Raw genomic sequence first — 72,089 nt, forward strand, 5'->3', positions numbered from 1 at the left:
TAATTTACCTTATAATTTGGATCCCAATAATTACAGTCTGGCTTAACTTAACCGAAGATGCAGAAATTCTAGTGAAATCATTCGCTATCGAAGCGTTTCCAAACCTATGAATTTTCTTCTTTGTTTTCACCAGTAGAACATGTCCTGAAAGTCTGATACGTTCTTCGTGAATCGCTCTATATAAACGATGGCGGACCAGAAAGTAACTTACGTTTGTGCCTGGTGTAGAGATGTGTGGGAATACAGCCGCCATCTTGGCGTCAAAACGTTTCTACACTCAGTATGCCTCAAGCTGTCGTAGCGTGTGGACTGTGATTTTTCTACTTTGTTCGTTGTGAATTACTGAAATGTGCGCTTCAATAGAAAATCCCGCGAGTTGTGAGGTGCGTTCAGCGATTAGATTTTTACGGCAAAAAACCTCAAACCAATTAAAATTCACGGGCAACTTTGTGAGGAGTACGGAGATGGAATAATGAGTGATGGTGAAGCGAGGCAGTGATACATTCAGTTTAAAAATGACCGCACCAGTGTTCATGATGAGGACCGCAGTGGTCGGCCTAGCCTTTTGACTGATGAACTGACGATGAAAATCAACGGTAAAATTCGTCGCATTCCGATTACGGAACTCTCAGTTCATTTCCCCCAAATTGCATGAAGTTTACTGCATGAAATTGTATCGGGGAAGCTTGGTTATCACAAGTTTTGTACCAAAAATCTAAGGCGGCAGATTTCTACAGAGAAGGAATTGAAATGCTTGTATAAGTGTCTAAATTTAAATGGCGACTATGTAGAAAAACAGTTTAAGATTGACCTTTTCAAATGTATGTAATATATATGTATATATACTAAACTTATTAAAAATATTGTACGAACATATACATTTTTAATAAAAGTTTTCGTAATATAAATAAAAAGGTTGCTACCTTTATATTTGTTTTTTTTTTGTCTTCAGTCATTTGACTGGTTTGATGCAGCTCCCCAAGATTCCCTATCTAGTGCTAGTCGTTTCATTTCAGTATACCCTCTACATCCTACATCCCTAACAATTTGTTTTATATATTCCAAACGTGGCCTGCCTACACAATATTTTCCTTCTACCTGTCCTTCCAATATTAAAGCGACTATTCCAGGATGCCTTAGTATGTGGCCTATAAGTCTGTCTCTTCTTTTAACTATATTTTTCCAAATGCTTCTTTCTTCATCTATTTGCCGCAATACCTCTTCATTTGTCACTTTATCCACCCGTCTGATTTTTAACATTCTCCTATAGCACCGCATTTCAAAAGCTTCTAATCATTTCTTCTCAGATACTCCGATCGTCCAAGTTTCACTTCCATATAAAGCGACACTCCAAACATACACTTTCAAAAATCTTTTCCTGACATTTAAATTAATTTTTGATGTAAACAAATTATATTTCTTACTGAAGGCTCGTTTAGCTTGTGCTATTCGGCATTTTATATCGCTCCTGCTTCGTCCATCTTTAGTAATTTTACTTCCCAAATAACAAAATTCTTCTACCTCCATAATCTTTTCTCCTCCTATTTTCACATTCAGCGGTCCATCTTTGTTATTTCTACTACATTTCATTACTTTTGTTTTGTTCTTGTTTATTTTCATGCGATAGTTCTTGCGTAGGACTTCATCTATGCCGTTCATCGTTTCTTCTAAATCCTTTTTACTCTCGGCTAGAATTACTATATCATCAGCAAATCGTAGCATCTTTATCTTTTCACCTTGTACTGTTACTCCGAATCTAAATTGTTCTTTAACATCATTAACTGCTAGTCCATGTAAAGATTAAAAAGTAACGGCGATAGGGAACATCCTTGTCGGACTCCCTTTCTTATTAGGGCTTCTTTCTTATGTTCTTCAATTGTTATTGTTGCTGTTTGGTTCCTGTACATGTAGCAATTGTTCTTCTATCTCTGGGATTTATTTGTTTATTTTGTTTTCTATTTGTTTATTTTGAATAATTATTTCAAATCGACTCTTAAATAAATAAATAACCAAACTACACATAAAATAAAAATGAGAAAATATTATTCATTTACGTATAAATATTTATTTTGCATAACTATTAATAAATAGTAAAACTTTATAATCCCTTAAAGCGATACAAAAGAATAACTGAATACTAGGAAAAATGAATTCTTAATTTTTTAACACAAGTATAAAAAGTTAATAATAAACAAAAACAAATTTCTTCAGATTTTTCTCTTTGAGAATTGCGTACAACCAAAAAAAAAAAACCGTTAAAAAGAATTGTTGCAGTAAGTTTCGTCAGGAAGGCGGATTTCTGGTTTTAATTAACCTTATAAACGAACCCAAACCCATTTTCTGTTTTTTTATTTATTATAACTCATGTTCCTGTGAACCCATTAGCTTGAAAATCAATAGGTCAAATTTCTATTAGTTTACATCATCCTACTAAGAATCATCAAAATCGGTTAAATACTGTATCCAGTACAGCGAAAACAATCTGAAAATATACCCAAAAACGCGATTATATTTTGCTTTAAAAACTGTTCCTGTGAAGTAATTCGCTTGAATTCAATCAATAGGACTCTATTCCCAGTAGGTTTACTCCCAACAGCTTTCGTCAAAAGATAAGATTTGCGATTTTCGCAGACTTTCGTCTGTTAAGATTTGCGTCCGGACAAAAAAATATCAAATTTATTCATATGTACATAAATATGTATATAAACATAGAAAATCGTATTCAGGACAATCCAAAACGTACAGAAACGTTAGTCCCCTTTCCCCCGTAACCCTCTTATAAATTCTAACCAAGTATAGAGTAGTGATTTCTATAAATTCCTTGGATTTCTTGGATTGGAAATACAGTAAAAATAAAACCAAAACTTAAATAAAATAAGATAAATATATTTAGCACTTAGAAAAAAAATTATTCCTTTACTTAATATTGATATTAAACCGATATGAACGTGATAAATTCGATTCAAATTCTAGGAAAATAAACAGAAGGCAAAAATCATTTGAAGTAAATTATTAAGATAAGATGGAAGAAATTATGTAAATATTAGTAAAATAGCAACAAAATAATACAAAGTTAGATGAACAAAATGAGATGATAAAGAGAAATGAAACAAGCACAAAGCATCCCTCTTAGTTTTAACTAATGTAAATTTGATTAATTTCCCTCGGAGAATTTTACACTGCTTTCAATACTGCAAGCTTTTGTTGCAAATGCAATATATAGTTGCCACACTAATGTACATATATATATATATATATATATATATATATATATATATATATACACACGCATATACAAAATGGATGTACGTTTAAATAACTAAACATATTTTGAACACTAATTTCACCACCGGTTATTGGAAGGATAAAGTTATGTTAACGTGCAAACGTTACATTAGAAACTCTTTACATTTAAAATAATTGTGTAATAACACTGACTCTTATGGAGGCATTAATGATTAAGTACGGGTTTGTCAGTGAACTAATACAAACCAAAGTAAGCTAATACGTATATTGCGAAACTTTGATAATCCAGAAATCGATTGTGTTAAGTAAAGGTACAAATTAATAACGAATGTAAATAATTTTATTAAACTTGGATTTTGCATCACAATGATCGTTAAAATGTATTAATTTTTAAAAAAAGAAGGAAATGTTTAACAAAACAAAAAAATATATATTTAAATAAAATTATTTTTCATAACTTTTTTTACAGAAGGTTATGTAATTTAAACGAATGGTGTGCGAAACTTACGAGATTACAGAAAGAACTTTTAAGGGAAGAACTTTTAAGAATATAATAGTAAGGTTAGAGTTGTTACTATACAGAAACATATACTCATCCCATCGGTAAAAAAGCGTGGTTTCCATAGTAACAACTAACTACTTCAGTTACTTATTTCATTTACGGCTTAAATACCCGCCTACACATCATATTATACCTATAAAAATCAAATATATCAGTATAAATAATCCAATGCGTTGTGATTATTCAGAAAATTTGCAATACTAGTAAAATTAATAGCATTCATTTTTTTTAGTGATCTTTTAATAAATTTAATTAATTACTAAACAATTAACTCGACAAAAAATCGATTAAGAATAACGAAATCAAATACGAGTTCTTATAACACAGGTACGAGAAAAATGATCACCAATTAATCAAATAATTAATTTTAAATAATTGAAATAAAATAACATTCAAATAGCGAATACCTTGAGAGAAGTGATAAATTATTTAATTAAAAATAATAGTTAATTAAAAAGAAGAACTATTTATTAAAATAGATGTTAACATTAAATAAAAAATGCTACATAATAACTTATTTTACATAAACTACTAAAAATAATAATAATTCTCAAAATTATCTTATAAAGTGTTGTTAGGTTATAAAGAAATAACTATTTGGTTAAGAGTGGAAAAACATTAACATATATATATAAATTGCATGATCGACAAATAATACGAATTCTATTCCGATAATAAAATCAGAAAAAATCTCCGTGGTGGAGTGGTAGCGTCTCCATATTTCATCTGGAGGTCCCGGATTCGAATATCGGTCAGGCATGGCATTTCTCATACGCTACAAAATTTCCATTTCATATTCCCTTGCGTAGGCTTAGAGCTTATATAGTGAAATAATCAAAAAACAAAGTATATAAATATAAAAGCATTGGCATAAAGACCGAGTCCCGGCTCCCGGAGTGGGGACTTAGAGACGGCATAGCCGGGCCTGGTGGATCCTACTCTGGGGGTTTGAGGCGGGCGCAAAGTGAGATTCGACCGGCGGGCCGAGACGTGGAGGCCCGTTAGAGTAAAGGACACTCCCCTGGGCTGTGTAATGCTTAATTGAGGATCCGGCCTGGGGAGAAGAAAAAAGTATATAAGTATATTTAATTACTTATTTCTTAAAAGGTGTTTTATAAATGATATTACAATAAGAAATAAAACACGAGAAAAAAGGATATTAAAAATTATTTTAAACACGTGTTAAACTGTATGAAAGTTGCAAACATAAAGCTTTACGATGCGATTATTCATTACAGATACTGCAAGAAAAAGAAAATAGATAAACGCATAATTAAAATTAATTACTTTTATGTATTGTTTAATTAACGGGTTTATTTTTAAAATAAAATAAAAACTGTTTTCAGTCTCCATTAACCATTATTTTAAAAAAAATTATTAAATTATAACAGATAAAAATATAATTGAAAAATAATTAATTATAAATCATATCAAATATATATTTCCTTATTAATTAAATTGTATAAAAAAGAAAAACGTATTTCTATGTATATAGTAGAATGAAGTAAAAAAATATTAAATTCTTTAAAAATTAAATATCCCCAATTCGAATGTATCTATTGTGTACATTTAAATATTTTATATTCCATTTAAAATTTTAAATATTTTATTAAACACTAACTGCTTCAAATATTCACTTCATAAATCTTTAAACAATTTAACTGTTTAACCTTACATGTAGAGTACCTAAGTTATATACGTAACATTATTTTAATAATGCATTCTTAAATTTAAAAATGAAATATTTAATTAGAGAATTTCATACGATTGATTAATTGAGAATATGAATGGAGAACTTAAAATTAACAAAAATAAATAAAATATAAATAAGATAGGTTAATTATAAACGGGTACCTTAAACGTGTTAAGTGTTTTTTTTTGACTACTTTAAGTTTTTAAAATTAAGCATTCGGTTGTATATTTAAAGTACATCTAGTTACCTACTGTAATGATATATATTTTAAGTATAACAAAGTTACCTATTGTAATGAGTACCATGATTGGACTTCCGGAAAATTTCAACATATCTTCGCGTTTCACGTTCCCCAGACCCCAAAACCACCGTCAGCTCAAAGGTTTATACATATATATTTCACCTTCTTGTAGACACGATAACTGCCGTAATTTTCCGCCAACCGCTTACAAATTGTTCCTTAAAAATAAGTCGTCCCAAAATCTCGGTCGAGTTCATTAACGGCCAAAATTGGACCATAGAAATGAGGGGGGGGGGCTTTCTCGAAAAAACAAAATATCGCTATAACTTTCTTATTAAGTAAAATATCGAACTCGCTTAAAGACCCCACTATTCTTTGGATAAGGGCCTAAGACTTATCTAAGTAAGTTTTTTTATAACACCAACAATTGACCCAAGGGGTGGAAAAATGGAGTTTCGAAGGCAAAAAATATCATACCTTCCTTAATAAGCACAGTATCGGATCAGGGTAATTGTGAGCCTGAACGTCCTCAACATTAATCTTTTTCAAATTGAACTATGTTGAAAAATATATCATATAATTAATAAAAATACAAGTTTCAAAAGTCGGAGGAGTGAAATTATCTCATTATTCTTCCTCAGAATCTGTAATGGCGATAGCGTTGTTATCAACTCCATAATATAGTCAGCATAAAATGAAGCTATTAACTGGTTACCTAAGTAGGTAAAATATATATATAATTTGCATATTTAACTTTAATTAGACGAACGTAGCGAGCGTAGGTTATGTTTGGTTAAGTTACATTGATATAGTGCGATACAACATAATCTAATCAAACATAATCTACGCTCGCTTCGCTCGCTAACCTCGTCTGATTAACGTTAAAAATAAAAATTATATACAATAATTTGTACGTATAGGTGATTTTATTTTTATATACGCAAACAACTGGATTTCAGTAGGGGTACCGTATAACCGATTTTATTTTTTTGTACACCCTGTAAATCCAAATTACTGCTTCAGATCTTTTTTCCCTAATCAATTTTAACAATTTTTACTTTTAACAATATAATACCTTGTAGAGTTTGCTACACCAGCTATCACACACGCCACTTTATTGCCTATCATACAAAAGTATATTCTTTCCGGTACAATAATTGTTAGCGATTACTGGAAGACATATAATTGTTTGCAACCGGAGGGTTACCAACATTTAGCGATGACCACAAATATAATTTCATACATCCGGACACGGGAGCTCATACACAGACAATCAAGCGTGCGTGGCGAAAAGTGCGTTCAAATGTTCCTCGGTAGGAAATTGTAAGCATCATTTGTACGGGTATCTCGCAGATCTTTTTCAAAAGAAAATGCAGGGACTATAAGACCAAAATACACAATTTATGGTCCCGTCATGCTTCACTGTATTCTCACTATATTATGGAGTTGCCCAAAACAGCTGATAACAACGCTACTGCCATTACAGATTTTGAGGAATAATAATGAGGTAATTTCATTATTCCGACTTTTGGAACTTGTATTTTTATTAATTATATAACATATTTTTCAACATACTTCAATTTGAAAAGATTAAGGTTGAGCACGTTCAGGCTCAAAATTACCCGAATCGATTTAAAGTGGTAGTTAGTCCTCTAAACATTATCTAAAACGTTTGTCTGAAAATTCTTTTATATGATCAACTCTTACAGCAAGGGATGACCAAAATGTTGCTGGAAGTGTAAGAAGATGGGGCTTACGTAAGCTAAACATGTGGAAATTTTTTCACATGCAACCATTGTGGAATTGAGTAAATTTTAAGTTTTTTTAACTTTAAGGTGGAAATCTTTTTTATCCCCTACTTAGCACCAGTGAAATCTACCTCCGCCTTCCAGCGTGCCGAGAGATTTTTTTTTTAATATTGACTAATCTGACAGTATTACCAAATACTCCATAATAACATAGAGAAGGAAACAGATTCTATTTGAAAAAAATTAAATTAAGTAATGCTAGATAGATAAAATTATGGTCTCATATATAATTTTATCATAGTAAAAATTGTTTGTTTTTCCCATTATAGTTCATAGATTCAATTGAATTGAAGAAACCAATAAGAACTGTAGTAAATTAGGAATAAAAATTAGCGCCTAAATCGTTTGTTTTCTAAAAAATGCAATTTCAATATTAACAAATTTTTAAGAGATAATAAATCAAAATTTATGTTTTAAATACATTTAATTACAAAGTTTTATCTGACGTTTAAAGTTTCTTCCCCGTTGATCGATTTCATTTTTTTCTATTTCATACTCCATAAATAAAGCAATTCAATAACTTACCATAAAGCTTTTGTCTTCTTTATTAAAACATACATTTAGTATCAAATATACTAACAGCAAGAGAAAATTACCTGGAAAAAAGAGAAAATTTTTATAATAATAAATTAAAATTATTTATTTATTTATTTTTATTAAGTTAGCACAATACACAGCCAATGAAAGTTACCAAAAATGTTGAAAAATAAACGTTTAACTAAATATACGAAGAATTATAAAATCTAAAAAAAAGTTTAAAATATACTGCTACAAAATTCTTGTATTTGGAAAGAGCTTAAAGTTCAACCCTTTTCCAGAAATCAAATAAAAATTATATTCAACCTAATGACCTTACTTTTTTTATTTACATCACTATTCTATTTACACTTTACATTATTTTCTTATCTATAAAATATTTTAATGATGTTTGTTTACCGAATAAAAGTGAATAAAAATTTTAAGAGTAAAGTAAGGTATCTTTACATAAAGTTTCACATAAACACTGTTACAACAAGAGACAAATATTAAAAATCACGACCGCCAAAAAAACATTACCCTTTAACATAGGATAATTAACGTGCGTGTGGGTGATAATTTTATATATGGTATATTTTTCTCCAAATTTTTAAAATTCATTTAAACGTTTATATATAAACGTTTCTCGCTCTGTCTCTCTCTCTCTCTCTCTCTATATATATATATATATATATATAGAATAGAGTTTCTCTCTCTGTCTCTCTCTCTCTCTCTCTCTCTCTCTCTATATATATATATATATATATATATAGAATAGAGTTTCTCTCTCTGTCTCTCTCTCTCTCTCTCTCTCTCTCTATATATATATATATATATATATATATATATATATATAGAGAGAGAGAGAGAGAGACAGAGAGAGAAACTCTATTTTTTCTGTTTAATCTCCGGAACTAACGTAAGGTATTACTTCAGAGAATGATATGTATGAATGTAAATGAAGTGTAATCTTGTACAGTCTCAATCCACTCTCTAGTATTCAAATCCGTTTTTAAAAAAAAATAACTGCCTTTACTAAGAACTAAACCTTAGAACTCTCCACTTTGAAATCATCTGAACTGCGATGACGAGTTCACCACTAGACTAACCCGGCGGTAACATAAGGATTCCCAACGCGGGGTCATACATCCTAATCAGTTAGCCGTTGAGCTGGTACCGTGAAACAAAAAAACATACATACACATACCAAGATATATTACACTCCTGTTTTGGGCAAACGTTTAAAAAAAAAAACAACTTAAATGACTTAAAACCCATTATTTTAAGTTATTTTTTGAAACCAAAATGTTTATAAAAAAATGTACCTCCGCTTCAAATTACAAAGGTTTTGAACTGGTAAACCCTAAAAGCATATTTAAGAAAAAACCTTTCATTTTTAAGCCAGGGTGTAGAAATAAAAATAAATCTACAAAAATTCAATTTTAATACCATTTATTACGGATTTAAAATTTATTCTTCCCGGAAATGTTCCTATATGTCGATCTACCGATCTACTATTACAAATTTTTATTTTTTAAAATAAAAAATAACAGGATTAATAAATACATAATTATGAAACAATAGATTTTTAAAATAACACAATTTTGCCAATTTATTATTTTTTTTACTTCCTTGTACGTGACATCTGTACGTATGTGTATATGTATGAAGAATGTACGTATTGATCTCGCATATCTCAAAAACGATTTGCCGTAGGATATTGAAATTTTGGATTTAGGACTATTCTAACATCTAGTTGTACACCTCCGCTTTTGATTGCAATCGATTGAACTAAAATTGTTAAAAAAAGCCCAATATCCAAAAAATTGAATATTTAAATTTTTTTTCTTAACTTCAATAATATGCCCTCATTGAGAGATTTTCAACGATATATCGCAACTGGTACTTATTTTCATTGGTTCCAGAGTTATAGCCAAATAAAACTTTAATTAATGAAATATTAGGATCTTAGGGGAAGGCACATCAGTTCGAATCAGACTTCATCTCTTTTTTTTTTAAATTTAAATATATTGATTTATTAATAATTATTAACCTCTCATTGTAAAAATAATTTTACAAAGAATAATAAATCAATAAAAAAAGGAAAAAAAATATTAGAAGTTATAAATGAAATAAAACTTTATGTACTTTTCATTTAATAAAAAAATGTGTTAATGTAATTTAATAATCGTACAAGGAAATCATGTGTTGTCCATATCAGATTTTTTTAAGTAACATAATCTAATTTAAAGTGTATTTTTCAGTTTGTTACCGTTTTACTTTATTGTTTTCACCACAACAAACTAATTTTTGTTGCTATAAAATAAAATAGTAATTTACTTTTTGAAAGGTTACATAAAACTACTATATTTATTTGACCAGCAATCAACAAATTTGACAAATCAATTTGTAGTTTGCACGAGTTACCCGACAAAACTTTTAATTTTTAAAGGTATTTAACTAATTTATGTAAAATGAATACAACTTAATAGACTGTTGTAAGAAGTTTAGATCTTTTCTAACTCAAAAATCATATTTTTATGTCTTTAGATAATATTAAAAAATAAAATTTAATGTTTATTTCTTGGAGAAACTATAGAAATACATAAAAACAAACAAAAACGTTGACTGAAACGACCTTGAAAATATAGCAAGTTCAGAATTAATACTGACATTTTCTTTCCTTTGTTAGGAAAACTTAAAAAAAAAAAATAATACTTCAGATATAAATATATGTATATATATGTAGACAACGTTGATATAAGAAGAACCCGGAAGAAATATATAACAACAAATCTGCACAAATAATCGATACATGCAATAAAATAATAAAACAACATGCAACGTAAAGAGAATATATTTATACCGTACATTATATACATGTGGTCATGTCGTAAACAAAATATGGATAACATAAATATGGAATACATTACAATTTTTCAACATTTTCTATTTTCCAGTTTATGTATCTAATACTATAACTTGCATCCACACATGACAAATACCGTATACAAATATATCGAGTTTGTTATTCAGAAATATATATTATTTATTTTATTTATGTATTAAACCGAACATTAGTCGTCAATGTGAATATACGTCATGCAGAATAAAAATAACAAAAATCTATTAATAAAGTAGTAAACGACAAATTACTAACAGTAACTGCATCATAAAATTAAAACAATGCAAACAACTGGTATTTTAGATAGTAATAAATTGAAATCAGAAACTACAAAAAGAAAAAAAAATCAATAATAAAATGAATTTAATCGCCTTCAAAGTATTAAGAGTATATACACGACTTGCTTGCCTTCAACAGAGATCGATCTGCTTTCTCTAATTCTAGATACACTATATCTTTGCATATGAATTCGAAGTTTAACAAATTGTTTCACGATAAAGTTAAAATAAAAAAAAATAATCCGTATTTATCACAAAATTATTTTTGCGTTAATAACTGTAATTTAGTTACATTATCATAACAATTATTATCCATAAACCAAAATATAAGTCATAAAATTAAATAAGTCCACCCTGAATGGTGAACTTTATTTACTAAAAGCTAAAAAATTAAGAAAATTAAATTCATCGATAAATATGTAGTATTAAATAAGTATTAATAAGATAATTATTTATTATTCAGTGATAAAATGTTCATGCACAATTACTATCTCTACATATATAACATATACAGAGAAGATGTTTTATCAAACAAAAATTTCCAAGTCCAACGGATATTCGAACACAAAACCTAATACATGAGAGGCAGAGGTTGTAATACTTAACCGTGGAGGTTGGTATAATATTATTAATACTGCCTTAGTTATGGTAAATAATCAGTAATAACATATATTACCAAAATAAATGGTTAACCGTACTTCAAATAAAAAATGGAATACTGAGTTTGGCAAGAAAGTAATTTCGGGTTTCACAAATAGATAGCTTTATATTTGTTTTGAAGGACCTCTGTGTATGTTATGATTTTTTTTCTGTTCGCATCAGTTGCCACTTTTAGCATACTTTAGAAGTCAACTGCGCGTAATTTTGTTTGCACTGTTAGTATATGGTCAATTTCACAATGGAGTGCAAAATTTTACTTTTTGATTCCCGTAAAAATAGCTGCTAAGGCTCACAAAGAGATATGGAAAGTTTGTGGCGTTCATTGCTAAACAGTACGCACGTATCATAATTTTTTAAAAAATTCCGTCTTGGGAGTTTTTTCATTCAAAGATTACCAATATTTTGGTCGACCTATTGATGAAGACCACATCAAAGCCATAATTGAATCGGATCGTCATGTGACTGTGCGAGAAACTGCACAGAAGTTAAACGTATCACATAAAACAACTGAAAATCACATGAAATGTCTTGAATTTGTTAAGAAGCTCGATATTTGGGTTTTGCATGAATTAAAAGAGATTGACCTAAAGCAACGAATCAATATTTGCGATATGCATCACAAACTTAATTAAGCCGACCCATTTTTGAAACGAATCATCACTGGTGATGAAAAAAATTGATCATCTAAAATAACATCAATCGTAAACGATCACGATCTAAGCGTGATTAACCGGCACAACTCGCATCGAAGTTGAATTGCATAAAAAAAAATAATGCTGTAATTTGAGGGGATTACAAAGGTGTAATATTTATGAGTTATTTCTAAGAAACCAAACGATCAATTCAGCTGTTTACAGTTAATAATTAATGAAACTGGAAAAAGTATTCAAAGAAAAACGGCCAGAATTTGTTAACTGCAGATGAATCTTGTTCCATCAAGACAATGCAAAGCCTCACACATCTTTGATAACTCGGGGAAAATAATTATTGGAACTAGGTTGGGAAGTGATGTCTACTCCTCAATAGAGCGCTGATCTTGTAACATCAGATTACTATTTTTTCGCAGTTTGCAATACGTTCTGAATGATAAAACTTTTGCATAATGAAACCCTGAAATCGCACGGTTTTTTTTTCTGATAAGTTCTATGAGCGCGGAATCATGAAGTTGTCAGAAAGATGGCGCAAAACGTTATCGGACAAAATGGTAAATATATAGTTGATTTAATTTCATTCTTTATATAAAAAAAATTGAGCTTTATGTTATACTACAAAACCGAAATTATTTTTTTTCCAACCTTGAGCTCGATTTCATTATCTTAAAATTTTCCCAAAAAGAGATGCTATAAAGTAATGTAATGGAATTATAATTTCTTTTATTAATATTTAATTTATAAACTTTTTTTACATAATAACATTAATGATATTTAATATGTAGGTAATAATTGTTTAATTGCAAATGATTCATAACAGCTTCTAATAATTTTCGTAGTGGAGAATCAATTCAAATCTATACTAGTAACATAAAATTATAAAAGGGTAAATAAGCCGATAACATTGTTACCCGTAATAAATAAAATATTATTATAACTTTTATAAACTATTATTTATTTTCTTGCTAGTCTAAGCTAATCTATATTTAATGTTAATAAAAAATAGCGGTAATAAAAAACGAAAATAGAATACAAGTACCATAACCGTAATGGTTTTCGAAATTATCAAGCATAAAAATCATTCCATGCAGGCTAACAAGAAAAGCGAGGAAAAAAGTGGTTTCCCTTTGACTTCATTATTAAGATGAATACACAGTTGCATATCAACTTCCCAAGAACTCACTGAATTGTAAATAATATTAATCTCAACAAATAACACCTTTATTCTGTTCACCGCCTACATAAATCGAATAGTGAACATATTACACGACGATAAAGTTATGTACTGTCTTTTGTACCTCAAATGCTATAAATGGGTCACAACCGTAAGAAAAAGCGGTACTGATAGTGTACAGCAGCGTTTCTAAACCTGCAACCTACCCACCGGGTTGGTTTAATGGTGAACGCGTCTTCGCAAATCATCTGATTTCGAAGTCGAGATTTCCACGGTTCAAATCCTAGTAAAGGCAGTTACTTTTATACGGATTTGAATACTTGATCGTGAATACCGGTGTTCTTTGGTGGTTAGGTTTCAATTAACCACACATCATAGAAATGGTCGGCCTGGAGAGTAAAAAACTTCATTTACACTCATACATATCATCCTCTGAAGTAAAATCCGACTGTGATTCCCGGAAGCTAAACAGAAAAAAAATACCTGCAATCGCGGCTAAATGAAAGGGGAGGTTCATGAAATTAACCTACAACTTTATACGTAAACGATAATGAAATCATTTTATGAGAAAAAATATCATTTATTATAAACATTCTACTTACATTTATTATTTATATGTATACATGTAATCAGACAACGCATTGGTTTTCTATCCAATGAGGTAAAACCGTAATTTAAATAAATATCTTCTTTTTTTTCTTTTTTTTACCTCCAAAACCACCGTTAGGTATTGCTTCAGAAGATGAGATGAATGACAATTTTTGTACCGTGTGAAAATGTCGTGCCTGGCCAGGATTCGAACCCGGGATCTCCGGCTGTAAGGCCAAGACACTACCACTCGCGCCACGGAGGCCAGGAAATAACTGTCATTGAACAACCATATCTTTTTACCAATCGATTCACTACATGTTGGAGGTTCATTTCTTTTTTTCACAAACTTATCCATTTTACATAAGAATTTAATTGAAAAAAGAAACAAAAAAAAACCAGTTACACAGTTTTACCGCACTATAAAAAACCGAAACCTCAATTATTATTATTATTTTTAATGAAACTACGCTTTTAAAGAGTTAAATAAAGGCATCAGACACACGATTCGCAATCGAAACTAAGCTGACGTTCTGCAATCCCTTACGCCGCTTTTATACTACTGAGATTACGACGTGTTCAAACTTATCATGTATGTTCGAACATGACGCTTTCACAACGAATATTATGCAAGTAGATCAAATTATAAGGAGCATGTATACATCAAGTTTGAACCTGTAAATTGCTCATGTTTCTAAATTTCATACACACATGTTCATACTCGTCGCAGGCCACGCAGATAAATAGTTTAAACTAGGTTTGATTGGGTTGGAATTGTGGTTGGGGGGGGGGGGGGTTCGCGAAATATTCATTTTATATATTTTTTTTTACTTTCTGAGGGTGGTGGAACTAAAAAGATTGAGAATTATTGATGTAAAACAATAAATTTATATACCTCTTTCTATTGAAACAATTATCAAATATATAAGCAAATTTTGACGATAAGATAGAAAATTACTTCAAATTTTAATTATTGATAAACCTTTAAAACGACATATTAAGAATAAATATAATAAAAAGTAAGAATAAAAGCATATATAAAACCTTACAGAATTCTTATTTCTAAAAACGAGTGGTAAGTAACATTATAAGTATTTTAAATTGTTCTGAACATGGTAATAAGTAATCTTGATAAAAATTAGTTTATCTATTTAATTCAATCAAGTTAATGAGTTGAAGTAATCAAAATTTTTAACAATAAATAAAAATTAATATTCTGATGGTGGAGGTGAATATTTTGACAGTTTAAAGTATAAAATATGATGGTAATTTATTTTTAATATTTTATGTATAAATTTATTAAATATTCAAACAGCTTTGAGATAAGTTATTATCTATAGTATATTCCAATATCCATCCGACTTATAAATGTATTAAAGCAAATTAATTTTTCTCATAAGCTAAAAATAGGAAAAATTAATACTCATACATACATAAGCATGACGTTTTGTTTTTAATACATTTTTTATGTTATAAGTATGAACTCGAAAAATCTGTTAATGTCATGAAATACGAAAATCCGAACGAGCTTTTATATAATAAAAATTGTAAAAGTAAAGCACGATAGTAAAAATTTAAATTAAATAAACCGATTTTTAATTAAGTTTATTTTTTTGAAGCCTAATAAAATCTGAGTCAATTCCTATTGTTTTGAGGAGATGGCTATTTTTCCAAGTCTTAACTAATTTTGTTTGCTCCTAAAAGCTAAAACAATAAAATGCTTTTAACTACTTTTCAATCTGGTATCTGATTCGTAATTACTAAGAGACTACAAATAGACTGTGCCAAAAGGTCGAGTTAAACCAGGACTTCCGTTTGCTCTATCAGTATTCTTCATAATTTTTGTTTTTAGATAGATTTATTAGTTTAGGTAGATCTATTATTTTTAATTCAGATAGAACGACTATATGACAACAAAGATAAAATAAGTTGATTAAAAAAATATTACATGAAAAGAAAGAACAATTATATAATAGTATGTAAAATGGTAGGGCAGTCATAAATCTGTCAGTTTTACTTGTTTAATTTGTACTGTAGAGGGGTATAGTAATACTAAGCCTTGAATGTAATAAAATAAACAAATTAAAATACAGGAAGGAACTTCCAATGAAAAAGAAATTGAAACAGTCAACGGCGGGTGATATAATAGTAACTAACCCTTCTTAATAATGTAACTCGCTTCTAGAAAAGACAGATGAGGTCGTTCAACGGAAGAAACCTTTCATCAGAGCTAGAGCAAAGTTGTTAACCAGGGACCGACTAAATAACTGCTGAGAATGAGCTTTATATTGTTCATAACCTGCCTAGCTTTAATATCAACACGAGCTTAAATAAAACACCAAACTTTACTCGTTATATTACTCCGACCCCAAAGTAAAACTCTTTACTTACAGTATGAAAAAATCATTAACAGAGATATTCCACAAATGTAGTTGTAAAAATTACAAATACTCTATTCAAGTGAAAAAAAAAAATTAAAGATCCATAAATTTTTATTAAAAGAATTAAATATCCAAGCCTTATAATTTTAAAAGAGAATTAAATTGAAATCACCCTACACATAATCGCCGAAAGACAGGTAAAAAACCTTTTACAAATTCAGGATATATATCTATTACAACTTAACAAACTACGCAAAGGATAAAGTTGTTTTTTTTTTTTGTCTTCAATCATTTGACTGGTTTGATGCAGCTCTCCAAGATTCCCTATCTAGTGCTAGTCGTTTCATTTCAGTATACCCTCTACATCCTACATCCCCAACAATTTGTTTTACATACTCCAAACGTGGCCTGCCTACACAATTTTTCCCTTCTACCTGTCCTTCCAATATTAAAGCGACTATTCCAGGATGCCTTAGTATGTGGCCTATAAGTCTGTCTCTTCTTTTAACTATATTTTTCCAAATGCTACTTTCTTCATCTATTTGCCGCAATACCTCTTTATTTGTCACTTTATCCACCCATCTGATTTTTAACATTCTCCTATAGCACCGCATTTCAAAAGCTTCTAATCTTTTCTTCTCAGATACTCCGATCGTCCAAGTTTCACTTCCATATAAAGCGACACTCCAAACATACACTTTCAAAAATCTTTTCCGACATTTAAATTCATTTTTGATGTAAACAAATTATATTTCTTACTGAAGGCTCGTTTAGCTTGTACTATTCGGCATTTTATATCGCTCCTGCTTCGTCCATCTTTAGTAATTTTACTTCCCAAATAACAAAATTCTTCTACCTCCGTAATCGTTTCTCCTCCTATTTTCACATTCAGTGGTTGGTCTTTTCAGTGGTCCATCTTTGTTATTTCTACTACATTTCATTACTTTTGTTTTGTTCTTGTTTATTTTCATGCGATAGTTTTTGCGTAGGACTTCATCTATGCCGTTCATTGTTTCTTCTAAATCCTTTTTACTCTCGGCTGGAATCACTATATCATCAGCAAATCGTAGCATCTTTATCTTTTCACCTCGTACTGTTACTCCGAATCTAAATTGTTCTTTAACATCATTAACTGCTAGTTCCATGTAAAGATTAAAAAGTAACGGCGATAGGGAACATCCTTGTCGGACTCCCTTTCTTATTAGGGCTTCTTTCTTATGTTCTTCAATTGTTATTGTTGCTATTTGGTTCCTGTACATGTTAGCAATTGTTCTTCTATCTCTGTATTTGAACCCTAATTTTTTTAAAATGCTGAACATTTTATTCCAGTCTACGTTATCGAAAGCCTTTTCTAGGTCTATAAACGCCAAGTATGTTGGTTTGTTTTTCTTTAATCTTCCTTCTACTAAAGTTAAGATAAAGTTGTAAGAAGTCAAAAAATATAAAAAATACATGGTGACTTGTCGTGTTGCTAATAAACTGTCCCGTTTAAGAAAATAAACTGCATTGCCATATAACCTTACAGTTCAACAAAATCAATTGCATCTGGAAAAAAATATGTAAAGTAAGAATAAGAATCCGATGTTAGAATAAACGTGTAATAAATAATTTCCATTTATCACCGAAGTTAAGTAACTAACATTGGTTTTGAGACAATTAGCAGGTCCTTTGCTAATTTCAGTAGTTTTTTTTTTACTTCCTTGTAAGAAGTAAAGAAGTATATGATAGCGAAAAATTTCGGTTTTAAGATATCACCGGAAATAACCATTTTGACCATCTCTGAATCCATTTTGACTAGTTTCGGCATGACGTCTGTATGTATCTGGCATAACTCAAAAAACGATTAGCCGTGGTATGTTGAAATTTTGGATTTAGGAATGTTGTAACATCTAGTTGTACACCACCCCTTTTGATTGCAATCGACTGTACCAAAAGTGCCCAAAAAAAAGCCAAAAAAGTAATAAAAAAAAATTTTTAAAATATAATATTAATGGTGCTGATTTTATAGAAAAAAAAATAAATGGCTGATTTGTTGGTTGGGTTACTATACTATCAGAAATACGTTTAAATTTATCATAGTCTATGAAAAAAAATCTTATTTGTTTACGTCTACTTTCAGTTTAACTGAGCTCGATTGTAACATTATTTTATAGATTCTCTTAATTTGAAAATTTTAATTGTTATTCTAAAATGTAAAGAGAATCCTTTTTATTTTTTAAATCGATTGGTGTTTCCTGATTTCTCCCACCAGGAGAAAAGAGAAACAAATTTTTCCCAAAACGAAAACTTATTTCTACAAATATTTAATTAAATTTACCCCTTCTTTATATTATTAAATAAATAACTATAAAAAAAAATTGTATAAATATTCTCCTCTAAATGATAGTTATATCTATTCTTTATGAATAATTATCAATTAAAACGTTAATATTTATTTAATGTTCTATCAATCACATGTCTGAAAAAAGAAGTAATTAGAATTAATTATGTTTTTGTATCACACTTTGGAAACATAATTGGATAAATTTGTTTTAATGAGTAACTGCTTCTGAAAAATTTAATATATCTTGAAATATAATTAGGGGATTTCTGATATGAAGATGTAGGTATTTTAGCAAGTATTTTTTATTTGTCGATTATATTGTCTTACGACAGGCTACAAGATCAATTATATTTCCTCCTTTGATCTTTACTCTCTCCCACCAATATTTCTTAGAGTGTCCATTAATTTAACCCCAACCATATAAGTTAACCGGAAACAGATGATACTTAAATTTAGTTTATAGTATCTATAGTGTAGAGTTCTGCTGTATAAAAAAAATCTCATGTGAACACCACATGACTTCCTTGTACGCCTATTAAATTACATATACATTTTTTTTTTTTTTAACGGAAAGTACATAAAATTTTATTTCATTTAAAAATTCTCATTTTTTAAAATTTTTTTTTTTTTTTTATTGCTATTGAATTATTATTTATCGTAAAATATTTTTTTACAATCTGAGGATAATAATTATTAAAAAATCAATATATTTAAACTAGAAATAAAAAAAAGTTAAAAAAAAAGAAAAGGAGATAAAGTCTGATTCGAACTGATGTGCCTTCCCCTTCTAAGCTCCAAATATTTCATTAATTAAAATTTTATTTGGCTATAACTCTGGATTCAATGAAAATAAGTACCACTCATATATCGTTGAAAAGCTCTCAATGAGGGCTTATTACTGCAGTTAATAAAATATATATATATATAACACAGTACATATACATATTTTTTTATAGTTATAAATTTATTATAAGTAATAGATAAGTTTAAATATTTGTAAAAATAATTTTTCATTTCGAGAACATTTCTTTCTCTTTTCTCATAGAAGAAATATCAGTAACATTAATTGATTTAAAAAATAAAAAGGACTCTATTTAAATTTTAGAATAACAATTGAAATTTTCATATTAGGAGAATCTATAAAAAAATGTTATCAATCGATCTCAGTTAAACTGAAAGTAGTCGTAAACAAATAAGATTTTCTTTCATCGACTATGATAAATTTAAATGAATATCTGATAGTAAAGTAACCCAACCAACAAATTAGCCACTTCGTTTTTCTATAAAATCAGCATCATTATTATTATTTTTTATTTTTTTATTATTATTAATTTGATATGATTTAACCGGCTATCTAAGCCAGTACAACCACAATTTAATCATTAATAACCACAACAATTGATAGTTTAATAGAAAAAAAATTAGGAAATTCTCGAAATGGATTGAAGAGCACATAAAGCGTCGAAAGTGGCAATGGATTGGTCATAGTATTCGAAAGGATTTAAAGACCATTAGCAAGAATTCTTTAGAATTGAATCCCAGGGCACACGATACGTAGAAAATTACAAAATTTTATACTAAGTAACCTTACATGCAATAAATTAAAATCTATTCTGATGGTTTATTGAAATATATTAGAAAACCAGATAACCCACCAAAAACCAGTACTACTACATCAGTCACCGCACTACATCAGTAGAGATAAACAAGTAAATAAAATTAAAGAAAAAGTAATTAAAAGGAATAATAATTAACAATATTACTGGAAAACGAAAAACAAATCAAATTACTTGAAAAATGGAAGAGGCCCTCCAAAGAATAGGCTTGAAGAAGGGGACTGTTGTCACAGAGATAAATTTCTAAAAAAATTATTTACAATATATACGTTCTTGTGACAGAAAAAAAGGACACCAAAGAAAATAATCAGATGAGGAAAACAAAGCCTTGCCGAAAAAAAGAGAAACTCAAGGAATAAGAGAAAATAAGCTAGAAAATGATATTTGCACATTAAGATTTAAACAAATTTAATTTAATATCAATACGGATTATTTAATATTGTTCCTTTCTTATACTCCCCAACTCTGTAGTATATCTTCTCCATTTGAGAGAACTTATTTAAGGAAGAAGTAACTCAGGAACGGAAAAAATGATACGTAAGAGAGGGACAATATTAAATATCCAAATAATTACCTATGGTACTTATTTACCATATGCTGGTTCTATGCTGACCTTTCCGAAAAAAAATTTAACAGTATTAATTGACAAATAAACAGCACTTACTAAACACTACAAACGAAATATTTTTTTAAGTGGGACTTTAAAGCTGGAAAATAAAACATTATTTTTATATTTTTAGTTTTTCAAATAGACACTATTTTTTTTTTTATTTTAAACATTTTTTCTGTATTAATTATGAATCTTTAACAATTGAAATAAGTTTAGATGTTAAATAAGAATTGTAAACAGCATTTGGACCGTAATTTTGTTTTCCAATTTATATAACTCTATTTGTAATACTCATGGAATACATACATATAAACGATAAATAGTTTATTGTTTTAATTCACCGAAATGTGGGAAACCATAGAAAAATAACAAACTGTAGAAAATAATAAAACAATTACAGTATCCTATTGAAAACAGACAAAAAAAAAATCTTTTTATATCATATAATTGAAAGAATTATTATTAAATAATAATTCGTAGGTAATTTTATTTTAACTTCCATTTTTAAAATGACTACTTCATTCGTTTCACTATGAACTAAATAATATGCTTTCTTTTTTATAGTGATTAAATACGTAACAAAATTAATACATAAAAATAGTTAGCTAGTTGTCTAACAACTTTCATGTAAGATAAATAACAAAATTGTTCTCATAGATTTCAGTTCTCGAAAACAGAATGATACGCAAGAACTGTTTATTACTTTATACTACTGTTACAAATTTTATTGCTACGAAAGATTTTACTATAATAATTAAATTAATACCGATGCTCTGAATACAGTACTATTTATGCGAGTATTACTACGATGCAGCGTAATTATTAATAACGATTCATTTTGGTCATTGGTATTCATCAAACGGTACTGTTTCAGAAATATCGGTTTTATATTAGACAAGACCTAAGAGATCCTAAAAAATAATATACAAAAATTTCGATTTAGTGTTTATAATAGTTATTTAGTTATTCTACATCTAGTTCGTCCACCATTCTACTCTACAGCATCTAAGTATTTAGTAAACTACGTAATTAGTAATATACTACGTATTGAATATCCTACTCAACTGTATCTACACCTAAGTACTATCTTCCAGATACCTCAATTATCACAATTTGAACGAAAATCTTTCCAAAATAAAATTTATATCTACAATTTTTAATTAATATTTATACAGACCGTATCACGAAGCTATCCCGGGTTTTCAAACCTATTCTGGTCGTAAAAATAATAGAAAAAGTTCATATAAACAAATATCCTAAAATGCTTCGTTCGCGAGTTACGGCTAGTGATTTCGCCCGGATTTCAGCTACTCTGTGAAATGAGGTCGTACTGAAATTTTTTGGACGTTAATTAAGGAGCAGAAATAGTGATTTCTTATGGTTTTTGACCTGAAGAACTGAATAAAATAAGTTTGAGAACCGTATCTGCAGTAGAAATCTTAAGTGAATACCAATAAATTAGGGGTAAAAAAACCCTGTTTTTTTATGTCTGGCGTTCAATAACTTTGTGTAAGATAAATTGAATAAAACCAAGAAAAGTTAGAAAAATTAGAATTTTATTTAAAATTCCAATTAAATACTTAAAAAATCCCAATCATATAATGTATGCAACAAACAAATGAAATAACAATTACTAAATTTATGGATGTATATTAGTCAGATCCGCGATATCTGTCCGGTAACTTACCGGTTGGTTTAGGACACATCCTAAAATTGTTCTATGTATAATTTTAATGCAAGTTTTTTGTTGATTTTTTTTCTTTCCAGAATTTTTTTTCTTAATCTAATCTGTATTATTTCATTTTCCAACCGTACTTTGATAAGCTGTAACATCATTATTTCTAAATCTCTGAACTTCTATTTTTTATTTTTTATTTTGTGTGATTTTTCCTGTGGTTTTTAATAGAAGCTTTTTTTTGTTGGATTAGAAAATAAAATATATATATACTAAAAAAAATTTATATCCATAAACATTTTAATATGTTTTGTTTATTAAGAAATTTATGAAATTCTTAAATTTCATTTAGTTTCTGGGGATTTAATTCACACCATTTTACTCAAAATTAAATTCTCTAAAACTTTTGCTTGTTTATTACCTATTTAACAAAGTTATTTAACGTCAAACAGAGTTTTTATCCCAATTTTTTGTCTTTCATCCCAGATTTGTCGAAAACTACTAAAAATACAGTTCTGAATTCGGAAACTTTTTTCTCATTTTTCAGGTCAGATTTAATATAAAAACACTAAATTTATCCCTTAATTTGGGTCACAAAAATTACAGTCCGACTTAATTCTTTCCGAAGGCTGAAAGTTCAGGCTACTGAATTTTACAGAAATCATGGCTAAATGTTTCGCCATCCGACACTCACAAACGAAGCGTTTCAAAGCCTATGAACTGTTTTCTTTACTTTCATGAGTAGAACATGTCCTAAAAATTGGTACATTCTTCGTGAATCACCTGTATATTGTTTATAGTGGCAGAAAAATTAAATGCAAAGTGATATAAAAATTTAATTAAAAAATACGAAATTTGACTTTTTTTTTGTGAGACGTTTTATTTTAACACGTTTTATATTACTACAACAACCATAAAAGCAATTCATTAATTAAATTTAACATTTTATTACTATTATGAAAAACAATGAAATTTGTAGCAAAACGAAATATTAACGTAAAAAAATTGCTTAATTTTTTTTGGTTAATGTTGAGGTGAAACTTAAATATTCCTGAATTCCAGAAAACTTACCTTTTGTCCTAATAAGAATAAATTAAGCAAGCTTTAAAGTATATTATTCTGCACAACTGGCAAGAAATAAACGTCAACTCTTTTTACATTTCAAAGAAATCATCATGTCTATACGCCCTCTGAGTTACTTTACTATATCCCAAATGTTACTGGGTCAACCTTTTCTTTCTTTTTCCTGTTTAGCCTCCGGTAACTACCGTTCAGATAGTACTTCAGAGGATGAATGAGGATGATAGGTATGAGTGTAAATGAAATGTAGTCTTGTACATTCTCAGTTCGACCATTCCTGAGATGTGTGGTTAATTGAAACCCAACCACCAAAGAACACCGGTATCCACGATGTAGTATTCAAATCCGTGTAAAAATAACTGGCTTTACTAGGACTTGAACGCTGTAACTCTCAACTTCCAAATCAGCTGATTTGGGAAGACGCGTGCACCACTAGACCAACCCGGTGGGTTAAACTAGTCAACCTGAGACTGTACAAGTCTACAGTTTACTTACCCTCATACACGTCATCCTCATTCATCCTCTGAAGTAATACCTGACGGTGATTCCTGGAGGAACAGGAAAAACGTATACCCCAATTTTTTTTTTTAATTTTAAAAATATTTCCTTTTCGAGAATACTCAGCATTCATATCTTGACTAAGAATCCCAACACCAAAAATTAAATTGTTTTATTATTCATTTCCTGCTTAATTTATTTGAATTTTTAACAGATTACAACTTTTAGAATAAATATACTTTTAGTAAAGAACGATTGAATGAGGGAGATATTTTGTTGATAGTTTTTTAATTTTTTTATTATATAATATTTACTGATGTTAATAAAACAATTAAACTTAATATTCCTGAATTTTATTATTTAACATCAATTCTCTCACAACACACAATAATAAGTTCTTTCAAGGACTTTCATTCCAATGTCATCAATTATAATTCGGTAATTTTAAGCATATAAATCGTTTCTTTTTTTTCTTTTTATTCTATATTACACATGAATATTGACGTCAAATTTGTTGTCCAGATCGTAATTTAAGATAATGTCGATGTTATCACAATAATTACAGACAAATTGCAGTGAGATATAACTGCAAAAAACTCATTCCGTAGTACCTTTTTTTTTACAAGGACTTTAATTTTTTTTTTTTAAGAATTGTTACATTATTCAGAAATTAACAAAAATAAAATACACTTATTTTTTTAAATTCAAATATAAATTAACTTAAATAATATTAATTTACGTAAAAAAATAAAAATAAGAAAACAAGATATACTCTAACAACAATTTTTAACGTATAATTTTAAAGAATTTTAAAATAAATTAACTTTCTTAGTAAATTTTATTTTTATGTGACGCACATTATCATTTGTTATTAATAATAATAAAAAAAAATAATATTTTTCTGTACGCTATTTAATTCAGAAAAGCTATCTGTGTAATCGGAATGAAGTCAGAGAAGTTAATTTTTTTTCATTTATTTTTAATTCTTTTCAATTTTGACCACTTTCCAACTTTTTTCACTTCTTTCTACTTTACCGTTTTCTTTCTTTCCAGTACCTTTTTCATTCTCTCCGCATGTTCTTTTATGCAAATTTATTTATGTTGTTTTATTAGTAAAAGAAAAATTTTATCATTCTACAGAGGGTAAAGAGAAATCTTTGAACCGATTCATAAAGGCATAATAGTAGATATATATATATATTAAGGAAGATATATATTAAGGATAATAATCTCAAAAAGTTTATTCACTAAGTAATATTATCTTTTCGAGGGATTTTACAATGCATTCGTTGGTCGTTCTCCGTGTAGAATTAACAGGATGTACAACTTAATTTTTATTAATCAACCCTCAGAGAGAACATCCTCTTTGAGATAAATCACTTTTTCTACAAATTTTGATACCTACGATTTCTTCCTTATATGCGGAGGGGAGATTTTAATAGAAAATTGTTTGGAAGCGTAACTCAAGATAATTCAAATTTATTAAATTTTCAAATAAAAGTACTTTTTATCTGATCAGGTGAAAGTTGTTAATAATCGAAAAAAAATTATTTATAAAAGACAATAGACCTGGTAGTAATTTGAAAAAATAATATTTATTTAAATATTCAAGCATATGCGTGCGTGTGTATATTATATATATATATATATATATATATATATATATATAATTAAGTAATTAGCTAATTAAAAGTGGAGAATCCATCTATTGTAAAAAATAAATAAACGACGACAAACACAACTAAAATTTGTGAAAGTTTTATTTGAAAGTTTAACAAATAAGGAAATTACGAAAGTGAAACCACGACAAGCAGACAAAATTTTAACTTATATCAAAATAAAAACAAGCCTTTATCATATATATTACACATAAATTACAATTCGCTATTTATTACCTAAAAGAAAGTCACCGGATGGAACGAAAAATTCATATCAAAAACGAGAGAAGAGAAAAAAAAACAGAAATCCCAAAGTAAAGTATATAAGTATCTATTTGGGCAAGTGGATTCACTGCTATACAAATTTATACGTAAATCATTGAAATGTTAAATAAGAGGAATAAATGACGTATTACTATACATAATCACGAATAACGAAGCGAAGGAAATTGCTCAACAACCAAACGACAATGACTGGTGTCTTGAATTTTAGTTCCCACACTATTCACTGTTGTAAGTTCTTTTACAAAGATAAATAACTATTACTTTGACCTACTGACGCTACTAAAATAAAACTAAAAACTAATAATAATAATAAATAAATGAGGAACCGCAAGATCTTAATCTGTGGTGTAGAAAAACTATTCGCCACTAATTTATAAAAACATAAAACAAGGACATTAAAAGACTTTCTCTCTAAAATTAATAAACAAACAAAAAAAATAGTAAATTAAAACAACCAGTTATTATTTCCTCTGCATTTTTACAGACAAAAAAGCTTCTCATTTCCGCTCATAATGAGAAATTGGTTGACTATAAAATTACTCATCAGACCACTTTAATCGTATTATATAAATTTTTATTCGATGTATGCTTCTGTTACAACCTAATAATTAAGATTAATATATCTGAATGCTTCGAATAGTTCAAGAAACCAGCCATTAACATTTAAATCATTACTCCCACGACTCTTTATAACTTAAAGGACAACATGTATTTAAGAGTTTAAATCGTTTACTGAAATTCTTGGTTAACAATTAATTAAAAAATTTCAGGTCGAATTGAGTAACGACTGGTTTCAAAAACATGCACTTCATAGTGAACAGGGAATTGAACCAGTTTGCCATTGCGTTTTCCACTACGCCGAATGAATTTCTAATTATTTTATATCAGCATTTCAGGCCTTGAACATTCAAGGCCTTCAGAGAGAATATTTTGTATGTTTTTAACATGTTTTATGGGAAATAAAGATAGAAGAAGGGCCAGTACATATGTGTGTGTGTGTGTGTGTGTGTGTGTGTGTGTATATATATATATGAATATTTGTGTGTGCGTGTGTGTTTGTGTGTATGTGTTTGAGCACATAAACACACAAATCCATACTTTGAACTGAAAATACGGGAATAGATTGGAAGAGTAACTAACGGGAATGAATCATTTCAGCAAATTAGTTTCCAACTGGGACTACAAGAAAGTTTCCATGATCAAGTACGATTTCCATGATCAAAAACATCCGTTTAGGTTCTTCCATCAGAATAAATGTGTCAGATACCATGAACAACTGATTTCCGCATTTGGACTCCAAAACCTTAACTTACAATTTCTTATTTGAATATAATCAAAATTTTATTGCTTTTTAACATTTATATTAAGAGTAGTTCAGTTAAATTGCTATTTATTTAATCTTACTTTATCTAGCAATTAAAAGGTTTCAGGTAAGTTTTTTCAACTAAAATTGAAATCTGCAATTTAATGTGGTATATAAATTTATAATTTTTTAAATTATATACAATTACTGTAAAGTTTTGGAATCGATTGATTTTTCTTTTTATAAAAGTATTTATTTAATTAATAATTATAAAAGCTAAAGTGGACATTTTGAAAAGTTGAAATCAAAAGATATTACTAAAAAATCAATTTCAGATTTATACAAATTATTTAAAAGAAAAATTAATAAAAGATTATCTTTATTTCGTTAGTAGTAAAAAAAGAGCAAATTCTGGTCAACCTCACTTCAGATACAAATCGATTTTGAAAATAAGCATTTTCAAATTAAGCTATTTTCAAACCAATAAGCACCTAATAAAATATAAGAGAAATAAAGAAATTAAATTTATTTCTTTGTCTTTTTAACGCTACCGAATGGAATTTTAATTATTGTACATTATCATGTAACGTTTTAAAACACCATTTCATTCAGATAGAGAATGACTTTTTCGTTTTTAAGGTGCATCATACGCAGATTTATATTAACAAAATTCATCTATCCATCCAAAGTGCTCATTAAAGTAAACAGGGTTTTTAATAAAAAAATATGTATAATACGCATCATGAGGAAGTACAGAAAGAAATTATAATTTCAAGCAAGTTTACTAAGAAAGAGAGAGAGAGAGAGAGAGAGAGAGAGACAGATATCGTTAAGACGTATATCGTAACGTAATAAGTTATATATTAATACCATTTATTGTCAAATTTAATTTTGTTCAAAAACATAATTATCTCAACAGCGATGGGGTAGAACTTTACAATTGTTATCGCATTTACAAAATCTATCGTGATAAAAGTAAAATTTTAGGTTCAGAATACAAATCTCTTGGCAAATCTCAATATCTAAGAAACTAAATAATCAGTAATTATTATTATTTAAACGTAAGCTGCTTTAATTAAGTTATATATATAAGAAATCTATTTTTAAATCTACAGCAAATTGGAATCATGTTTATCAGACGACGTTATTTGTAATATCAACCCAACAGCAGCTTTGTTTAAATATTTCATTTAAAAAAAATTCCGAGGAATAGCCTGAACAATCAACGTACACTTCTTTTAATTGGTTCAGCACTGGGGTTGTTGTCTTCGAAGTAATGTAGGAAGTTGATCGGAAACTGGTAAGAAGAAGCGCGCTGATACGGATTTTCATTTTAAAAGGAATCCGAAAATTACGATTTTTTTTCAGCTAGTATCAATCAGATGACGCAGTTATTTCTGTTTATTCTCCGGAACCACCGTAAGGTATTACTTCAGAGGATGATATGTATAAATTTAAACGAAGTGTAGACTTGTACAGTCACACGTCGACGATTTCTGAGATAAGTGGTGAACCACGAAAGAATACCGGTATCCACGATCTAATATCCAAATCCGTATAAAAGCTACTGCCTTTACTAGGATTTGAACAAAATAAAGAATTTTTTTCAGCTTGAATCAATCATATGAGGAAGTTGATAACTGTCATATGTGCCAGCGTATGCAGTAAAAACGTATGCGCCGTTATCATATTCAAAAATTTGAAACAAGTCTAGTTGTTGAATTTTCTTTCATTAGAATCGGTATTTTCATCCTAATTTTCAAGATAGATTTATATGACACATTTGTTTTAAATCAAGTATGTTAACAAAGAGATTACTACGAATTTATTTCAACAATTCTAAAAAAAATAATAAATAATCAGTTATTTGTTTCTCAGTAATTTTAAATACGAGTTTGTCTTCTAAATTTTAATAATGACAGATTTAAGAATATGAATAAATGTAATACATTGACTGATTTTTATTTTATTTTTCACAAAGTCTACTCTTATTCCCAACTTCCGAAAACACAAATAAAATTTAATCACGAATTTCAGGAAATTAGGATTAATATAAAACAGCAAAAATACAACTAATATAGCCCCATGTAACATATCAGTAATTTTTTTTAATAAATTAAAAAAACTAATTAAGTATCAAACTCAGATAAATGAAAAAAAAAACTACCTAGGAATTTCATTACCTGATCAAATAACCAGTCGGTGAGCAAATATTTAAAGAAACTCGAACCCCTGATTCTGCTTCACAACTGCTAAATTTTTTTAAGTAAATTAAAAACATAAAGTAGTAAAGTTACATAACGAAAGACAAAAAAATAAAATAAAATCTGATACGAAAATTTAGAAGTATTCCAAATTTGTATATCCATAAAAATCCCAAGAAAAACATAACAAAATGTTACCATAAGCTTCAAGGCTTTTAAAGTTACTTTTAAAAGGAATAAAAAAAGTTATTTTTTTATCCTGAGATTTAGCCGTTTTCTGGTAATAAGCTAAAAAAAAATACAAAAAAGAAAGAGAGAATTTTCTCTCTGTATTTAATACAACGGTTTTTATTTGTAATACAACATGCTGTGTTAGTGGTTTTTCCTTTTCTGGAATTAATCATTTCTGGTACTTTTTTTTAAAAAGTTATACTAATCTAGATACTGGCAAAATATGCAATTAACTTTTTGTAATCCAAAATTTGTATTTTAAAACTGTAAAAGACTTTTGGTGATTATATAATAAGTTGAAGACAAGTTGGACATTTTTTCACTGGAAAAAAAAAAAATATATATATATATACATATACACACACACACACACACACACATAAAATTAAAAAAACCTCAAGAGCAATCAAATTTTAATTTATTTTACAATTATTAGAAGGAATTTTTAATATGTCCTTGATTAAACATAATGATGTTAGTCTGTAACATTACCATGCTTGCCACGAGTGTTGTATTAAGTACATAAATAACGGCGGAAGTACGTCAAGAAGAAGATTTGTAATACTTTACATTAGTGTTTTATCTCCTTTTTTGCTATAATTTTTTTCGTCTTTTAATCCAAAAATAGATAAAACTCTTAATTTTAAAGATTTTTATCGCTTCTTTTCGTATTTTCTTTAAAACAAAAAATAAGAGATATTACATGATTTATTGCTGATTTACTCGTACATCAGTGAAACTTAAAAACAGATTTTTTGAAAAGCTTACATTTTTTATCGACTAGATAATTAAATAACCATTCAGGATTTTATATGGAAGTTTTTACTGATAAAAATTAACTTTGTAATTAATAATAGTATTAAACTCGTCTTATAAAATTATAACACCAAACTACCACAAAATTAGTGCTTATTTTACAAATTTTAGACAGAAAGTTAAGAATATTCTTATTTACTATTAGAACTAGTTGAATAACCCACCGGGTTGGTCTAGTGGTGAACGCGTCTTCCCAAATCAGCTGATTTGGAAGTCGAGAGTTCCAGCGTTCAAGTCCTAGTAAAGCCAGCTATTTTTACACGGACTTGAATACTAGATCGTGGATACCGGTGTTCTTTGGTGGTCGGGTTTCAATTAACCACACATTTCAGGTATGGTCGAACTGAGAATGTACAAGACTACACTTCATTCACACTCATACATATCATCCTCTGAAGTATTATCTAAACGGTAGTTACCGGAGGCTAAAACAGGAAAAAGAAAGAAAGAACTAGTTGAATAAATATTATTATCGATCACCACAATTCAAGTTAGTACCGAAAAAAATAATCAATTTAACGAGAAATAAAGAAAATTTTATTAAATCTTTGCAAAACTTAACAATAAAAAAAAATAAATAAAATAGCCGGCTTTTCAACCGGAGGTCCCGGGTTCGAATCCCGGTCAGGCATAGCATTTTTACACGCTACAAAATCATCCATCTCATCCTCTGAAGCAATGGTGGTCCCGGAGGTTAAAGAAAGGAAAAAAAAAATTACTATAAAAACTTTAAATAATTACGAGAATTACACCAAAATGTGACACTTAAGAAAAAGATTCCTTAACTTATTTTTATTTTTGATAAGAATACAATGCATGTTATATTTAAACGTAAGATAAAAAAGCTGTACAATTTTAGTTAGAATGGCTCTGTTTCCATCTCAACTGGTTTATTGATTAATTAATGATCGTTTCTAATGATATTTACAAATTCTAATTAAGAGATCTTAAATCGAAATGAAACCATTCACTTTTGTCATTCATAAAAAAAATATATTTAAGTAAAATAAGAATTTTTACCGAGAGAAAAATAAATAAATTGCAGTTTTCATTGTAAAAAAATAACACTGATAAACATAATTTTTGTTGCCTAACATACAATACACGATATTCATCAGTTTCATGATGCTGAAAACGAATATGAACTCAGAATCTTTCTATCACCAACCATTTTATCAATGCATTGAGATGCATTGATAAAATTTTCGCAATGCGTCTCAAGTTCAAATCGTCCAACAAAATGCGTTGCACGGACCCATATGACATTTGTACGATTGCACAGACATCATGGATTGTTTGTCTACGATATGCAACAATAGGCTCTTGCACTTTCGCGAGGTTTTCCGGTGTTGCGCTTGTTTATGGTCTTCCTGAACGCTTTTCGTCATCGACTGTCGTTCGTCCATCTTTGAGTCGTACCACAAAAAAGTTTAACTTTTAATCATAACATCGTCACCAAATGCTGCTAAAAGCATGCGATGGGTTTCTGCACCAGGTTTTTAAGCAAGAAGCAAAATTTGATGCAGGTTCTTTGCTCTTTAAAATCTGCCATTTAGAACTTCGCCGAAGCAGTAAAACACAACGTTACACAACCGAACGAGTCAACAATGCAGCCTCCCCGTCACAGCTGTTTGAACACTGGTTCACAAAGAGTACTTTTAGCCACATCTAGCGGCAGCAGGTCGGACCGGCAATGGTTCGCGCGCGAAATTCAAATTCCCCGAACTTTTGGGTAGCACCTCGTACGGGTGATATAGATGTATGGATGTCTTTGAAAATACATTTCCTTCGCTCACATCTGGATTTTTTCCCGGACAATCTCGGAGACGTAAGTGACGAACAGGATGAACGTTTCCACCAAGACATTTCGGTGATGGAAAGCCGCTATAAAGGGAGTAGAATAGTAACATGGTAACCGATTACTGTTGGAAATTAATTTGGGATGTGCTGGAGGCTATTTATAAAACAAAAACGCATCAGTGGAATGATTATAGCACAGGTATGGCCATGCAGGTGTTCTTTAGTGGTTGGGTTTCAATTAACCACACTTCTCAGGAATGGTTAAACTGAGAATGTACAAGACTACACTTCATTTACACTCATACATATCATCCTCATTCATCCTGTGAAGAATTATCTAAACGGTAGTTACCGGGGGCTAAACAGGAAAAAGAAAGAAAAAAGGTATGGCCATGCAAAATTATAAATTTTACTGATTTTAATCATGTTTTCGCTTCATTTTTTTTGAATCGTTATTGATTTAAAACTAAGGCTGACAAAAACTGTATTTGCAGATCCGTAATGTACGCAAAAAAAACAATTCAAGAAATTGTATCACACTTACAGAACCATTAATTTTTTTTTTCTATCAGTGTAATTTGTCCTAAATGTATTATGTTAAAAAGAAGCTCTAAATGGTATTCTTTAAACTAATTTTTCATCCGTACTCAATTTTTAACTAGGAAATATATAATGAAAATGTTACAGAATTTTTTTTAATACATGGTAAATCCGAATGATTTTTTTTTTTTTTATTATATTGACCAATTCATCCAACTATTTTACGGACTGTGAACTGTGAACCTATTATTCGGACTATTTTAAACTGTGAACGAGATTCAATTGCTTATATAGATGTTAAATAAAGGTCTATATTGAAATAGAAAAAAAATTACTTAGATGACCTAAAAATCAAAATTAAAGTTACTTGGATTTTATTACGTTAATACTTCTGTTCAAACCGTCTTTTCTGCATTAATAGATAATTGCAGACGTAACACCTCATAAACTATAACTGATTCACGTCTGAATCAACTGTTTTCGATAGCCAGTAAAATTTATCCTTTTTATTCTTTCAATGAATTATGCTTTTTCTTTCATAAATTCCCAGAAGAAATAGTATACATGTGTGACGTCTAGCGCTCTAAACAGTTTTGTTTTCTTTCGAGTACATTTGTTCAGTCACTTTGCGATTAAAAACTTCATCGGTGTTACTGCACACTAAATAGCTCAGTTTATCGGAGCTCCATACAAGGAAAAGCGAAGTATAAATTTTCAAAATTATTGAATTTCCTTTATAAATTTGAAACATTTGGATCCGCTATTCTCCAGAAGAAAGTATTATTTACGTAACAGAAAACCTTCCCGTTGAATTTCTCGGGTTATAAACGACTGTTTATAGATTTTGAGACGGTTTTCCTTAGATGTTGCAGTTTTAGAAATATCTTATCTTGGATAACCCATATTAAAACCAAAACTGTGTCTTTAAACTTGGTAAGAACGATTCACATGTTTGTTCCACTCGTTAATCGTTGTAGAAAAAAAATTACTTGAACATCATTTTTTAAAGGCAAAGATTGTAATTATGTTAATATTTTTTACTATGGCAAATCGTAAAATAAAAACGATATAAACTGTAAAAGGAATAACGTGGTTTACATCAATTCATTCTAGTAGTAAATTTAAGTTGGTAAGATAAATGGCGAGAAAAATATATCACCCACAAAGTGTTTTAAAGCACTGCTGTGAGCTTTTACATTTCAATGAAGCGTCTAACGTAATTTGAATAATAATTTCTATACCCCCAATCACTGGTAAAGGACGTTTACTCATTTTGTAAAGCTGTTTGTACCTAAACTACCCTCACATTAACTAGCTCAATATGTAATTTGAAGAATCTTTATTTTAATACAAGAAAATCTGGTTGGAATCCTGATGAAATATCTTTTGAACTAAGATATATGTTACGTTCGTTTGTATATAGGTATACCGATAATGTAAAATCAGAGCGTTGATTTTAGATAAATTTAAACGTAACTAGCTTCACGTTGTTTACATAATGTAGCGTAGTCATGCAGAATGCTACTATATACACTAAACATGCGACGCCTTTTATATAACATTATTCTACGAGACAGGTGCTATGTAAACCTTTCTCTCGTACATCCTTTTTCTGTTCGTAATATCGTTCTTCCATAATATCCGTCACCTGTCAATACTTCTTGCTCTTCCTTACTTCCCTTCTATTTTTCCTTTAGTCGTCTTGCTTTACTTCTCTCTTATTTATTTTTAGACCGCTTCAATCTTTACTCTATCGCTCCATTTTATTCAATTTCTTCCTTAGATACAATTCAAAAGCACGCAAATACGTTTCTTCTTTCTTGTTCGTGAAGTTTCATGTTTCTATTCCGTAAATTAATTCACTTCAAATAAAATATTTCATGAATTCACTCTCAAATATTCAACGACATTCCAACACTATTTTTCTTACAGTTAAAAATTCATTTCCTTTTTCATTGTAGATTTTCCTTCTTATATGCTTTATTAAACTTTTATTCCTGATTATTATTTTTTTAAATAATTATACGCTCTAATCTACACAGATTTCTTCCCAGCATATACTTTCATCAACATCATGTTAACACAATTATCATTTAATATTTTAGATTTATTAATAATAATCTTCTTCCAAATCCTTTATTTACAGATGCATTTGAATCCATTACTGCTTCTAGTTTTGCTCTCTGAAAAAAAGTCTGCATATTTGCTTACATAACTTATATTAATTTGAGTATGAATAAATAGTTCATTAAAACTCACTATCTGAATGATAAAAAATTATGGAAATTAACCCTAATTTCTAATAAAATTTAATTTTCTATCATGTAATAACTTCTAAAAAACTACCAGAACCAACAATAATAAATTTCGAAAATTAATTTATCATAAACGTGATAAATCTAACTTATATCAAATCCAATTTTTATTCAGCTTATTTTACCTTCTTCTTATGAAAAATAGTTTTTTTCCAAACAAAAGCATTAATTTTTTCAAACTTGGCAATCTTATAAAAGATTAAGGGATCAAAATTTTAATTTCATTATTGTGGCAGCATTGTTTTAACAACTCTTTTTATTAAAACAAGTCAGGAACAATGTTATAAACAAAAAATGTCAGAAAAAATAAAACAATTCGTCAAAAAATGTAATATCAAAATTAATAAATTATTCCATAGATATATGAAAAAAAATAAATAAACAACAAAATGGAACAGGAAAAGAGAAGGAAATTATGAAGGAAAGGTTGGCTCATAAACGTGTCTGATAAAACAGCTATTGTTAAAGCAAGGGAAGTAGAAAAAGAAAACCGGGAGGGTTGCCGAAAGGAGGAGGTCAGAAGTAAGGAGTGAGCAACGTGCGAAAATTACTTAAGCAATTCTCTACATATTTCATCAGAGGCAACTTATGTCATTTTAACCCTACACCAACTGTACACCTTCCCCATCAGTACGGTTACGTACAATAATAATAATAATACAATATAACACCGACAGCAAACTGCCACAACAGTTACATTTATTCTCTCTCATAACTTCCACAATTTTAAAATAAAGTAAATAATAATAAAAGCTTTCAAAAGTAAATAAAAATAATTACAATAAACAAAGATTATTCTAACATTTAATCAGTTATAACTTTCCTTTCGGTTTTTTCCTTCTTAAACCGTCAAAATAATTATCTGAACGCGTAATTATCATAACCGTACACGGCTTAATTGCACTAGTTGTAACTGCTTTAGGTATCCGAATGGATCGAAGGAAGGTTTTCCTATATCCCATTAGAACTAATGATTAAACAGTACGTTTGAACTGTTCCTGTTGAATACATAAACTTAACTACAAAGGTCAACGCCTGTTTGTAGACATGTTTGACCTGTTGACCGATCTGCGTACTAGTAGAGGAATCATCATCTAACATCAAACGCAAATCAAATTTCATGAGGTAAAACATAGTATTGGATGAAATGTTAATGTCAGTTAAACAGATTACTTTTACAAATAAAATACAAACGGTTAATTAGTTTAAAATAAATAATAGAAACTTTAAAAGTTGCATAAATCTGACTAAATTAAAAGTAAGAACAAATTTTCTTTCTCTTAAATAGCTTTTAATACATTAAATACCATAAATCCAAACATTCATACTTCAATCATGTATCATTTCTTGTCCTACTAGCAAGCAGAGTGATCAAGTATTATTAGGTTATTCGATGTGTAATTTTTACTTCCTTGTAAGTAAAGAAGTACTGTGATCGCAAAAAATTTCAGTTTTCAACAGAAATAACCATTTTGACCATCCCTGAATCCATTTTGACTAGTTTCGGAGTGACATCTGTATGAATGTATGTACGTACGTATGTATCTCGCATAACCAAAAAAACGATTAGCCGTAGGATGTTGAAATTTTGAATTTAGGACTGCTGTAACATCCAATTGTGTACCTCCCATTTTGATTATAATTGACTGGACTAAAAGTGTCAAAAAAACCCAAAATTGAAGAAAAAAAATAGATTTTGGATTTTTTCTTAACTGCAGTAGTAACCCCTCAATGAGAGCATTTCAACGATATATCATAAGTGGTACTTATTTTCATCGGTTCCAGAGTTATAGCAAAATGAAATTATCATTAATGAAATATTTGAATCTTACAAGCGAAAGGCACTTTGGTTCGAATCCGACTTCATATTCATATATATTATTTAACTTTTTTTTTAATTTAAATATATTGATTTATTATTATTATTAACCTCTGATTGTAAATTATTAATAAATCAATATATTTAAATATAAAAAAATATATGTATATGAAGTCGGATTCGAACTGATGTGTCCATGGTTACAGATCCGACACGTTCTCATATACACCAGATAACTATTTGAGCGGTATGAATCAAAATTAATATATAAACTAATATAAAATTCTGATACTGATATCACAAAAAAATGTGATGTAATTTAGTGTTCACCACAATGCAATTGTGTAACTATCCACTTTATTAAAGAATCAGAGGATCGTATCTCACTTTCAAATGAAAATAAGTTGAAGTGAAAATGCAGCAAAATATATGCATATTAATTTAATAGGCGTATAAAGAAGTCATGTAGTGTCCACATCAGATTTTTAAAAGAATCTTTATTTTGGGCAGTTCCTTTTAAGGAACCTTTACATTAAAAAATTTGCTTAAAACTGTAATAGTTACAAAATACTTTTAATACACAAAGTTATCTTTTCAAATAAAATCAAAAAAGAATTCTTTGATTGCAGTTAATTCCAAAATTATACAATGTATTGAATCGAATTAATTTCTATTAGAGGGACAAGATTGTAAAGGAGGGAAAAGTTTTAATCTATTATCAAAAATACTGTTAAAAATTTGATTGTAATGCTTATTGATTGAGCTTTACATGTTTATATTTATTTATTCTTTATCTGTAAGATTTAATGTTTTTTAAATGTAAAAATTTTGTTAAAAGAAACTTTCTAGTAATATAACAGACATTAAAATAGATCTGATAAAAACATTAGACATACACTATATATATTTTTGAAAGTTAGGTTTAACTTTTAAATATGAGTAAACTTTGTTGAAAATTATAATCATATTATATGTTTCATAACTACAACGATTGATCTTTCCTCTGAGACAAATCGTTCCACTTTCACTCGTGGAATCGGCACAGCCGATCTCATGAAAAATCCCGTGAGGGGCTTGCAAGGTAGTTTTAAGATTAAAGATTTCCCGTTTTCTTCCTAACTGAGTCGACTGCACAGCATGTCGGTCCACCAAAATTTACGGGAATATTCAGCCCTGTAAGTTATATCTTCATTCTGCTGATTAGGATTTATAAGAGCGTGATTACTTTTAAAGTAAGTACGTTTAAATAGCGCTGAATACATATAAAATTCATGGATATAAGAAAGAGTAAGTTATGTATAGTGTAAATAAAAAAAAATAATTATGTTCTCAACAATAAAAAAAAAATAAATTAAATAGAAAAATTATACAAAGAAATGATTATAAAGTAAATATTAAGAAATAATTCCAGTCAACTGGTAGAAAAGTTGTTTATATACACGTAAAACAAAATAAATACCATTTAAATTGGTTAGTATCTAATTTATGTAAACTGAAGAAAGATTCCATACGAAAGGGATATACAGTATAATGGCATCCGTATCAGGTGTTTAGTTACAACCCTTCCTTAAATTATTTTTAAATTGTAACGTCTACACCTGGTCATACACCTGCTTATGCTTCTCTATAAGAAGAAAAGATATTACAATGCATTACGTACATTGTAAACAGGATAATAAACTAAAGAATAATCAAAGATATATAAAATTAAAATAAACAAAAATTAAGTCCTAACTCGAAGAACATTTATAAACAAAATTAGAATAAATCATTAAATTGATCAGCAAATGTATATAGTACATGTATATTACAGTAGCACTGGAAATCATTGCAAAAAGCATGAAACCTAAGTTTTATAAATAAAACAATTTAATCCGGATTTTATAAATAAATTAAAAAAATCAATTCAATTTTTTTATTATCATTAGTACCCGATCAGGGCAAGCAAAGCAAGCCCTACCCATCTAGACCCAGTTTAGACTAGCCCCCCCCCCCTCCACTATGTTCACCCTCATGTTTGTGAGAATAACACTTATAAATTACAATTAAAGCACGTTCAATTTATTAAAAATTACGCCGAAAGGCGGAGGTAGATTTCACCCGTGCTAAGTTGAGGATAAAAGATTTCCACCTTAAAGTTAACAAAAACTTAAAATTTACTCAATATGACAACGGATGCATATGAAAAAATTTTGAAATATTTAGCATACGTACAAGCCCCCATCTTCTTATCTAGAAATATTTTGGTCATTCCTTGCCATATGGGTTGGTCATATCAAAAATTATTTCAGACAAAAGTTTTAGGTAATAAATAGAAGACCACTTTGAACCTATTCGATACTGCGCCTATTAAGAAAGGTATGATTTTTTTATCTTATTTTTTCTACCCTCTGAGCCAATGGTCGGTGATATTAAAAAACTTTACTTAGATACCTTTTAGGCCCTTATTGTAAAAAATAGTAGGAACTTTAAACGAATTCGATATTTTGCTTAATAAGAAAGTTATAGTGATAATTTGTTTTTTTTTTTTAAAGCCCTTCCCCTTTTCACCACCATAGTCCGATATTACCCGTTAACGAACTCGACCGAAATTTTGGATCGTTAAATTTTATTTATCAATTTGAAGGTGATTGGCGCAAAATTACGGCAGTTATCGCGTCCACAAGAATGTGATACATATATATATAAACTTTTGAACTGACGGTACTTTTGCGGTCTGGAGGATGTGAAACGCGAAAATATGTCAAATTTTTCCGGAAGTAGAATCATGGTACCCATTACAATAGGTAGCTTTTTTATGAAAAGTACCTAAAACTATCAACGTATTGTAATTTCTTCACAGCAACAGTTTGGTAAGCACAAAAAAACTTTGAAAATCTGAACTATGCAGGTTTCTGAACAGTCGCCTGCCATTTTAAAAAAAGTAATTCTTCGTGCGGGTAAAATTAATTTGCACGGTTCTTAGCGTTACCCGACAATCATAAAGAGGCGATGACCGTACTTTGTTTCTAATATTTTTTTTCTTTTCTTTATTTTATGTTTTTTAGTCAAGTAACTGGAGGTGAAGATGCAGCCAGTCGCACAGATAGTAACAGTGGCAGTGGCAGTGTTGGTTAAGCCGCCACGCCGTACACCGTCCCACCTTTAAAGGTAGTTTTATCGATAACCAAAAGAAATGCAAAAAGACACAGACTTTTTTTGTAGAAAATTTAACTTCAAATAGTGGAAGTGATCTCCGATTTCGATTTGCCAAACGGTTTGGCCACAATAAAGTTGAATATCGGCAAGAGCCATAATCAGGTTGTTACTACAAGCTAATAATACGGCCACCATCTTAAATCAGTGTAAACTGCAAGCTAATAATACAGCCACCATCTTAAATCACTGTAACATATCGAAACGATAATAATCCTATGTTCTAACCGGTTATAAAAACTATGATCGTGCAAAATTTCAGCTTAATAGGTTGAGTATTTTTTGCGTTAAAGAGTAACAAAGCAGGCAGATTATTTTCTTCAGGTCAAAAGTGATTGAGTAGCCTATAAATAATACTTCATAACTATGGAAATATTAAGAAGAAAAAATAAACAATAAATCCGTCCTTTTTACTTCCTTTTACGAAGTAAAGGACGTATTGTAATCGCGAAAAATTTCGATATTTAGATTTCAACAGAAATATCCATTTTGACCATCTCTGATTCATTTTGATCAGTTTCGGTATGCTGTCTATATGTAGGTATATATCTCGCATAACTCAAAAACGTTTAGCAGTAGGATATTGAAATTTTAGATTTAGGATTGTTGTAATATCTAGTTGTATATCTACCCTTTTGACTGCAATCGACTGAATCAAAAGCCCAAAATCCAAAAACATTTAGATATTTTACTTTTTGTTAACTGCAATAGTAATCGCTTATTGAGAGCTTTTCAACGATTTATCATAAGTGGTAGTTATTTTCACTGGTTATACAGTCATAGCCAAATGAAACTTTAATTAATGAAATAATTGGATCTTACAAGAGCAAGACACATAGCTTCGAATCAGACTTCATCTCATTTTTTAATTTTTTTTGTTTAATTTAAATATATTGATTTATTAACTTCTGACAGTACAAAAATCTTTACGATAAAGATAAAAAAAAATTATGAGACGTCACAAGTTATTAATGAAATAAAATTTTATGTACTTCTCTTTTTTTTTTAATGTGAATATGTAATTCTATAGGCGTACAAGGATGTCATGTGGTGAGTACATCAGATTTTTTTTTAGATCAGAGTTTTATCTGTGATTCTGATGACTTAATAGGTACGATTTACCTAATTCCTTAAACATGTTAAAATATTAGTTTATTAATATTGAAACATTTTAAGGATGAATTTGATTATAGATTACAAATAGATCTGTAATCCAAAGCAGATCCTCTATCAAAAACCAAAATATTTCGTAGAAAACGACTGAATAGCAGCTAATCCTGTTTCTTAATACGACTTTCACATCCGGACGCTTAGTATGTAGTACATTCAATGTAATTTTAATAGTAGTATATAAAAATATAAATAATGCATTACTTTATTTTTATTAGTAACAAATATCTAAATGTTCCTAGCACGTATGATATAATAACTTAATACGATTTTATTTTGAAACAATTGCAATAAAATAACATGTTTGAATTCCGATGCAGGAACAATAACAATACGTTTTAATATAGAAATTTTTATTTTAAGTTTGGATTTATTTACTTATTTTTTATTCAGCAATACTGGTTTTCAGAAATTCTATAAGAAAGCTACCTATTATAATGAGTACCATGATTCGACTTCCGAAAAATTTCGACATATCTTCGTGTTTCACGTCTCCCAGACCCCAAAACCACCGTTAGTTCAAATGTTTATATGCATATTTATATATATATATATATATATATATATATATATACGTATTACACTTTCTTGTGGACACGATAACTGCCGTAATTTTGCGCCAATTCCTTTCAAACTGATACATAAAATATACAGATCCAAAATCTCGATTGAGTTCGTTAATGTGCAAAATCAGACCATGAGAATAGAAATGGAGGGCTTTTTCGAAAAAATAAAATATCAGTATAACTTTCTTATTAATTAAAACATCGAATTCGTTTAAAGTTTCTACTATTCTTTGGATAAGCGCCTAAAACTTATTTAAGTAAAGTTTTTTGATATCACCGATCATTGGCCCAAAGTATGAAAAAAATGAAATTTCAAAGAAATAAAATATCATACCTCCCTTAGTAGGTACAGTATCGAATCTATTTAAAAGTGGTCGTTAGTCCTCCAAACATTAGGTAAAACTTTTGTTTGAAAAATTGTTTGATATGATCAACCCCTACGGCTAGGGATGGCCAAAATGTTGATGGAATTCTAAGAAGATAAGGCATTGTATGCTAAATAAGTGAAACTTTTTTCACATGCAACCATTATCGTATTGACTAAATTTGAAGTTTTTCTTAACTTTAAGGTGAAAATATTTTTTATCCCCTAGTTAGCACCGGTGAAATTGGGGGCTTTCTCGAAAAAACAAAATATCGCTATAACTTTGTTATTAAGTAAAATATCGAATTAGTTTAATGTGACCTATTACTCTGGATAAGGGCCTAAAACTTATCTAAGTAAAGTTTATTGGTATCACCAACCATTGACGCAGCGAGTGAAAAATATGGGGTTTCGAAGAAATAAAACCACACCTTCCTTAATAGGCACAGTATTGAATCGGTTTAAAATGATTGTTAGTCCTCTTAACACTACCTAAAACGTTTTTCTGAAACAATTTTTGATATGACAAACCCTGACGGCAAGGGATGAACAAAATATTCTTAGCACCGGTGAAATCGACTTCCGCCTTCCGGCGTGCCGAAAGGTATATTTTACTGTACATTATTTTTTAAAACACCATTATTTTTATTGTACTACATACTAATAAAACAAATGTATAAAAATTAATCTGCGATGATAATGGTATTCAAAATATTTATAATAAATAAGACATTACATACGCACACCTAACTTATCTATTAGAAATAAAGTAGCTATAAAAAGTTCCAATAATATATTTTTATAACCAGTACGATAAAGTTATCGTACTTTTATCTCGATAGACATTCAATGTGTTTGTACAGTACGGTTGTAATAAAAAAACTCCTTATAAGTAAGGAAACGTTACTGATAAGAAAACCGTACCGTAAGAATACCTTTAAAAACAAATTTTTATTTAAATGTGACACTCCAGTAGCATCGTTACAAAATTATTTCTTTAGCTGTTTAGCAGATAGGCCTTCTCCATTCGGTGACCGTGTTACTCATTATGGAGAAAAGTGTAATTTGGAAAAAATTACACTTAGAAAATTTGTGTAATTTGTTGTCTGATGTAGAAAACAATTTTAACAATCAAGTATTTTTTTTTTATAGTTTGTTTATGGTTGCATTAACGACAGCAGTCATTGGCGACTTAAATAATACTACGTGATCATAAACAATTAGAAAATAAACATCAAACATTGGATAACAAAATCGAACTAGAATAACAAACGGGTAAAAAATATTGGAATATCACTAGACTATTTTCACTACGCACACAATATTCTGTAAGCGATGTCACATAAGTAAAACACAGTCTTTTGATGTATTTCTTCCGGTTGCGTAAACCCGTAACATCTGAACTCAGGTTTAACAGTCGTCGAATAGATCCAAACATTGGGCGATCTATGAATAACTGGTTTACGACAATTTAACATGCACGCCTTCCAATTCTGTTGACGAGGGCCAAATAGATGAGCGTGGAATAAATTCTCAACCGAGTTAAAATTACTTGGTCTCTTCTGTTTTTTGTCATAAAAGGATTCTCGAAGACGTCCTCCAGGATGCCATGTAAGGCCGTGGGAGAACTCAACAGCCAGAACTTATTTCACTGAGTACGTAGTTTGACACGGACTGTCTTCATGAAGTCGCTCTCACATGTTCATTTTAATCTGAGGCCATTTTCTGCCGCCTCTTGGTAGCCTCATCAACGCGTTCGTTCCGGAGGATGCCGTTCCGAGACTCATACGAATACCACTCTCTCGTTTCCTTTTGGGAGGGTGTCACAGATTTTTTGAATGTTGGGTACATATCGTCTGCAGCTCAAGTACTATAGTACACTTATAGAGTCGGTTATTATCAGGAGACTGTTTACACTACAGGCCTCAATAACTCTCAAGGCAGAATAAATTGCGTAGACCTCGCAAAAGAACAAAGAGAAATGCAAACAGGAAATAAGCTTATATATTATCTCGTTATCGGTGAGTATTATTGAACAGCCACACTCGTCGGCCGAGACAATGCCATCTATATAAATGTGTGTGTAAGCGTTGTACTTCTTAGTCATTTCGCTAAATTAGTCCCTAGCAGATCGTAATTCGAGTCCTGTTTACGTCTTCCAGTCTGTAAATATTCAATATTTTGAGACGCACGCAGCCAAGGACCGCCGTATCACATTTCCATTACGAGAATCCTCGTAACAGCCAGACCTAGTTTCTGCAGTTAGCTTGGCCGAAAGGCCGGAGTAAGGGGACTTCTTCCCATCAAACTGTTGAGTGTGAGAGGTCCATCCTGGTCGCCTGCCTTGAGCAGTTAGAGAGACGGGACCTACTCCGTATTTCATAACCTGGCATTTCAAACCTTTTTTGTTTCTTTTTATTAATCAATTATTAATAATAAACGTTCGTTTCAAAGTATTATTTTTCAGTTAATGAATATTTTTAATATCTTCTTTTTTTCTTTGTTTCTACTTTAGCTGTCTATATAGCAGTTCAAGGCCGTTTACCGCAACCCAAACGCCATTGGTTCCTATCATAAGTGTCACCTCGCAGTCCTCGTTTCTCCATACCGTCACAACATTAGCCGTCTCGCCACCTCCCAGCCCGACCCTCCTTCTCCATTTAGCAGGAATATAATAATAAATCATTGACGCCACAAAAAAATTAAAAATAATAATAAATCATTATTATTAATAATAATAATAATATCGTTATTAAAAATCATTAAAAAATAATTATTTGAATTTTCCAATGAAAAAAGTATTTAATTTAAATATTATTACAATACCTTTTTAAATAAAATTATTTAATCATTAATTTTTTCCTCAACTGTTATTTTATTAATCTATAAAATTTTATTTAATTACGGGAAATTATCTTTAAAAAAGTTTTAAGGAAAACTAACGAAAAGTTAGTACCGGGTAGTCATCCCGAATGAAACAAGGAATTTTAAAAGTATGTCGTCATAACTAATCTTTACTTTGTTCACCTAACCCAGTTTAGGCATTTTTGAACTAACAGTTTTCTAGTTATCGAATATTTCAAAAGTAATATATTTCTTTCAATAATAACTACAGTTTTTTTCTAAATAGAAACCGATTCGTTTTTTTAAAGATCAGTTAAAATTTTGTATAAAAATTAAAAAATCTGTTATTACTTTGTTACGCGCAGGAAACAAATTTGTGAATAAAAATGTGAACAATTACTTCATGTCATTAATGGCGATGTACAGCAACCATCGCTGGAAAAATGATAAGCCAACACCACCCTAACATACCAGAAACAGTTGCAAAATAGGAGATTAAAGGAATATTTTTTTAAACTTTTAAAATCTCGTCCTAGTAAATATGATTACTTTTATTAATTTATAACGTTTTTCTTTTTTTTTAATTCGGCTTATAAAAATTAACTACCATTTTTAAAATAAAATTTCTGAATGAAAGTATTAGATGCTTTGGCTGTAACTGGAAAATCATAATCCGTTAACATGCTCATATCGGGTAAAAAATGAGAAATTATTATTATTATTATGGATTAATTAACACAGGATTTAAAAAAAAATTTCTCCATATTTCTCAGGAATAAAATTAAAAGAATTTTGTTTAAAATTAAAAATCATTCAATAAAGAGTATTTGTTTTAGTCTTCCTTCACTTTTTTTAAAGATAAAATTAAGAAATGAAATGACAAAAAATTAAACAGAAAAATGATTTGTACACAAACACAATTTTTATTATCAAACTATTTATAAATTTAAACACATCGATAAACGTATACAAAAAATATATATTTATAAATAAAAATTTAAGAAAACAATATTCCAAGTACTTAAGTACTGTAATATATTATAGTAAATTCATACACTAGATTACATCAAAGAAACTGTAGCACCTCTGACAAAACCAACTATAACAAAGACGAGAAGTAAATAACAAATAATAAATTTTCAAGACAGCTAAAATATTACTTCAGAGTAAGTTTACAAATAAAAGAAGAGAATAACTAGTTTATCATATGAAGTTAAATTATGACAATATAAGCTAAACCCATCCAGTTTCGCGTGCGCGTGCGCGCGCGCGTGTGTGTGAGGATTGTGATAAGTGATGAGGAAAAAATTTAATAATCTATATGGAAGTTGGAAATTTTTTCGTAAAATATTTTGTACGTAAGAGTACGAAGCTGAAACTAGAACGGTTTTCTCTTTGCAGAATTAAATATTTACATGAATATTTATTTAAATTTATACTTTTACCAATAAATAAAAAGAAATAAAAATAAAATAATATAAACATTTTCTGCATTGAAATTTGTTTTTCCCTGACAGAGTAAAAAGTAAATACAAAGCATAATATTCAATAAAAAAATCCAAAAAAATAATTCATACATAACAAATCATTTTTAAAAATCTTTTGTTAAAAAAATAAATAAATAAATTCCTTTAAATACATAAAAAATTACAGCTACTTACGTATTAACGCCACCGCAGCTACAGCTCTATTTTTAAAAAAAAGTAGTCAATCGGATTTCGGTGGAAAATGGGCCGATATAAAGTTTAAAATAGATTCAAAACAGTCTCTTTATTAATTTTAATAAATGGTTATTTATATTTATTTATTTTATAAATATAATTTAACCAAACTTAACATACGCTCGCTTCGCTCGCTAACCTTGACTAATTAACAGGAGTGTTTTGATTATTTAAATAATAAATAATTGCAATAATTACTGAATTTATTAAATAAATACTCAAAAAATTACGATGTTAATTAGTGAAGGTTAACGAGCGAAGCGAGCGTAGGTTAAGTTTGGTTAAATTATATTTATAAAATAAATAAATATAAATAACCATTTATTAAAATTAATAAAGAGACTGTTCATTTTCCACCGAAATCCGATTGACTACTTTGTTTTTAAATTAAGCTGTAGCTGCGGTGGCGTTAATACGTAAGTACTAAATTACATTTTACATTAAAAAAATCGATCAATAAATAACAAGTTCAAAAGGAGAATTTCAACGTTACATTTAAGACGTTTATAAGAATCTATAAATTGACTGAAGAAAAACTCAAATAAGAATCTAGAAATGTACATAATCAATTAATCTTCAAAAAAAGTCACATAAAGATTTTTTTTTAATTCTTCAATTTTTTTGCCGTAAGGAAAATATTTACGCTTCATATTTTTTAATCAAAATATTTAACCTTGATTTATTATTAAATCATTAAAAACAAGTTAATGTTTCTAAAAGCTTATTAAACTTTTCTTTTAATTTCTATAATTTTTACTTCAATTTCAAAAAAGTTTACTAATTTTTCTTTTTTTAGTATTTTAATTTCAACGAGAAACATTTTAAAGTTTAAAAAGCAGAATAATATAAATTTCTTCAGAAAATATAACAACAAAAGATTAAAAAAAGACTAAAATTGCAAGGAGAGAAATTTTCTCAAAAATCATATCTTATTAAGAGAATAATTTAAAAGAAAAAGAAAAAAGGAAAAAATGACAAGGACGATACCTGGGCAAGTAACAAAATTTTACCATAATTATTTACCTTTTCATTAACCACTGAAAATAGGTTTAAAAATACACAAAAAAACGTAGATTGGTATTACCCACGAACTTACATAACCTACATAACGCAAAGTTCTCAGATGTATTTTCCGTCCGTATTAATACTAAAACCTTGAAAATTGAGCGCACATAATAGTTTTTAAAAACTCATTAGAAAAAGGTTTCCCAAAATTTTCACCACAAGCGTTTAATAGACTAAATGAACATTGACGTTTAATACCGGTTGATAAATACAGATCAAAATTTGAACGAATCATTTTAGAAAATTGGGAGTATTTAATTTTTTTTTAAACTGATTTTTTAGATCCATCTATTCCTTTGTTAAACGATATCTAGAGGTGGTTCATTAGTTGCGAAAGTACAAAGGGAAAGGATTTAACAAATCTTATTTCAAACTGCATGTGGTGAAAGAAAGGACTTCAAAAATTATTTTTATAAGGCACTTCGTAGAAATTTATACATTTATACTTTTTGAGGTGAATTAGGTAAAAATCTAAAAAAAAATTGTAAAAACATTTGTCAATTACTAATTTAATAAAAAGATAGAATTCAAAAAATTTGTTTTAATACATTTATTTTAATATGAATTTTCTGAAGTCATAACGTATTCAAATTTTACCACTCATATACGAGTACAACCTTTTGTTTAACTCTAAAGAAATAAAAACCAATTTTTACTTGTAGGAAAGTAAAGGAACTTCAACGGAAATATCCATTTTGACTATCCCTGAATCCGTTTTGACTAGTTTCGACGTGACGTCTATACGTACGTGTATATATGGTTGTTTGTACATACGTACATATCTCGCATAACTTAAAAACGATTAGCCTAGGATGTTGAAATTTTGGAGTTAGGACTGTTGTAACATATAGTTGTGCATCTCCCCTTTTAATTGCAATCGACTGAATCAAAAGTGTCCAAAATAAACCAAAATCCTAAAAAAGGAAAATTGAATTTTGGACTTCTTTTAACTGTAGTAATAAGTTCTCACTGAGAGCTTTTCCATGATATATCATAAGTGGTACTTATTTTCATTGGTTTCACAGTTATAGCCAAACAAAATTTTAAGTAATGAAATATTTGTCTCTTTGGGGAAGGCACATCGGTTCGAATAGACTTCATCTCCTTTTTTATCTAACTTTTTTTTTTAAATTTTAATATATTGATTTATTAATAATTATTAACCTCTCTGCTAAAAAAATTAAAAAAATTTTACGATGAATAATAATCAAACAAAAAAAAATGAAAATATATCAAAACTTTTAACGAAAAAAATTTTACGTACTTTTAATTTTGTGTAAATGTAATTTCATTCTGTGTAAATTACAAGGAAGTCAAGTGTTGTTCACATCAGATTTTTTGGAATTTGTATTCAAAGAAATTATTAAAATACTGCATACTTTTATTAAACAAACATTTGCTATTTAAAGCTTTTCCATTTTAACTGGTTACGAATCAAGAGTAAAAATAAAAGTTACTTAAAAAAAAACAAAAAACACTGCTGCTAACAGAATACCACGAAGATGTCTTCATTTTTATTATTTTATTAAATTACAAATTTAAATATGGAAAAATTAATGAAAAGTACATTTTCTTTTGTACTATTTGCAAAAACCTTTGGAAAAATTTACTCAGAGAAAATTTTGATGGATATTAGTAATATAATAATGAAAATACCTATCCATAACTTAAGGTTTATTAAATAATAAACAGTTGAAATAGCAAAAACATTTAATTTTGTTCAAAAATGTTTCTTTATTCATTTTTTCTTTTTGATATTACAGGCCAAGACGGCTTTGCTCTTTTTGTCTGATGAAATTTTGTAGTGTATGAAAAATGCCATGCCTGACCGGGATTCAAACCCGGAACTTCCGAATGAAAGGCCGAGACGCTACCACTCCGTCATGGAGATCGGCTTTATTCATTTTTTTTTTTTTTTGTTTAAATTCCACAACCGTAACGATTTAAGGCGAACTGACACGATTAAGAAGTTCTAAAAATTATATACACTAATCCTTAAGAATTTAATTCTTAAAAGGAAAAGTAATTTTCCTTCTTCACTAAGCCAAACACACCATTGCACATTGCATTGCATCAGCTTGAAAATCCTACCGGAACTCAGGTAGTAAGTGGCACCATTCTATTCACCACAGGGATGAACGTATACTTAATCATAAGAAAGATTTATCGTTTTATGTAATGAAATGATGCTTATATACAGTCCTTTAGCCTTGCTTCTTGTATTTAAAATTTAACTGTTGAGTGCATGTTTTAGATATATAAATGAAATTTTGTTTGTCCCGTATGCGTTCCTATACCATTCATCCGATTGCGATGAAACTTAGGAAAGTTATTGTGCGCACGCCCGCAAAGGTTTCTGAATTAGTTTGAACCCGCTAGCTGGCACTGGGGTCGAGATATTTTGAAAAACTGTATTTATGGTCCGATTTGGCTCATATTCAGAATAAATATTAGTTACGTGAAAAGAAATATTATTGCACAAAATGAACCAACTAGGTGGCGTTGGGGTCGAGATATTTCGAAAAATTGTATTTACGGTCCGATTTGGCTCGTATTTTGAATACATATTAGTTAAGTGAAAAGAAAACTTTTTGCAAAACCTATACCCGCCAGGTGGCGCCGGTGTCGAGATGTTTACGAAACAAACAAATATACAGACTTTCTTCCTTATATATATATAAAAAACACAATGTTCGTATGTGTGTCCGTAAAAAACTACGAGACCGATTTACCCGCGGGAAAAAGAGAAAAACTGAAAAAGGGGAAATGGAAAAAAGGAAAAAAGGGAAAACTGGGAAAATTTAAAAGGGAAATAGGTGAAAAAAGAAAAAAGCGGAAAGGGGGTAAAGGGTGAAGAGGGAAAATAGGGAATAGTGAAAAAGTGTAAAGTTAAATTTTCTGAAGTTCCGTAATGTCCTGTTTTTTAATGTTTTATCAAACTTTCAATTGTGTTCATACACACACTCAAATCCAGCAATAGCGAATCATTGCCGGGGCTGCTAGTAATACATAAGAATTGTGAGAGGAGGATATAAAAATTATAATAGGTATTGTCGATGTACATAATTTATAGACGTTACGAACAAAAAACAACTTTTTACAATAAAAACTATCGCTCACTCACATGTCATGTTCAGTAATATTATTGATGTAAATAAAAAAAAATACAATTCCAAGTTTAATTATCGGCAAAGATCTGAAATTATCACGTTTTATAAAATTAATATTAATTTATGTTAATAAAAACATTAAAAATCAAAAATCATAAATAAAAACTCTAAAAAAAGTTAACTAATTAAATCTGCCTACATATCTCGTATTACAAACACGTACATAGAAGCAATCCATTAAATCAACCGGCAATTGAATCAAACAAGAAGACTTAGTATTTGTTTTAATACTAAAATCATAAGTATAAATTTAATGTAGTTCTAACGAAAGATAGAAGTTAATGTAATTAGTTCCCTTTAACCAAATACTATATTAATTATAAAGTTCTACATTTGAAGTGTGTGTTACACATATACGCACATCCACAAATATAAACACCCACACACACAAACAGCACCTACCTGACTATGTATATATACATACGTACGTGGTGTTGTATGACAGTACGTGATTTAATGCAAGGGGGGTAAGGGGTAGTTGTTAGTTACGTATTACTATAAAGCAGAAATCTCAGTTTGTAATCACAGTTAAAGTTGGGTTTCACCGGTACTCGCCTCCAATTCACCTCGCCCCCATTCATCACCTGTATTACTACCTACCAAACTCCATTATTACTTACTTCGTTGTAATATGATCAATTTATTATTCATTAAGGTAAACATAGGTAGAGGGATAGCCTCCAGTTACATATACTCCCCGGAGAAAAACGAATTTATTCAAATCTCACCGAATACAAAAAACTGAGACGACTTTTATTTTTTCATCACTTTTAATCTATATTTTTATGTTAATTTTTGAGCATTTCAATAAAAATATAATTTTAAAGTTACAACTTAAACAATCGTTCACCTAATTTTTTTTTAGTATTAGTATTAAAAATACATGCGGTAATCTGCTTTGAAAACTTAGCATTTTTCTCATGATGTATTTTTTTTCTGTTTACCCTCCGGTAATTACCTTTCAGAGGATGATATGTATGAGTGTAAATGAAGTGTAGGCTTGTACAGTCTCAGTACGACCATTCCTGAGTTGTGTAATTAATTGAAACCCAACCACCAAAGAACACCGGTATCCACGATCTAATATTCATATCCGTGTTAAAGTAACTGCCTTTACGAGAACTTGAACGCTGGAACTCTCGATTTCTAAATCAGCTGATGTGGGAAGACGCGTTCACAATTAGACCAACCCGGTGGGTTCATGATATATATCATACGTTAAATGCAATGAACCATTTTACTTTCACATTATGTTATGTTCATTCAGATAAAAAAAAGCTTATGCCAAATGTTCATTTTTATAGCGTATGAAAATTTTTAGCCAGTCTGGAATTTGAACCTAGAACACGTGCGAGTAACTATCAGTATTATTTTTTACAGACTTTTTGAAGGTGTACTATTACTTTCGGTCGCATGGGAGTGGGGGTTGAAATGAATTTTCCTTATATTTTGGTGTATGACAAGTACGAAAATACCATCCACTTAAATTTGTGGTTTCATTATATATTTATTAGTAGGCTTATGTATAAAATCTTTTGGCTCGAAAATCTCCAATATTACTGGATAAATTTCATTGAAATTTATCACCGTAGTAGTTCAACGCCTGAACCGATTTAGATGTATAATTCCGCGTTGAACTCCTTATGTTACCGGGATAATCATAAGCTATATATGTACGAGATGCTACCCAAAAGTTCGGATAATTTTACTATAAAAATGAAATAGCTTACGATAACTTATAATTTCCACTGTCTCCTTCAAAGGAATCCCCTTGGGCATTGATACAGTGATCCCGCCGATTTTCCCATGATTCCATGCATCCCTGGAAGTCTGCAGGTGTAAGTGTTCGAATCACGTTCTGCGTTTCTTCCTGAATCCCCTCAATTGTGTTAAAACGACGGCCTTTCAATTGAAATTTTATTTTCGGAAAGAGAAACAGTCGCACAGGGCAAGGTCAGGCGAATAGAGTGGGTGAGGAATCACTACCGTCTTTTTGGAAGCCAAGAAATTCAAAACGGCTAGCGATGTTTGTGCGGGCGCGTTGTCATGGTGCAGAACCCAGCTGTTGTTACCCCACAGATCTAAAACATTTGCAATGCTTTCAAGTAACCGCTTCAAAACTTTACAATAGAACATCCCATTGACAGTTGTAGTGAGCAAATACAAAACACAAGTCATTCCCGAAAATCAAAAGACCTAGCAAATGTCAAAATAAAAGGCATAATACCCCAAGCTTACCAGAAAGGGAACACCTGTTAACAGCGGTGAACCTTCTTCACTAAGCTGAATATTCTGTTTCTCATCGGTATTCCAAAACCATAGAAACCATAAAAACGCACATGATATTCAAGACTAACACCTTCATTTTTTATCCACATAGACTGGCTGTATAGTGAACATACGTCATTATTATCAGAGGAAGCCACTCTGAATAGTACTTCTTGTACTCATATCATCTACGTGCTCAAAAAAGGACTAGAAAAAACAGTAGTAAATAAGAAATTAATGTATTTCTTTTTGTCAAATATATGCATTATTGCACTTGCTTCTACGTAGAAGGGAAAATCAATACTTACGTAGCCAAAATACAATGCATGCAGTAATATAGTAAATTGTATTATTTAAATTAATAATACAGAAATAATAATAATTTCTTTAAAATATCACGGGAAAAAATTTAATCCAGTAATTTTTTAATGAATAATATTACTTAATAATAATTACATAAAATATTCCGTTGTTTTTCCTTAAAAATATACCACAAAACTTTTGATGGTAGAAAGAATACTTTTTAAAAGAGAAAAAAAAACTTTCAACCAAATTTTACATTTTAACTAAAAAAAAAAACTCTTATACAGTTCTGCACAAGTCCGACTTTCATTATTTTACATCGGTTCCTTTTGAAAAAGTGTCAATTCATAACCGGTCATCATGACCCTCAAAGTAGGTAACGCTACTTGAATACGCCGAACAATATCGCTAACAATAGATACACCGGATAAAAAAATGTCAACGATCCAACTTGCAGAATCATAACGAATCACGTTTCTAACTTGCCCCGAACAAAATTTTCCGACCTTAAATTGATTGTAACTCAAGAACGACTAGACCAGTCTTCATTAAATTTTCAAATGTGCAACTTCAGATAAACTACTACAGAATATCCAAATTTCAATGAAATTGATCTAGTAGTTTTTAAGATTTTTAAGGCGCAAAATTTTGTACATAAGCCTGTAAATAAATATATAAAGAATCCATAATTTAAATGAACGGTATTTTCATACACCTCACTCCTCAAAACGTACAGAAAATTCATTTTCATACTCTTCCACTTACACCAAGCAACCGAAATTAATACTTCGAAAAGTCGCAAAAAAAGAAGTACAAAACAATTGTTAAGTAACTTTTAAAGCCATATTAACGGTTAGTAATAACCTAAGGTACACTTATATCAAAATACAGGTCGATTAATAATGTTATTATTAAATAATAACAGTACTAGCTATTATATTACTATCAATAAATAATGAATGATAGCATTACTATTTCTAAAAACCCCATTAGGTTTAAAAATAGGAATGTGTTCTATAATTATATGTTATTTATAATTACATATAATATACATTTCGATTACGTTCTACGTAGTTATATTACAATTAATATCAATACATTCAGCCGATTCCAGGTACGGAATGATATTTACACCAAAACACCAACCTACTGTTTCCGATTGTAATTCCTGTAGCCATCGAACATCTTAATTCTTTTCTTTACCAGAAAGTAAACTGTTCATTTGTCTGACTGCATACATATTTACTGACAACATGGTATTAACCTTAAGCTCGTTTAGCTCATAATTTATAAAAATAACAACCGATAATGGTAACTTTCGTTGTACATCATTAATATCTTCACGTACATATTAATGAAAATAAACATGTTGTAGCCATCTGTATATTTGTATTATGTAACACACTAACATCTACATATCAAAACGATACGCTACATTAAAGCCCTTATTACTCGTTATATAAACCTTTTAGAAACAAAACACGTAATTTAAAAAATATATATATATACATCGTATTATTATTCGCACATTGAAATGTAAATGATCTTTAAAGCTGCTGCTCTGCAGCAGCTTTTAGAATGAGAATATTGATTTCTTTCTACGGCAGTTTGTAGAATGAGAATATTGTAGATTATGAAAGATATAAATTCCCAGAAAAACTGATACTACTACAAAGGTAAGTGTTTTAGAATATATAGCATAAATAAAAGTGGAAAGTAATTAAATGAATACTCTGTAAAAATTCTGGAAAGATCAGGATTAGTAACCATAAATATAAAAAATGTTCGATTCTGAACTCTCAACCAAATATGTAGAATAAGATCTTATATGTATAATAAAAAATATGCAAATAAAATTCATATAAAAATAATGTAAATTAAAGGAAAAAATTAATCTGAGAAGTAAACTTTATTAATACTCTTTCACTATGATAAAAAATATGCTGGGCTTGGCCAACCAAAAAATTTTGAAGTGCAAAATTTTCGTTATTCGGGAAGATACATTGTCTATTACAACCTTTTATGTGAAAATGATTCAAAGACAAGTGAATGCATTAAATTTTTTTTCGAAAATCGTCTGGTGTTTTAAAAATGCTTCAACGGTCACAAACTGTTATTATTCATATATTGGTCGATAGGAACTAATTGTAGCAAAAAATATGTTATTCTCGAATACCAATTTTCATATTTTGAATACGAAACATATTACAATAGATGAAGACAGGATCCTCAGAATCCTTACGGTGAAATTGAGTAGGAAAGTCATTAATTCCAAACGAAGGGGATAACTGCCGGACATAATAACATGCTCATTATAATTTTACTTTAAAATTACAATTCTAAAAGTTCTTTTAATCTTATTAAGCTTAACTGCATTACTGCACTTGTTTTAGAGACGAACGTTTACAAGTCAAATACAGTAGCTTTTAATTCCTGGCAAATACTAATTTATTATCTCTCCCTTCACCTACATCAATCACTCCCTCTCTTTTTGCTATGTGGTAATTGTATGTATGTATGTTGTGTGTTCCGAGAAATCTACTCCATTCTTCTGCTCCAATCCCGTTTTTATCAGAAGTTTTCTTAGCATCAAATTTTTAATTATAGATTAAAGCTTTCAAATATTTATACGTAGTTATTCAAGCGAGAAAGTTTTTCATTTGGTCCACTTCTATCCCTTTTCTGCAACCTGTTAACAATGTTAATTAATCTTTATAAAAGCACAGCTTCACTTTTGTAGATTGTATTGAGAAATAAAATGAAATTTTAAAAAGTAAGTTTAAAAAAGGAAAAATGTTAAGAGGGACATCCAATACAACATTTAACTAATAAAGAAAAATATTATTAAAAACAGGAATTTCTTTTATCACTTTCTAAATTTCTATTTATTTTTAGTATCCTTGAAATGATACTACTCATTACCCCAAAATGCGGGGTGGGCGTTCTTCAGTGCAGTTATTACGTTTATCTATGAAATCATGAAAATTAAACCGATATAACACAAATTGGTAATGTAGTTTCCTACAAAAAATAAAAATTGTAATTTTTGTTAATATTATACTGCTTCCAAAGAAAATAAAGATTATTTATAATGAATTAGCTCCGTAGGTTACAAATTTAAACTGCAAAAAAGAGTTTTCATAAGGTTAACTTTAGTCTACTAAACCAGTGTTCAGTTATCGGCGAACGTTAATGTCTACATCTGGCTGACAAAAAAATTACTTAAGATTCTTCAATTTTAGCCGAATCCATCGTGATGTATCCTTAATTGTAATAAAATCTTAATCTTTTTTAGTTTTTAAAAAGTATTTCCTTAACGTATTCGTTTTAATCGTAATATCTTTTAATATTTAGTCAACATTGTCACTAAATATTTATTTCTAAATATAAAAAAATATTCTATTTTTATACCGCTTAGCATTACTATTAGTTTAATATCTGAGTTATTATTACATAGTTCATCCTAATTGCTCCATGAAACCAGCAAATCACAAATGATTCAGAGAAAAAGAAGGTTTATAGAGATTTTTCTTTGTAGTCTATGTAGATTTTTACCTAAAAGTAAAAAATTTTAACGTAGTGAAATTTATATTAATTTCATTTATATAAAAAATTCTGAAATTTAGCGGAATCAAAACGTACCCATCCATAATTATTTAACTTTCATTATCCTAAGACGTAGTTCAATGGTTCAAGTTTCGCCACTGGTATTTTCTTCTACACAACGCGTCTTTATTTTGAGATTTTACCTTCTTACACGTTCAACATATTAATAAACAATATAATTACAGAAGAATTTGAATAAGGTCATTACAATTTGGTCCAAACACGTAACTTCTCAACTAATAATGATTTACAAAGAAATTTAAAAATATGAAGAGAATATGATTTATTCATTTCCACTGTAAGATTGACACTCCTAAATGATAAAAAAAAAAAACCATAGCTAATTACGCAACAAAATGTTTAACTGTTTTTTATTAAAAAAAAAAACCACTGTGCGAAAAGAGATGAAAATATAAAATATAAATTTATTAACTACAGGCTGAAACCCAAATACAACAATTGTTATGAATTTTTTAGGGTGACTTATATATAAATAAAACAATTTTTAATAAAGAGGAAAAGTATTTTCCGATTAATTAAATCATCGACTTTAATAAAGACAGAGGGAAAAACAAATAAATAAAAAGAAAACATTAATTAAAGAAGAAAAAAGACTTTTAATAAGTGGCAATTTATAGGTTAGATTTTAATTTAAATTTTCCTGCATTGTAATAAAAAATCAAAAACCTTTATATAATTCAGCTTTTATAGAGGCTGGTTAGTATGTGCTGGTCTCGACTATTTAGTAATACCCACCTTCATTGGCCATACTTTACCGTAGGTTTGGTTCGGTTAGCGCAGAACCCCGACCGAGTACGACTAGGGCAACAGCACACGGTTGTCACGCTTTTTCCAGATCGACTAAAAGTATGGCTTAACATGATTAAAAAAGTTTCTCCTTTTATAACAAAGAATGTATGTATGCGCTTTGTGAAACCTGAGATAAAAGACAGTATTGTTCTCAATAGGGGGAGAAATTATAAAGAGCAGAATATTGTAACGTAGAGTTATACAGTTTTCCTCTTTTATGTATTGTAAAAGCATTAAAATATAAATTAGCACACTTACATACACACCCACGAAATAATATGTAAAATTAAAACAAGAATTTAAATTACGATATACTGAAACTGCGTAAATAAAAGATGTACAGAGTGATTCCAAATTGCACGGCACTCTCTAGGGAGATTACTTTATAGCTAAAAATAAGAGAAAACTTCATATAAACATAAATCAAAAAACGGTTCTTTAGGGAGTTTCGGCACGCGAAATATTTAGCCCTGCTTTTTGCTCCCTCAATGAAATTAAACCGTACTAACATTCTTGGGGTAAATTTATTACTTATATTTATTACCTTATAGTTTTGGTTTAAGAAATTGAATAAAAGTGGTCTCAGACCTCTTTCTCAATTAGATTTTACGAAAAAGAGGTTAAACAAAAAAAAAAAAAAACGTTATGCCGGAATACACTTTATTAGGTTTGGGATGAAATAATTTTGTTAATTTACCAATAAACAAATAAAAATTTCTACTTAACTTTTCAGAGAACATATTTATGAAAAAATTGATGTAAATAACGTCTATTAAAATTAAACAAAAATTTGAGTACTTCAACTTTAATTTGAAACAAAACACAGAAACTGGATTGGAAAAGAATCAATCGCTACCGTGCGAGTGGTAGCGTCTCGGCCTTTCATCCAGAGATCCCGGGTTCGAATCCCAATCAGGCATACATATTTCATACGCTACAAAATTCCATTTCTATATCCCATGCGCGATTTTAAACAAAACAATTTATATATAAATGCTAAAACTTAAAAAAATATATTTCAAAGACATCCTTCTAAAATATATTAAAAAGTTTTATTTTTTCATAGGTTGGCAATAACTACTGATCAACAAGTAAGTTTAGCGTCTACAATTTGAATATTCATTTCAGGGATGTACGTGTTGTTATTGTTCGGTCAATCTTTCACAATAGGTGATACCATAAATTTATTTTCATTTGGAGACTTAACAGACATCTTGTAATTTACGGTAAAGTAAATAAAAACACTACTGTGAGAGAATGCCGGGAAAATTATCCAGGTCGAAGAGTAGGGTTTGTGTTACAACCCCTACGCCAGCCCCCAAGAAGGGGTTGAAATTCAATTTCTCGTCAAAAGGTAAAGTAATTGACCGATAACTTATTCTGAAATTTATAGCATTCTATCTGTAACGGGTTTAAAGTTGTTGAGGGGTTTCCGTACTTTTGACTTACTTTGTATAAAATAACATGTTTTTTCCAATAGATCATTACATAAAATCCAAGAAATGTAGAGCTTAATGTTTAGTTTTATTCGGTTCTTTTTTTTTAATTTTAATGTAAAAGTAGTTTCTCAAAAAAATATAAACAAGTAAATGAAGACTTTTTAAAGAAACGACGATTTAATTCAAAGTACTAACGTAGTTAAGCGAAGCACTATGTTAAATTTTGAAGAAATTGATTTTCTTCTATATTGAGAAACTAAATTACACATTCGTCTGGAGATTTCAACATTTCAAAATCCCACGATCGGCATTAGCAAAAGAAATTTCGTTCATAATGTATTCTACCTAAAGGAAAGAGTATCAAGAAATTCAGTATTATTTTCTCTCATTTTCTCAGTTCGATCTTACTATTCAATCGCACGAAAGATTCTCTCCTATCATAATCCCATCAAAGATTTTCTTCTTCACCTAACACACCATTTCTCAACCGACCTTTAGTCACACCCTTTTTTCAAACAATTTTCTTTTATGTAGTGTTACAGTTTATTTAATTCAGGGTTTTCCTAGTTTGTAAATAATTATAATAATTTTCCATTATCAAGTGTATATTTTACTTCACACACCTAATTATATTACGTCGAAGTATCTTAATCATATCCCACACTTTAAAATATTAATTACTTTCAAACGTAAAAATAAACTTCGTTTCTAAGAATTAGAAATGCATTAATTATGAGACGATAAAAATAAATTATACGTTGACTTTTTTTTTATGTAATAGAGATAAAGTAATTATAGAAATAAATAGTTCAGTTTTATTAATTAAATAATATATTTTAATAAATTACGAGATGTTATGATATAGATAGAAATAAAATTATTCATTTTATGACCTAAGCTATTTTTAGAGATAATACTGTTAACAACCACTATCTTCTTGGTAATTAAAAATGAGTAGCGTATATTTATAAATTTAAATGTTTGATCAGCAACTATGAAACTTAATTAAGAACACAAACAATAAAAAAAATCAAGAATTGTCTTAATTTAGTTTATTAATTTATACAACTTAATTACCTTAAAATTCGTCCTTTTTAAAAACACTCACAATATTACAGAAAGATAAATACCCTTCATTAATCAATTAACCTAATTCGATATTATATTCGTATGAGATGAGGAGAGAGTTAAAAATCAAAAAAAACCTTGTGCAGTTCTACGCAAGATGACGCGACTTTTCGTTATTTTATTTTGTTTCCTTTTGAAAACGTATGAACTCACTTTAATCTAAAATTTTACAAATAACTCAAGAATGACTCGAATAATATCCACATGCACATCTTCAGCTAGACTACAACAGCACATACAAATTTCAATGATCTTTAATTGAAGGATCTTTCTTTTTTTTCTTTTTCCTGTTTAACCTCCGGTAATTACCTTTCAGATAATACGTCAGTGGATGAATGAGGATGATATGTATGAGTGTAAATGAAGTGTAGTCTTGTACAGTCTCGGTACATTCCTGAGATGTGTGGATAATTGAAACCCAACCACCAAAGAATGAAAAAGATCTAGTAGTTTTGAACATTTTCAAGCCATAAAATTTTAAACGTAGACCTATATATTTATCTATATAAACATATTTTGAAAAAAAATTACGTTAATATTATTTTTATATTCCTCAAATCTCAAAAATAAAATTCATTTTCACCCTCTACTACCACCAGGCAACCGAAAGTAATATCATATTTTCTTTGAAAAGTCTATATAAAAAAACCATTAACAAATTAATTATCAGTTTTTTCTACGTTAAATTAATATAGTACAACCCCGCTATAACGCGAATCGATATATCCCGGATACGGATATAACGTGGATTATTACCTGTCCCCCAAAAAATATCTGAATATCTGAAAAAATAAAATAGGATGAAGAAATACTAGTCATCCTACCACTGCATTCGATATCAATGTAAAACCCACCATAAATCCTTCGAAATTGTCAAAAATTCGCTTCTAATATAACATTTGTCAATTAGTCACGACCAATTTTAAATCCTTGGAATTCCCAAAAACATGATTCAATAAAACTAAATTATTATTCTAATAATAAGAGAAATTCTAATGATATACTGCACAAGACTCATTTCTTGTAACAGCGATATGATCATCAATGGACTGCCTGTATAAGGCAAAGTATACGATATCTGAATGTTATTACACGTATTGTGATTTATTTCAAGCTGCTTTTACTGTGTTTATCAGCATCGTTAAGTTTTATTACGGCGGTTAATTTATTAGATTTTGTTGTGTTTATTTTCGTTCGTATTTGTCAAACATGTCGTCTAAACGAAAAACGTATTCTCTAAATGAAAACTTATAAATTATTGAAAAGGTTAGGGCAGGTCGTTCTAAAGCCAATTTATCGGTGTAGTATACGTGGTTGGTGAAAAAAGTAGATAAATTGCGTTCTTTTATTGATTCGGTAGTCGGAATTGATCGCAAAATGATTAGACCCGGTGATGTTAATGTTGTAGATTAGTGTATGTACCTTTGGTTTTTGCAAAAACGAAGCGAAGGAGTACCGCTATCAGGACCAATACTTCAAATTCAGACACACAACATTTTCTTGAAAAAATTAACAACGAAGAAGAATACAGTTCTAGCGGTTGGGTATCGCGATGGAAAATCCGTCATGGCATAGGCCAAGTAAATATCAAAGGAGAATATCGTTCTGCAGATGCAACGGAAGCCGAACATTTTTCACAAACAATATTAAAATTAGTTATAGAAGAGAATAACTTCGGTGACGAACAGTTGTATAATTGTGATGAAACTGCTTTATATTATAAACTATTCCCGACAAAAACGTTAGATGCGAAGCGAGCACCAAATAAGTCTGGTATGAAAATGAACAAAGAGTAACTTTTCTTTTGTGTGCCAATAAGTCAGGAAATCATAATTTGAAGCCGCTGCTCATCGGTAAGTATGCCACCCCAGGTTGCTTCAAACATGTTAATATAAATTCATTACCGGTTATTTTTAAAAATAGTAAAAATTTTTGGATGAAGTGTAACATTTTTTTTAATGCGGTTTAACAACGAATTTGTGTGCCTTGTGTTAAAAATGATTTACCAGTTCGAAAATCGGAAGAAAAAGCTTTATTACTTCTTGATAATTGCTCTGATCATCCGCCTACTGACTTGCTGAAATCTAAAGATGGGACAATAATCGCAGCATTTTTTTTCAAAGAACACCACATCTCTGATCCAACCATTAGACCGAGGAGTTATTCGGGCATTTAAAGCTTATTACTGACGCTATCGTTAACTCAAAATTACAAGTAATAGAATTTTTAAAACTGTGTCGTTAAAAACTGTTGTATATAGCGCTGGAACAGCATCGAGTAACGTAAATTCTATCACTTTTAAAAATTGTTGGTCGGTACTGTTGCAGAGTAATTCAGAAGACATCGAAACAGGAAATGTTCATATTTTTACTGACAAACACGCACTGGAATTGTCAAATTCAACCGTGCAAGAATTGTCTGTAAGTGATCTGAATGAGTGGGTTCAAGAAGACAATCAAACACCCGTTGCCCAATACATGACCGACGAAGAAATTGTAAACTCCGTTCTACAACCTAACGATAATTTATTCGGAGGAAAAAGGAGAAGGTGTTGCAGAGGTCGCTGTTACGGAGAGGTCTACACCCTCAATAAAAGACTCTGGAAAATATAAATAGTGTAATAACATGAATGGAGCAACAAAGTGAAAGTGATGACTGTCATTTATTGCATTTACAAAGAGTTAAGTCATATATTATAAAGAAGAAACATACAACCGCGACACAAAAAACAATAACTTCTTATTTTTTTAAATAATTTATATTAAAAGAAAAAAATATCGTATCTTCCTTACTTGTTTCTATGCGAGTACACATCATATTGTATAGGCTTATTCTATTAAACCATTATTGCTTGATTTTTTGTCTATTTTTTTTATCGATCCCCTTTGTGATTTAAAATTTACTTCTCGAAATAACGCGATTAGCCTATAACACGGGTGTCACATAAGTCTCCAGATAACCGCATTATAGCGGGCTTACACTGTACTATTTATTTTAGGATTAACATTTACTATTTATCAGCCACTTCATTCTAGTGCTAATTCACCAAAACAAAAACCCAGAAACTTTTAAAAATAACCGTTTAAAAAAATAAATAACCAAAGACACCTAACGAAATAATTTCATTACGATTCAAGAACGGTTTGTAATTAAAAAAGTAAAAAATTACCTGATAAAATAATTTTTTTTTTTTCAAGAAAATCGGACCATATTATTTGCAAAAAGAGTACAATAATCTGTTGATTATTTACTAAAATTAATTCCTTGGCCTTATTTTATGTAATCTCATAAACTAATATAGCTAATATTACTTTAATAGTTAATATTACTAATATTTCATTAATTTCATATGTTAATGTGTAGCGTAATATCATTAGACATATAATTTAAAAAAAAAACTTTTTTTTGGTGATAGTTAAAAATCATACTTTTTTTATTTGAAGTTTTTATTCCATTACGTAATTATTAACTCCAATAACAATTTAACTTGGTTGTCTCAATTCTTAGGCTAATAACGTTTAAGAGAACGACACTAATCGAACGCCAACGGTGAGAGTACATTAAGAGTAACACTCAAACTCTATATTAAAAGCAACCAATACATTAATAAATTAAGTTAATTTGATCTAAATCTGAATCTAATAGCATAATAGTACAGCTTGTACGGTGATCAGATATTATGCAGCAAAAATTATTAATTTACCTAAGAAGATGGTTTACATATAAAACAGTTTAGTGTATAATTAAAATAAAATAATTTTTATTCTTTTTAATTATGAAAAAATATCAAACCAGAACAAGCAATCAAATTTAGAACCTTAAGGACATCATTTCACCTAAACGGTTTCACACGGATTGCCGGCTAACGATTTTTAAATTTCAAAATTAATTTATTAGAAAAATTTTATAAAGAAATTTATCTCACTTATTCATTATAAATTTATCTTAGCATGTAATACACATTTATATAAAACAACTGGATTTTTACATAATTTGCTTTTCCCGGAAAACAAAAACAAAACAACAAAAATAGTTTTGTAAAGAATATTGATAAATAATACTTCCTGAATTAGTAGCAAACAACGTATAAATGAATGGAATTATTCTTTTATTTAAAAATTTTAAAACTACTGTTTAAAATAACTGATATTCGATGACGCAATGAAAACTCTCACAGCTAGAGACTACAACATGACGATAGTCCATGGTTGTGTATTACACAACCTTAGAGACCGAGCGTCCGATTTATTCTCAAGTATTGTAACTGATGAGTCCTCCTACTACTAAACTTTAATACGAAACACCATGGTGTTGCCAAATTACATTAGTGTTCTCAAACATGGGAATATTTTGTAACACAGGTAAAACTATTTCCTGTGAGATTTGTGATACTGCTCCCCAAATCATAGCCAGTGATAGAAAAAAAATACTATAAAGTAACTTATGCAATACTCTCTCTCTCTCGCGAGTGTGTGTGTGCAGAGAGAGAGATTGTACATCAGTGAAGCGGGAAAATTAAAAAGTTTCGTAATTCATTTGACATTTGGGTGCGGGCGTTAACTTGATGATATATTGACAGTCATTTCATAAATAAGAAACTGGTCGGTTGTACAATGTGCTTTCTGTGTTAAATCCTTTTATAAAAATTGTGACCCCGCGACAATTGTAAGGAGGTTATTTCCCAATCGGTTACAAATATTCGTTTATAGACAAGTACCGTCAGTTCATACAATTTATTTATGTGTTAAAATGTTTGAGAAAACTGGATGCACAATAAATTGAAAACATAAAGGAGCAGCAAATATTAGAAACACTGATAAGAGTTCGAACTGTCATAACACGCGGTCCAAAAAATTCTGCGATTAAACATACATTAACATTGAGTATCAGCGACCCATCGATCGAATGTTACATAAGGGCTAAAGTTTTCACCCCCTATAAAATTCAGTTGTACAGGAATTAAAAAATTTTGAATCGGTTGCTCGAATGAATCTTTGTCAAGAAACGTTTAGAATTTGAATGATGATGAAAACTTAATCCGCCATATGTTTATATCAAAAGAAGCTTATTTTCCCTTGAATTCCTCTATAAATAAGCAAATAGTCGATACTGATCCCGCTGAAAATCCATCTCAGTTGTATGAAAAATCGTTGCGTAGTCCGAAGGTCACAATGCGATATGCACTTTTGTCAATTAGCATTATCGGATATCTTTTTAAAGACGATCGATGAAACGCCTCAATCGTTACTGTAGCAAGTTATACAAGCACAGTCGCAACATTTTTGAGGTAAGAATTAGTTCGGTTTTTACAAATTACGTAGTTCCAGTAAAACGGTAGAACAAATTATACTGCTCCTGTGTCTATTACACATTTAAGAAAATTCTTCCCGAACATTTCATATGTAACAATGGAGACATTGTTTGCCCGGTTGATCTCCTGATCTGTTCGGATCCGAATTTTTTCTTTAGGGTTTGCTCAAGACTAACGAGATGTCGAGCAACCGGAATCGTTAGCAGAACTAAAATAAAAAATTTAACAAATTGTACGCATTACACCGCCTATGTTACGGAAAGTAATTCGTTTAATACTAAACAGCCGCGTAGATCCTAATGGTGCTCACCTGTATAAACGGGATGACTTACCTAAAAGAATACTGTGGGGAAACATTTATGTTAAAATAAAAGTTTATTTAAATGCGGGACTTTTAATTGTTCCTCCCAGTTTCACCTGAATATACGCAACCAAAGGAAATAAATTTATAATTTCGTTACATTTACTATTTACAATTACACATTTACTCATATTTTACACTCATTCATTTTATTGCAGACTTCAAATCACAAATCGCATAATAATTATAATATACATCTTACCAAATACAAAGGTCAAAGTTCGGTTCACTAAAAGCCAGTATTACCTGAAACACAAAACGAATGACATGATAACCTAATTACCTATACAAATAAATATCATTATATATTATTAGTAGTCGTACAGATAAAATATATTTAAGTAATACTGAATTTAATTATAAACTATAATCAGAATGTAAAATGAACTAACACCTATGAGGAAAGAGATAATGTGTTATAACGATCCAATTTTATACTTAGAAGAACCAGTACAATTAATCTGATTTCCTGTCATATTTTTAGTTAAATTAGTTCCAAATTTAAGATTAATTTATAAATTAGTGTCCTATACTACGGTTAAAGAGAAGAAAAAAAGAAAAAAGTTTACAATCCGAGTTAACTATTTTTTACCTATTTACCATATAATTTAAAATACTTTAATACAACTTAATTTGCCTCTTGGAAGAGACTGTGATATAATAGACTAAATAGTGTTACTTCATTTATTATTTATGTAACCTTTTAATTACAGTCATAATATTATTAATATAACTTAGTAATTAGTGAATAGAAAAATCTACTTATAAATAGTAAAGTATCTCTCAAAATTATTTGTAGTGGTAAATAGTGCACAATAAATGAAATTACTTCTTCGTTTAAACCAATTTTATTCTAAGTCCGATAATACACATTGTCATCGATGGATCGACCTCAATATTTCTTCATCTGCCGATCAGATAACTTCTATCAAATCGTTTAACAAATATAGATTTCATCTAGATAGGTCAAGAATAATGAGATTTACTTTAATCTTCATTATATGACGCTTAATATATGAAGCGTCAACGGTATAAGTAGGAGTAGTTATCATAGTAATGCGTCATCAGCCAACTAGAAGGAACAGTTGTCATAGTAACTGGATGTCATTGTTGCCAACGCTAACTACATACAGATACGACTGAATCGCAGTTCTTATACGGTTAAGTTCATAGAACACACCAAAAGCGTAAGGAAGACGAATAGGAAGAGGGAATGAATCTGAAGCAAGATTCAAGATCGGAGGTGAGAGGTCAACACCGTATCTCAAACGTTATTCATTGATTAAATAAAGCATACGTCATAAGACGCTAATTTCATTGAAAATACTTTAGAAATTATTTGATAAAATAATAAGTGTTAGTAAGGAGAGGTACGAAAGAGAGAGAACCTTCATTGTACAACGGAATTTTACTCGTATTAACGGCGTATGAATTTACACCTAACAATCTTGACTTTCCTACTTTAAGAAATTTAGTATTTATGTATTTTTTTTCGAAGGTCAAGCTTATTGATATAAAAAACTTAAAATACCGACATAATTCACTTATTTTTATTTATTTATTTATATTTATAACTGTGTTTAGTAATCAGTTTTTTCAGACTAAAATTGATCAAATGACAAATTATTAAAAAAAATTATATCTACTGTGTACATACGGATAAACCATTAAAATAGTTAAAAACTCATAACAAAATAAATGAATAATGGAATAAATAATATGTAATTTTAGAAATCCTTTCTATAACAAAATAAAAGCCGGAAATTTAAACAAAAACATTGTGATTAAAATACGTAATTATTAGCCGAGAGAATTAAATAAATTTAAAATAAATTATTTAATTTTGAAATGTAATTTGAGATTCAGTTGTGAACTGAACAAAACAAACAAAAAATTGTACGATATTAGAATTATGAAAAACTAACTAATATCATACATTAAATGCAATATTTAAATAAAATTACACAGAATATGATCAGTTTTAACATTGTACATAATGTATAATTTAAATAAATTATATTTAAATACTTCGAATGAATTTTCTATTTAAATTAAAATTGTCGTAAATTAAAAGGCTGATTTAATTCTCATCGATGCCATCAAAACAAATCGAGCCAACAATAATAAAAGATAATAAGTCTAGGCGTTATACAGTTACGTGAGTTTCATTCTCTTTCCGTCAAAATATAAAATTCACAATTATAATACTGACGAGAATAAATTAAATTAAATGCTAAAACTTTTCATTTTTAGGAGCAATGATGAATAAAGAATAGCAACAAAAAAAAATTGGTCAGCTTTCCTGTAAAAAAAAATCTCTTTCCGTTGAATACAGATTTATAAATCCAAATATTAAACAATGTTTTAATGAATTAGCATCGTTCAATGGAAACGTTAAAATACACAGAAAAAACTCTGTTCAAATCAACATAGTTCATCTATTTGAAGAGTTATAACTTACTAAAAAAAATTGTAAAAAAAAGAATTATGCGTTAAAAATCAGCAATTTATTTTGCGTTAAATGTGTTGTAACACGTACGTATTTTTCCCAGTTTCTGTTGTGCTAACATACAAAAATGTGTTAACGTACAGATTAAGTCAGCTAAGTCGTAATAGGTTATCGCAGGGTACCGGACGATAGATACAGAGGCGTTGCCAGTCATAGTTGTTGTGCCACCGATTGACTTTCATGCCAAGATGAGGCATTCTATTGCTTCGGGGAGTGAGAGGAAAGTGGCTGTCGACGAGATATTCAGACCTTGGAACGACAGTTGGAATGCGGTGGAGACGGGACAGTGGACACGCCGGCTCATCAGTGACGTCAGGAGCCGGGTAGAGCGGAAACACGGTGATACTAATTACGAGTTCACCCAGTTTCTACGAGGGCACGGATGCTTTCATGATAACCAGTACCGTATGAGTAGGAGTACCACGAGACGCTACTAGGATTATGGGGAGCAAGATACGACGGAACACGTAGTGTTTTTTTGCACGAGGTGGAAAAACTTGAGGGCCGCCATGATGGGCCACGGAACAGTAAATGTGGATAATGTCATAAGTGTGATGTTGGGTGACAGAGGTGCTTGGACGAGAGTAACGATTGCAGTTTCAGCCATAATTCGTAACAAGGCAGCCGCGGAGAGGGGCAGGCAGGCTGGAAATCTGAAGTTGACCTGAGGCGGAGCGGCCGATGCCGGATGGTTGTGGAAGATCAGCCTTAGGGGGTGGGTGGCGGGGCTCCTCGGAGTCGTCGTTCGCCGATGATCCCCTGGGGACGTCGCTCTGGCTATTGTAATTCGGTGTCAAGAGCGCCCGGGTGATTGCGCAGGAACCGTGTACATACCATGTGGATTAGATCTGGGTCCTACGTGACTAGAGGGGGAGGTTTTTTAGCGGGTGAGAGCTCTGCACTTGCCGTCAGAGCAGGCCTGGCGGCGGCTGGCAGAGCTTTTTCTTCCCCTACGGAAAAAAAAGTCGTACTTAGGTGCCTGCAAAATGATAGCCGGGAGATACAAAATTCTTTTTATCCTGGAAAGTTCCATTTCGATTAAATTTTTTTTTTTTAAAGTCTCACGAAGATTTGTGTGAAAGAATTGTATTCGGGGATGTAATGGATCATTTTAATTAAGTTTGGTACCGTTGGAATCAGGACGACACGAATTTGATTTAAAATCTACTTTTATCAACATCATCCGTATAATTTTATTTTGATTTGAAAATGATTCAATTAAATCGATATAACAGATGGAATCGTCACACCTTATCATTCTGAATAAATTGCTCTTAATGTATGATTTCAAAATAAATTTGACGATTTGGGAAATTATTCAGGTAACAATACTCGTTCTTATATTGTTTTAATCAAAAACTGTTAAAATAGAATAAATTCTTGAGTAAATTAGTTCACCCAATATGGTTTAACTTTATTTTAATATGTTACGGCGAGATTAAAATATTTTTTCTAAAATAGTATAACTTTTACATTTAAATTTAAACAAATAGCGATACTTAAGTTAACTAAACCCCATAAAATGATGTTTATGTAAGGCAGACTAGAGTTAGGCAGTCAAAAGACAATTCGACCAGACGAGCAAGTAAATGGTGAAGAGTCAAAGTTTAGGAAATTTAATCCGACAAAGTCTATCTTAGAAGCAAACCACACCACTACTAATACCGTTCAAATAAACAAGCAACAAACAACAACAGTACGATAGTGACTGGCAACTTACGACTTTCTGCACAGTAGAGCGTTACTCGTCGAGTTACTAACAACCTTAAAAACTCCATTCAAACAGTTAGTAGTAAAAGTATAAGAATTATAGAGAGGTCAGCTTAGTACTTAACAATAATACTTTAATAAGCTTTTCTCCGTCTTAACACCTTCTTGAGTGTTGTGCACTATTCACAAAGTAACTGACTTCATAAAGTTAACGCAATTCTTGTTTGTAGTTTATCGTTTAGAAAATTTACAAATAACAAAATTCCAAACATTACTAATAATTTTCAAAATCAATTTTCATGAATCGTAAAACAATTATAATAAATTTCAAATATTTCTCAGAAATATATATATACTTTTTAATACGCAAGGATAACTTTTGAAAACAAAAAGACAAAAACTACTTTTTTTTTAATAATCCTACAAAAATATAATAAAAATACACTAAAATAATAATAATAAAAAAAAATAAAAAACCCAACTACTAATTGTACAAATTTTTTACAGGGATTTTTTCAGGATACAGTAAGTTAGTCAGCGATCAGAAATTTAATATTTCTTCTACATTTTATGTTGTATTCGGGTGCCTGTTAGTCTTAGCAAGGCCATTAAATTCACCATTTCATACATTCGACTACAACATAAAATCTACAAGTAATATTAAATTTCTGATCGCTGACTGATTTACTGTATCCTGAAAAAATGCCTGTAAAAAAAGAAAAACTCTACAATTTTTTGTTCATTTTTTATAACTATTCTTCGTAAATGTGTGCAATTAGTAGTTGGGATTTTTGTTTTTTTAAATATAATTATTTTATTTAGCGTTTTTTTTTTGTTTCCATAACATTACCACTCAATATAGTAATAATTTAGATACGATACTGATTTAAGTTTTTTGTTTTTTAGAAAGGTTGTGCTACTTAAATAGAAATATGAATGTTACTGAATGATAATTGAACATGCGTGTAAAGCATGCACGTGCTAACAGCGATGCACTCCTGGTTCCTTTCGTTGAGCACATTTTACGCTTAGACCTCGAGAAGAATGAATTTTTCGAGAGGCTGTTTATTTTTT

This window comes from Lycorma delicatula, chromosome 6 (assembly GCF_047948215.1).
Source record: "Lycorma delicatula isolate Av1 chromosome 6, ASM4794821v1, whole genome shotgun sequence".
Classification (NCBI taxonomy): Eukaryota; Metazoa; Arthropoda; class Insecta; order Hemiptera; family Fulgoridae; genus Lycorma; species Lycorma delicatula.